Source organism: Accipiter gentilis, chromosome 26, assembly GCF_929443795.1.
Source record: "Accipiter gentilis chromosome 26, bAccGen1.1, whole genome shotgun sequence".
Classification (NCBI taxonomy): domain Eukaryota; kingdom Metazoa; phylum Chordata; class Aves; order Accipitriformes; family Accipitridae; genus Astur; species Astur gentilis.
The window spans coordinates 2,253,273-2,319,459 of record NC_064905.1 but is presented as its reverse complement, the minus strand read 5'-3'; the positions used below and the strand labels follow the sequence as shown (position 1 = coordinate 2,319,459).

At 52.3% G+C, this 66,187-nt stretch overlaps 1 protein-coding gene across 1 annotated transcript; it reads left to right on the top strand.

Annotated features, from left to right (window-relative positions):
* The first annotated feature begins 5,456 nt into the window (after positions 1–5,456).
* Positions 5,457–28,643, top strand: LOC126050772 (basic salivary proline-rich protein 3-like). Its single transcript, XM_049829092.1, has 5 exons — positions 5,457–5,688; positions 11,051–11,266; positions 16,629–16,844; positions 22,207–22,422; positions 27,849–28,643. The coding sequence occupies exons 1-5, from the start codon at positions 5,457–5,459 to the stop codon at positions 28,364–28,366; spliced, it is 1,398 nt and encodes a 465-aa protein (XP_049685049.1). The 3' UTR covers positions 28,367–28,643.
* Positions 28,644–66,187: the final 37,544 nt, after the last annotated feature.

Sequence of the window (66,187 nt, the reverse complement as noted above, 5' to 3'; positions counted from 1 at the left end):
ATGTTTTATTACCATCATTTCTATTATTGGTAACAAACCAGCAAACCCCTGTGAGGTCCCTGAGCTGGGCTCTAGGAGAGCCTGCCTGCTTCTTTTCCCCAAGGGAAAACACAAAACCCAAGAGCTGGGTTTTATTAGAGCACCTGAACCTCTTCAATTACAGAAAATACAGAATGAGACAGAATAGAAATATTCTCCCCTGGCAGGAAGGTCCTTTCTCTCAGGCTTATTTTCAATCCTTCAACCCCCCAGCCACTCCCTGGGCAACCACACACCCATGCAGCCTTGCTGGCCCCCAGAAAAATCCCCTTTCTTTCCTCTGAAGTGGGGCAGATACTCCCAGGAAACAAACCCAGAGTTAGAAATAATGGGAACCCTTTGAGGAAAAAACCCCCCAAAACAATTTGAGTTTGATTATAACCACAAGGAAAGAAATGGAAGCTTATCTGCATTACACAGCCCCTCCCAATCAAATGAATACCCCAGACCACAGTCCTGTCCAGAAGCAGTATTAATACCTCAGCAACTTACTACCTTGTTACCTGGATCACTCCAAGCATTTTGGAATCAGTCTGAAGCACAGGCAAATCCATTAAAAAATGGATTTAATTTATTTCTCTATAGCTGTCTCTAACTTTGGTCCCTTTGCTACAGTAAATTCACCCTTTGCCTTTATTTTTTTCCCAGCAAGGTGTTTCCTACATTTCTAAGATATGTCCCTATTATTCTCCTCGAGTGTCCTGAAATCACCAAGGTGGAAGACCCAGCTGCAGCTCCTGGGTACGGGTCTATAAAGCTCTTTCTGCCTCTACCCCAGGACAAAATAGGCTGTTGCCAGCAATTACAGACAGGTAGCTTCTCCCTGGACACACTTGCACCCCAAACCCATGATCTGTGGGGTGCTGTAGGTTATGCTGGACTCTTTCTGCCAAAATCTGAGCCTCTGGGGACAGTTCGTCTTGCCATGAGGTTTATCCAGAGCCACTGCAGAAGCTGCAGTTCCAGAACCCAAGATCTCCCTCATTTGGGTACTTCAAAACCCAGCATGGTCACGCAAACGGGAAGCACAGTTGGAGACAGTTTGGGCTGTATTGTGCACTTTTCTTTTCCCCAAAATTTGAAGGCAGGGGAACCAACAGTCTACAACAGTCACCACTGCCATTACAAACCTTTCAGTAACTCAGTTTTCAAGGCATTTAGGCATTTGTAACCTGCTGTTTAAGAGGAACAGGGACACCATATGGGATAGTAGTAACGTACGGGGAGCCATACGCTCTGCCAGGAGAGAGGCATAAGGTGATGCAGACCCTGGGCAGACATGTCTGGGGTCATGGCCAAGGCTGCCAGAGATGTGGGTCCTGCTCCCACCACTGCAAACCACAGCTCAGCACAGCCCTTCTCATCCCTGATGGCCAGCAGTGCCACTAATGCCTTTGGTGGAAGGAGGTGAAATTAATGCACAGCCCATCCTTTGTGCATAGGGTACCCCAAATTTTATTCCAGCTATATGGGAGGACCAGTTTTCTCCTTGCCCTGTGGAAAAAAATCCCTTTGCACCCTTTTAGCAGCAGCAGCACTGGGCAACGGTATGCAGGGCACCTGCCCCCAGGCATCCCCAAACTGCCACGATATCCCTAAAACATATAGCCAGTGCCAGGTGAAAATGCATGACCCTGCTGTGATTAGACCCCCTGACTGCAATAAAACCATTTGATGACCAAAAATCTTTTTCTGCATGGTATGCCAGCCAGTAAAGATGCCAAATAGGCAGGGCCAGGAGTTGGTTTAGGGTGTAGCAGCACAGCACATTTCTTTCCCCAGCCACCAAGGTGGTTGGGGAAATCCTTCACCTCCTTCACTGCTTCTCTGGCAGCACATGTCTATGTCTGCAGGTCTGTGCTGTGAACTGCATCACTGGCACAGCTGGAGTTAACATTGACTTCTGAAAGCAGGAGGAAGGAATGTGTTCATGTGTATGCACATATAAAAATACGTGTTTTTAAACCCAGGAAATTCTTGTCGCCTTCCTGGCATTTGGCTCCCAGCTGATGCCATGGCTGGGCTGGGTGGGTTGCAGGATGCAATGCAAAGGACAGGGGCTGGGAAAGCAGCAGCACTGGGGCTCACAGACAAGGGAAACGCTCTCAGCACCCTGTGCACCGAGTGATTCAGAGGGACGGGTTTTTGCAGCCCTTGGGCTCCTTGTGTCCACATGCAGCCTGCAAGTCACGTGAAGAATAAAAACTGCTGTGCATATGGCTGGACACTTGCAGCCTGCCCTCCCACAGATGACGGCCACTGTGATGCTCAGCCTGGGGGTCTCACTCATGCTTGGGACCTTGAGGCCTCTCGCATTTGTGTTTGTGGAGGGGAGCATGAGGGAGGCCCCTCAACAAAGCCCTTCTTCCCCGGAGCTATACGTAGGGCAAAGCCCTTAGAGACTCAAACTGCAGCGTTTGAGTTTGAGGAGCATCTCTCCTATGAGGAAAGGCTGAGAGAGCTGATGATCAAGGGAGCTTACGTGCCTCGGTCACACACAGTCACCGAAATTCAGGTAGTTGTCCTCAAGTCTCTTAACCACCAGGCAGTCCCTGAACAGAACAGAACAGAATAGAACAGAACAGGACAGAATAGAAAGATCAGATCAGAGCAGTTGGACGGGACCTACAACTGTCATCTAGTCCAGCTGCCTCATCACTTCAGGGCTGACCAACAGTTAAAGCAAATTTTGTCGCACCAGAGGCTCCTCTACTTTTTCTCGTTTCTCAAACTTCTGGTCAAACCTCTGCCCTTCTCAGGGCGGGACGGTGACTGACCTCTCGGACACGTGCAGACAGGAATTGGGAAGGCAGGATAGCGGCTCCTGGCCTCTCCGCAATGGCAGCCCCAGCCAGGCCGCAGCAGCGTGCCCTGGGCGGCTGCAGGACGGAGCTTGTACCTGCGTTGGGGTCGAGCATTGTCCCGGTGTCATCCAGGGCTGCAACATCACAAAGGTGTCCCCAGCCACACAGCTGTGACCTCACAAAGGTGTCCCCAGCCGCACGGCTGTGACCTCACAAAGGTGTCCCCAGCCGCACAGCTGTGACCTCACAAAGGTGTCCCCAGCCGCACGGCTGTGACCTCACAAAGGTGTCCCCAGCCGCACGGCTGTGACCTCACTGCCGTGTCCCTATAAAAGAGGCGCCGGCACCCCGCAAGCCTCAGTGTGTCCGTGACGGACTCTGCACGATGAGCGGCAGCAGCTGTCTCCTCGGCCTCGGCATCCTGCTCCTGGCTGTCGGGGCCATCCTCCTCAGGACCAGACGACGCCAACAGGTACGGGGCTGCTTAGGGCCAGGGGGACCTCTCAGGGCTGGCGGTGGCAGGGGCTCCCCCCAGGCAGGTCACCATGCTCCCTCCCATTCCTGTGCCACAGGGTGACAGCTGAGGCTGAAAACTACCCGGGGCACCGGTCCCAACCTGCCGCGTCCCCAGCCTCGTGCTGCTCTCCCTGCGAGGCTGGGAACCGCTTTCCTGCACACCCAATTCCTGCCCGCACGTGTCCCAGAGGTCGGTCACCGTCCCGCCCGCAGAGCAGGAGCACACCGAGGTGCCCCTGGTGTCACTCGTCTGCTCCAGGACAATCCCTGGTGTTTGTGGCAGCACAAGCACGGCCCCCAGGCAGAGCAGGCACCTCTTCAGCATCTTTGCTGCGTCCTGCAGGTTGCGTCTCCAGGGCAGCTCACGAGCTTTGTCCCTCTTTCGTTCGCAGTGCGAGATGGGGTCAGAGGAGGACTCGGCAGAACAGGGCACCTCTTCCCCTGCCGCGCCGCTGGGTGCCTCTGAGGACTCAAAGTGCCCAATCTGCCTGGACACCATCAACAACGAAGCCTACATGATCTGGTGCAAGCACCGCTTCTGTTTTCCTTGCATACAGAACTGGGCCCGCATAAAAGCCGAGTGCCCAATCTGCCGGCAGCCTGCTCACTACGTCTTCCGCAAGCTGGTAGGTAACAACTATGAGGTGTGTAGCGTCATGAGAATGAGATCTCAACGCCGCTCTGCGGAAAGGAGATCTCCAGAGGGCCACCAGCACCGCAGCTCTCCCAGCAGAAACCGTGGTGGTGGCCACACCGGGGCCCCAGAGAGGGGCCAAAACACGTCCCCGAGGCAGCACCATCACCGTGGTGGTGGCCACACCGGGGCCCCAGAGAGGGGCCAAAACACGTCCCTGAGGCAGCACCAGCACCGTGGTGGTGGCCACACCGGGGCCCCAGAGAGGGGCCAAAACACGTCCCTGAGGCAGCACCAGCACCGTGGTGGTGGCCACACCGGGGCCCCAGAGAGGGGCCAAAACACGTTCCCGAGGCAGCACCAGGATGGCCACAGATGGGCTCAGCACACCCAGGGCTACAACTCCTTGAGAAGCGGGATGTGGCAGCAGAGAAGGGCTCAGGATGCTGCTCAGGATGACGGCCGAGTTCCAAGGCCAGAACAGGACATCCTGCCCTCCTCAAGCAGGAGCCAGCGCTGCCTGTGGGCAGGCCTGGATTGCTCCAGGCAACAGCACGCAACAAGGAGCCAATCCTGGCGCAGGTCCCCCAGCACTGGGGGCCAAGCTGAGTCGGAGTGCTCACGGGCCCACAGCAGCCAACAGCGGTGGCAGAGCAGGGATCCCGATGATGGCCGAGCTCCAAGGTCTGAACGGGACGTCCTGCCCTCCTCAAGGAGGAGCCAATCCCGGCGCAGGTCCCCCAGCACTGGGGGCCAAGCTGGGTGGGAGCGCTCATGGGCCCACCGCAGCAGACAGCGATGGCGGAGCAGGGATCCCAGTGATGAGGGCCGACCTCCAAGGTCTGAACGGGACGTCCTGCCCTCCTCAAGGAGGAGCCGATCCCGGAGCAGGTCCCGCAGCACCGGGGGCCAAGCTGGGTGGGAGTGCTCACAGGCTCACCGCAGCCGATGGCAGTGGCGGAGCAGGGACACGGACCGTCCCCATGTCTGGGAGAAGCAACAGAGCAGGTCCCCCAGGCGAGGCCAGCAAGTCCACGCGGGGCACCCAGGCACTGCGGCCCATGACTCCATGACAGGGCAGGGGCAGGGGCAGTGCAGCAGTAGGGATCCCAATAATGGCCGAGCTCCAAGGTCCGAACAGGACGTCCCGGTCTTCTCCGGGAGGAGCCAGCGCCGCCCGCTTGCAGGCCGGGATTCCTCCAGGCAACGGCGCGCCACAAGGAGCCGATCCCGGAGCAGGTCCCGCAGCACCGGGGGCCAAGCTGGGTGGGAGTGCTCACAGGCTCACCGCAGCCGATGGCAGTGGCGGAGCAGGGACACGGACCGTCCCCATGTCTGGGACAAGCAACAGAGCAGGTCCCCCAGGCGAGGCCAGCAAGTCCACGCGGGGCACCCAGGCACTGCGGCCCATGACTCCATGACAGGGCAGGGGCAGGGGCAGTGCAGCAGTAGGGATCCCAATAATGGCCGAGCTCCAAGGTCCGAACAGGACGTCCTGCCCTCCTCAGGGAGGAGCCAGCTCCGCCCGCTTGCAGGCCGGGATTCCTCCAGGCAACGGCGCGCCACAAGGAGCCGATCCCGGAGCAGGTCCCGCAGCACCGGGGGCCAAGCTGGGTGGGAGCGCTCAGGGGCCCACAGCAGCCGACGGCAGTGGCGGAGCAGGGATCCCAATGACGGTGAGGGCCGAGCTCCGAGGTCCGAACGGGACGTCCTGCCCTCCTCAAGGAGGAGCCGATCCCGGAGCAGGACCCGCAGCCGTGCCAGGCGCGGGGCCTGGTAGCACATCCTACCAGGAAGGGAAATGCAGCGCTCGCCCCCGACCAACACCTGCCGGGGCAGCGCAAAGAGCCCAGGCACACAGAAGGCCCTCGAGGTGGTGGTTGTGTGGCTGCCGAGGGGCACCTGGACGGTGGCAGCGGGACAGTCGCAACCTGGGTTGTCTCCGACTCTGGCAGTGGCAGCGAACAGGATCAAGGCAGCCTCACAGCTCCGGCTGTGGCAGGAACTGCTCCTGTCGTCTCCTCTCATGACAAATCATGGATTTGAGGAGGAGGGAAGGGACCTCTGGAGATCACCTAGTCCAAGCCCGCTGCTGGAGCGGGGTCAGCCAGAGCAGACTGCCCAGGGCTGCATCCAGTCAGGCTCTGATGATCGCGACGGACGGAGCCTCCGGAACCCCTCTGGGCAATCTGTTCCCTAGCTCGACCTCCCTTCAAATAAACAAGCTTTGTACTGCAGTTAGGGAGAGGTTCTTTTCTTTCAACTGGTGCCCGTTGTCTTGTCCTGTCTCTGGATACCACTGCGAAGGGACTGGAGAACCCAGTCCCACTGGGCTGCGTGCAGGGGTGTGGGTGCCTGGACCTGGGGGGTGCAGGGTGCGGTGGCAGAGGACAGGGAAGGGTGAGAGGGCAAGCTGAGGTTCTCTGTTGCTCCTGTTCATGCTTGGGACCTTGAGGCCTCTCGCCTTTGTGTTGGTGGAGGGGAACACGAGGGAGGCTCCTCCACAAAGCCCTTCTTCCCCGGAGCTCTGCGTGGGGCAGAGCCCTTAGAGAAACTGCTGCGTTAGCGCTTTCATCAAGCCAGGAAAGGAGATGGAAGCAGGACATGCTTCTGGGGAAAGCCCAGAGCACAGGAATAAAAAAATAACCTGGGCTTTCGGAATCATGAAAAAGAAAAGGAGCCTTGGGTGCAACATCCTGCGAGTAAGCCAGTATTTCCAAGGGACAGGGGATAACCGGTGCACCGTAGCCCTGCTGGTTAGGGCCAAAGGTGTGGGGCTTTGTGAAAAACACAAAACGCAGTCATTAACCTCCAGGTAGTTTTCCTCAAGTCTCTTAATCTCCAGGCAGATCCTGACCTTGGACTGTTTGCAGAGTCTCATTCATTGGACCTGTCTGAGCCATCTGCCCTGAGACAAGGTCAATGAGCGTTTTCTAACAAGGACCAGTGTCCTGCTTTCAGCTGGGATGGAGTTAACTGTCTTCCTAGTAGCTGGTACAGTGCTGTGTTTTGAGTTCAGTATGCAAAGAATGTTGATAACACACTGATGTTTTCAGTTGTTGCTCAGTATTGTTTAGACTAACGTCAAGGATTTTTCAGCTTCTCATGCCCAGCCAGGGCACAAGAAGTTGGCACAGGACACAACCAGGGCACCTGACCCAAACTGGCCAACGGTGTATTCCATACCATGGGCCGTCCCATCTAGTGTAGGAACTGGGTGTGGGGGCGGGGAATCGCTGCTGAGGGACTGGCGGGGTGTCGGTCGGCGGGTGGTGAGCAATTGCCCTGTGCATCATTTGTACATTCCAATCCTTTTATTACTACTGTTGCCATTTTATTAGTGTTATCATTATCATCATTAGTTTCTTCTTTTCTGTTCTTATCTCAACCCAGGAGTTTTACTTCTTTTTTCCTGATTTTCTCCCCCATCCCACTGGATGGGGGGGAGTGAGTGAGCGGCTGCGTGGTGCTTAGTTGCTGGCTGGGGTTAAACCACGACAGGCAGCGTCTCCGCAGGGCTTCTGAACGAAGCCTCTGGAGATGGATCTCTTTGGTGCTCGTCCCCGCAGAGAAGTGTGTTTGGTGACACAAACGCGAGCCAGGCTGGGTCATTTGTTTCCCACAAAGCCCCACACCTTTGGCCCTAGCCTGGCCTGGCAGATTGGGCAGTTTGCGTCCTCAGAGGCATCCGGTGGCGCGGCCTGGGGCACCTGGCTGGTGCCAGCAGCAGGGGAAGAGGTGCCCTGTTCTGCCGAGTCCTCCTCTGACCCCATCTCGCACTGCGAACGAAAGAGGGACAAAGCTCGTGAGCTGCCCTGGAGACGCAACATGCAGGAAGCAGCAAAGATGCTGAAGAGGTGCCTGCTCTGCCTGGGGGCCGTGCTTGTGCTGCCACAAACACCAGGGATTGTCCTGGAGCAGACGAGTGACACCAGGGGCACCTCGGTGTGCTCCTGCTCTGCGGGCGGGATGGCGACTGACCTCTGCGACAGCTGCGGGCAGGAATTGGGTACGCAGGAAAGCGGTTCCCAGCCTCACAGCGAGAGCAGCACGAGGCTGGGGACGCAGCAGGTCGGGACCGGTGCCCCGGGCCCTGCCGGCGTCCCTGTCCGGCAGATCCTCTCTGTGCCCTTGGCAACTTCAGGTAGTTGTCCTCAAGTCTCTTAACCACCAGGCAGTCCCTGAACAGAACAGAATAGAACAGAACAGAACAGAATAGAAAGATCAGATCAGATCAGTTGGACGGGACCTACAACCGTCATCTAGTCCAGCTGCCTCACCACTTCAGGTCTGACCAACAGTTAAAGCAAATTTTGTCGCACCAGAGGCTCCTCTACTTTTTCTCGTTTCTCAAACTTCTGGTCAAACCTCTGCCCTTCTCAGGGCGGGACGGTGACCGACCTCTCGGACACGTGCAGACAGGAATTGGGAAGGCAGGATAGCGGCTCCTGGCCTCTCCGCAATGGCAGCCCCAGCCAGGCCGCAGCAGCGTGCCCTGGGCGGCTGCAGGACGGAGCTTGTACCTGCGTTGGGGTCGAGCATTGTCCCGGTGTCATCCAGGGCTGCAACATCACAAAGGTGTCCCCAGCCACACAGCTGTGACCTCACAAAGGTGGCCCCAGCCGCACGGCTGTGACCTCACAAAGGTGTCCCCAGCCGCACAGCTGTGACCTCACAAAGGTGTCCCCAGCCGCACGGCTGTGACCTCACAAAGGTGTCCCCAGCCGCACGGCTGTGACCTCACTGCCGTGTCCCTATAAAAGAGGCGCCGGCACCCCGCAAGCCTCAGTGTGTCCGTGACGGACTCTGCACGATGAGCGGCAGCAGCTGTCTCCTCGGCCTCGGCATCCTGCTCCTGGCTGTCGGGGCCATCCTCCTCAGGACCAGACGACGCCAACAGGTACGGGGCTGCTTAGGGCCAGGGGGACCTCTCAGGGCTGGCGGTGGCAGGGGCTCCCCCCAGGCAGGTCACCATGCTCCCTCCCATTCCTGTGCCACAGGGTGACAGCTGAGGCTGAAAACTACCCGGGGCACCGGTCCCAACCTGCCGCGTCCCCAGCCTCGTGCTGCTCTCCCTGCGAGGCTGGGAACCGCTTTCCTGCACACCCAATTCCTGCCCGCACGTGTCCCAGAGGTCGGTCACCGTCCCGCCCGCAGAGCAGGAGCACACCGAGGTGCCCCTGGTGTCACTCGTCTGCTCCAGGACAATCCCTGGTGTTTGTGGCAGCACAAGCACGGCCCCCAGGCAGAGCAGGCACCTCTTCAGCATCTTTGCTGCGTCCTGCAGGTTGCGTCTCCAGGGCAGCTCACGAGCTTTGTCCCTCTTTCGTTCGCAGTGCGAGATGGGGTCAGAGGAGGACTCGGCAGAACAGGGCACCTCTTCCCCTGCCGCGCCGCTGGGTGCCTCTGAGGACTCAAAGTGCCCAATCTGCCTGGACACCATCAACAACGAAGCCTACATGATCTGGTGCAAGCACCGCTTCTGTTTTCCTTGCATACAGAACTGGGCCCGCATAAAAGCCGAGTGCCCAATCTGCCGGCAGCCTGCTCACTACGTCTTCCGCAAGCTGGTAGGTAACAACTATGAGGTGTGTAGCGTCATGAGAATGAGATCTCAACGCCGCTCTGCGGAAAGGAGATCTCCAGAGGGCCACCAGCACCGCAGCTCTCCCAGCAGAAACCGTGGTGGTGGCCACACCGGGGCCCCAGAGAGGGGCCAAAACACGTCCCCGAGGCAGCACCATCACCGTGGTGGTGGCCACACCGGGGCCCCAGAGAGGGGCCAAAACACGTCCCTGAGGCAGCACCAGCACCGTGGTGGTGGCCACACCGGGGCCCCAGAGAGGGGCCAAAACACGTCCCTGAGGCAGCACCAGCACCGTGGTGGTGGCCACACCGGGGCCCCAGAGAGGGGCCAAAACACGTTCCCGAGGCAGCACCAGGATGGCCACAGATGGGCTCAGCACACCCAGGGCTACAACTCCTTGAGAAGCGGGATGTGGCAGCAGAGAAGGGCTCAGGATGCTGCTCAGGATGACGGCCGAGTTCCAAGGCCAGAACAGGACATCCTGCCCTCCTCAAGCAGGAGCCAGCGCTGCCTGTGGGCAGGCCTGGATTGCTCCAGGCAACAGCACGCAACAAGGAGCCAATCCTGGCGCAGGTCCCCCAGCACTGGGGGCCAAGCTGGGTCGGAGTGCTCACGGGCCCACAGCAGCCAACAGCGGTGGCAGAGCAGGGATCCCGATGATGGCCGAGCTCCAAGGTCTGAACGGGACGTCCTGCCCTCCTCAAGGAGGAGCCAATCCCGGCGCAGGTCCCCCAGCACTGGGGGCCAAGCTGGGTGGGAGCGCTCATGGGCCCACCGCAGCAGACAGCGATGGCGGAGCAGGGATCCCAGTGATGAGGGCCGACCTCCAAGGTCTGAACGGGACGTCCTGCCCTCCTCAAGGAGGAGCCGATCCCGGAGCAGGTCCCGCAGCACCGGGGGCCAAGCTGGGTGGGAGTGCTCACAGGCTCACCGCAGCCGATGGCAGTGGCGGAGCAGGGACACGGACCGTCCCCATGTCTGGGAGAAGCAACAGAGCAGGTCCCCCAGGCGAGGCCAGCAAGTCCACGCGGGGCACCCAGGCACTGCGGCCCATGACTCCATGACAGGGCAGGGGCAGGGGCAGTGCAGCAGTAGGGATCCCAATAATGGCCGAGCTCCAAGGTCCGAACAGGACGTCCCGGTCTTCTCCGGGAGGAGCCAGCGCCGCCCGCTTGCAGGCCGGGATTCCTCCAGGCAACGGCGCGCCACAAGGAGCCGATCCCGGAGCAGGTCCCGCAGCACCGGGGGCCAAGCTGGGTGGGAGTGCTCACAGGCTCACCGCAGCCGATGGCAGTGGCGGAGCAGGGACACGGACCGTCCCCATGTCTGGGACAAGCAACAGAGCAGGTCCCCCAGGCGAGGCCAGCAAGTCCACGCGGGGCACCCAGGCACTGCGGCCCATGACTCCATGACAGGGCAGGGGCAGGGGCAGTGCAGCAGTAGGGATCCCAATAATGGCCGAGCTCCAAGGTCCGAACAGGACGTCCTGCCCTCCTCAGGGAGGAGCCAGCTCCGCCCGCTTGCAGGCCGGGATTCCTCCAGGCAACGGCGCGCCACAAGGAGCCGATCCCGGAGCAGGTCCCGCAGCACCGGGGGCCAAGCTGGGTGGGAGCGCTCAGGGGCCCACAGCAGCCGACGGCAGTGGCGGAGCAGGGATCCCAATGACGGTGAGGGCCGAGCTCCGAGGTCCGAACGGGACGTCCTGCCCTCCTCAAGGAGGAGCCGATCCCGGAGCAGGACCCGCAGCCGTGCCAGGCGCGGGGCCTGGTAGCACATCCTACCAGGAAGGGAAATGCAGCGCTCGCCCCCGACCAACACCTGCCGGGGCAGCGCAAAGAGCCCAGGCACACAGAAGGCCCTCGAGGTGGTGGTTGTGTGGCTGCCAAGGGGCACCTGGACGGTGGCAGCGGGACAGTCGCAACCTGGGTTGTCTCCGACTCTGGCAGTGGCAGCGAACAGGATCAAGGCAGCCTCACAGCTCCGGCTGTGGCAGGAACTGCTCCTGTCGTCTCCTCTCATGACAAATCATGGATTTGAGGAGGAGGGAAGGGACCTCTGGAGATCACCTAGTCCAAGCCCGCTGCTGGAGCGGGGTCAGCCAGAGCAGACTGCCCAGGGCTGCATCCAGTCAGGCTCTGATGATCGCGACGGACGGAGCCTCCGGAACCCCTCTGGGCAATCTGTTCCCTAGCTCGACCTCCCTTCAAATAAACAAGCTTTGTACTGCAGTTAGGGAGAGGTTCTTTTCTTTCAACTGGTGCCCGTTGTCTTGTCCTGTCTCTGGATACCACTGCGAAGGGACTGGAGAACCCAGTCCCACTGGGCTGCGTGCAGGGGTGTGGGTGCCTGGACCTGGGGGGTGCAGGGTGCGGTGGCAGAGGACAGGGAAGGGTGAGAGGGCAAGCTGAGGTTCTCTGTTGCTCCTGTTCATGCTTGGGACCTTGAGGCCTCTCGCCTTTGTGTTGGTGGAGGGGAACACGAGGGAGGCTCCTCCACAAAGCCCTTCTTCCCCGGAGCTCTGCGTGGGGCAGAGCCCTTAGAGAAACTGCTGCGTTAGCGCTTTCATCAAGCCAGGAAAGGAGATGGAAGCAGGACATGCTTCTGGGGAAAGCCCAGAGCACAGGAATAAAAAAATAACCTGGGCTTTCGGAATCATGAAAAAGAAAAGGAGCCTTGGGTGCAACATCCTGCGAGTAAGCCAGTATTTCCAAGGGACAGGGGATAACCGGTGCACCGTAGCCCTGCTGGTTAGGGCCAAAGGTGTGGGGCTTTGTGAAAAACACAAAACGCAGTCATTAACCTCCAGGTAGTTTTCCTCAAGTCTCTTAATCTCCAGGCAGATCCTGACCTTGGACTGTTTGCAGAGTCTCATTCATTGGACCTGTCTGAGCCATCTGCCCTGAGACAAGGTCAATGAGCGTTTTCTAACAAGGACCAGTGTCCTGCTTTCAGCTGGGATGGAGTTAACTGTCTTCCTAGTAGCTGGTACAGTGCTGTGTTTTGAGTTCAGTATGCAAAGAATGTTGATAACACACTGATGTTTTCAGTTGTTGCTCAGTATTGTTTAGACTAACGTCAAGGATTTTTCAGCTTCTCATGCCCAGCCAGGGCACAAGAAGTTGGCACAGGACACAACCAGGGCACCTGACCCAAACTGGCCAACGGTGTATTCCATACCATGGGCCGTCCCATCTAGTGTAGGAACTGGGTGTGGGGGCGGGGAATCGCTGCTGAGGGACTGGCGGGGTGTCGGTCGGCGGGTGGTGAGCAATTGCCCTGTGCATCATTTGTACATTCCAATCCTTTTATTACTACTGTTGCCATTTTATTAGTGTTATCATTATCATCATTAGTTTCTTCTTTTCTGTTCTTATCTCAACCCAGGAGTTTTACTTCTTTTTTCCTGATTTTCTCCCCCATCCCACTGGATGGGGGGGAGTGAGTGAGCGGCTGCGTGGTGCTTAGTTGCTGGCTGGGGTTAAACCACGACAGGCAGCGTCTCCGCAGGGCTTCTGAACGAAGCCTCTGGAGATGGATCTCTTTGGTGCTCGTCCCCGCAGAGAAGTGTGTTTGGTGACACAAACGCGAGCCAGGCTGGGTCATTTGTTTCCCACAAAGCCCCACACCTTTGGCCCTAGCCTGGCCTGGCAGATTGGGCAGTTTGCGTCCTCAGAGGCATCCGGTGGCGCGGCCTGGGGCACCTGGCTGGTGCCAGCAGCAGGGGAAGAGGTGCCCTGTTCTGCCGAGTCCTCCTCTGACCCCATCTCGCACTGCGAACGAAAGAGGGACAAAGCTCGTGAGCTGCCCTGGAGACGCAACATGCAGGAAGCAGCAAAGATGCTGAAGAGGTGCCTGCTCTGCCTGGGGGCCGTGCTTGTGCTGCCACAAACACCAGGGATTGTCCTGGAGCAGACGAGTGACACCAGGGGCACCTCGGTGTGCTCCTGCTCTGCGGGCGGGATGGCGACTGACCTCTGCGACAGCTGCGGGCAGGAATTGGGTACGCAGGAAAGCGGTTCCCAGCCTCACAGCGAGAGCAGCACGAGGCTGGGGACGCAGCAGGTCGGGACCGGTGCCCCGGGCCCTGCCGGCGTCCCTGTCCGGCAGATCCTCTCTGTGCCCTTGGCAACTTCAGGTAGTTGTCCTCAAGTCTCTTAACCACCAGGCAGTCCCTGAACAGAACAGAATAGAACAGAACAGAACAGAATAGAAAGATCAGATCAGATCAGTTGGACGGGACCTACAACCGTCATCTAGTCCAGCTGCCTCACCACTTCAGGTCTGACCAACAGTTAAAGCAAATTTTGTCGCACCAGAGGCTCCTCTACTTTTTCTCGTTTCTCAAACTTCTGGTCAAACCTCTGCCCTTCTCAGGGCGGGACGGTGACCGACCTCTCGGACACGTGCAGACAGGAATTGGGAAGGCAGGATAGCGGCTCCTGGCCTCTCCGCAATGGCAGCCCCAGCCAGGCCGCAGCAGCGTGCCCTGGGCGGCTGCAGGACGGAGCTTGTACCTGCGTTGGGGTCGAGCATTGTCCCGGTGTCATCCAGGGCTGCAACATCACAAAGGTGTCCCCAGCCACACAGCTGTGACCTCACAAAGGTGGCCCCAGCCGCACGGCTGTGACCTCACAAAGGTGTCCCCAGCCGCACAGCTGTGACCTCACAAAGGTGTCCCCAGCCGCACGGCTGTGACCTCACAAAGGTGTCCCCAGCCGCACGGCTGTGACCTCACTGCCGTGTCCCTATAAAAGAGGCGCCGGCACCCCGCAAGCCTCAGTGTGTCCGTGACGGACTCTGCACGATGAGCGGCAGCAGCTGTCTCCTCGGCCTCGGCATCCTGCTCCTGGCTGTCGGGGCCATCCTCCTCAGGACCAGACGACGCCAACAGGTACGGGGCTGCTTAGGGCCAGGGGGACCTCTCAGGGCTGGCGGTGGCAGGGGCTCCCCCCAGGCAGGTCACCATGCTCCCTCCCATTCCTGTGCCACAGGGTGACAGCTGAGGCTGAAAACTACCCGGGGCACCGGTCCCAACCTGCCGCGTCCCCAGCCTCGTGCTGCTCTCCCTGCGAGGCTGGGAACCGCTTTCCTGCACACCCAATTCCTGCCCGCACGTGTCCCAGAGGTCGGTCACCGTCCCGCCCGCAGAGCAGGAGCACACCGAGGTGCCCCTGGTGTCACTCGTCTGCTCCAGGACAATCCCTGGTGTTTGTGGCAGCACAAGCACGGCCCCCAGGCAGAGCAGGCACCTCTTCAGCATCTTTGCTGCGTCCTGCAGGTTGCGTCTCCAGGGCAGCTCACGAGCTTTGTCCCTCTTTCGTTCGCAGTGCGAGATGGGGTCAGAGGAGGACTCGGCAGAACAGGGCACCTCTTCCCCTGCCGCGCCGCTGGGTGCCTCTGAGGACTCAAAGTGCCCAATCTGCCTGGACACCATCAACAACGAAGCCTACATGATCTGGTGCAAGCACCGCTTCTGTTTTCCTTGCATACAGAACTGGGCCCGCATAAAAGCCGAGTGCCCAATCTGCCGGCAGCCTGCTCACTACGTCTTCCGCAAGCTGGTAGGTAACAACTATGAGGTGTGTAGCGTCATGAGAATGAGATCTCAACGCCGCTCTGCGGAAAGGAGATCTCCAGAGGGCCACCAGCACCGCAGCTCTCCCAGCAGAAACCGTGGTGGTGGCCACACCGGGGCCCCAGAGAGGGGCCAAAACACGTCCCCGAGGCAGCACCATCACCGTGGTGGTGGCCACACCGGGGCCCCAGAGAGGGGCCAAAACACGTCCCTGAGGCAGCACCAGCACCGTGGTGGTGGCCACACCGGGGCCCCAGAGAGGGGCCAAAACACGTCCCTGAGGCAGCACCAGCACCGTGGTGGTGGCCACACCGGGGCCCCAGAGAGGGGCCAAAACACGTTCCCGAGGCAGCACCAGGATGGCCACAGATGGGCTCAGCACACCCAGGGCTACAACTCCTTGAGAAGCGGGATGTGGCAGCAGAGAAGGGCTCAGGATGCTGCTCAGGATGACGGCCGAGTTCCAAGGCCAGAACAGGACATCCTGCCCTCCTCAAGCAGGAGCCAGCGCTGCCTGTGGGCAGGCCTGGATTGCTCCAGGCAACAGCACGCAACAAGGAGCCAATCCTGGCGCAGGTCCCCCAGCACTGGGGGCCAAGCTGGGTCGGAGTGCTCACGGGCCCACAGCAGCCAACAGCGGTGGCAGAGCAGGGATCCCGATGATGGCCGAGCTCCAAGGTCTGAACGGGACGTCCTGCCCTCCTCAAGGAGGAGCCAATCCCGGCGCAGGTCCCCCAGCACTGGGGGCCAAGCTGGGTGGGAGCGCTCATGGGCCCACCGCAGCAGACAGCGATGGCGGAGCAGGGATCCCAGTGATGAGGGCCGACCTCCAAGGTCTGAACGGGACGTCCTGCCCTCCTCAAGGAGGAGCCGATCCCGGAGCAGGTCCCGCAGCACCGGGGGCCAAGCTGGGTGGGAGTGCTCACAGGCTCACCGCAGCCGATGGCAGTGGCGGAGCAGGGACACGGACCGTCCCCATGTCTGGGAGAAGCAACAGAGCAGGTCCCCCAGGCGAGGCCAGCAAGTCCACGCGGGGCACCCAGGCACTGCGGCCCATGACTCCATGACAGGGCAGGGGCAGGGGCAGTGCAGCAGTAGGGATCCCAATAATGGCCGAGCTCCAAGGTCCGAACAGGACGTCCCGGTCTTCTCCGGGAGGAGCCAGCTCCGCCCGCTTGCAGGCCGGGATTCCTCCAGGCAACGGCGCGCCACAAGGAGCCGATCCCGGAGCAGGTCCCGCAGCACCGGGGGCCAAGCTGGGTGGGAGTGCTCACAGGCTCACCGCAGCCGATGGCAGTGGCGGAGCAGGGACACGGACCGTCCCCATGTCTGGGACAAGCAACAGAGCAGGTCCCCCAGGCGAGGCCAGCAAGTCCACGCGGGGCACCCAGGCACTGCGGCCCATGACTCCATGACAGGGCAGGGGCAGGGGCAGTGCAGCAGTAGGGATCCCAATAATGGCCGAGCTCCAAGGTCCGAACAGGACGTCCTGCCCTCCTCAGGGAGGAGCCAGCTCCGCCCGCTTGCAGGCCGGGATTCCTCCAGGCAACGGCGCGCCACAAGGAGCCGATCCCGGAGCAGGTCCCGCAGCACCGGGGGCCAAGCTGGGTGGGAGCGCTCAGGGGCCCACAGCAGCCGACGGCAGTGGCGGAGCAGGGATCCCAATGACGGTGAGGGCCGAGCTCCGAGGTCCGAACGGGACGTCCTGCCCTCCTCAAGGAGGAGCCGATCCCGGAGCAGGACCCGCAGCCGTGCCAGGCGCGGGGCCTGGTAGCACATCCTACCAGGAAGGGAAATGCAGCGCTCGCCCCCGACCAACACCTGCCGGGGCAGCGCAAAGAGCCCAGGCACACAGAAGGCCCTCGAGGTGGTGGTTGTGTGGCTGCCGAGGGGCACCTGGACGGTGGCAGCGGGACAGTCGCAACCTGGGTTGTCTCCGACTCTGGCAGTGGCAGCGAACAGGATCAAGGCAGCCTCACAGCTCCGGCTGTGGCAGGAACTGCTCCTGTCGTCTCCTCTCATGACAAATCATGGATTTGAGGAGGAGGGAAGGGACCTCTGGAGATCACCTAGTCCAAGCCCGCTGCTGGAGCGGGGTCAGCCAGAGCAGACTGCCCAGGGCTGCATCCAGTCAGGCTCTGATGATCGCGACGGACGGAGCCTCCGGAACCCCTCTGGGCAATCTGTTCCCTAGCTCGACCTCCCTTCAAATAAACAAGCTTTGTACTGCAGTTAGGGAGAGGTTCTTTTCTTTCAACTGGTGCCCGTTGTCTTGTCCTGTCTCTGGATACCACTGCGAAGGGACTGGAGAACCCAGTCCCACTGGGCTGCGTGCAGGGGTGTGGGTGCCTGGACCTGGGGGGTGCAGGGTGCGGTGGCAGAGGACAGGGAAGGGTGAGAGGGCAAGCTGAGGTTCTCTGTTGCTCCTGTTCATGCTTGGGACCTTGAGGCCTCTCGCCTTTGTGTTGGTGGAGGGGAACACGAGGGAGGCTCCTCCACAAAGCCCTTCTTCCCCGGAGCTCTGCGTGGGGCAGAGCCCTTAGAGAAACTGCTGCGTTAGCGCTTTCATCAAGCCAGGAAAGGAGATGGAAGCAGGACATGCTTCTGGGGAAAGCCCAGAGCACAGGAATAAAAAAATAACCTGGGCTTTCGGAATCATGAAAAAGAAAAGGAGCCTTGGGTGCAACATCCTGCGAGTAAGCCAGTATTTCCAAGGGACAGGGGATAACCGGTGCACCGTAGCCCTGCTGGTTAGGGCCAAAGGTGTGGGGCTTTGTGAAAAACACAAAACGCAGTCATTAACCTCCAGGTAGTTTTCCTCAAGTCTCTTAATCTCCAGGCAGATCCTGACCTTGGACTGTTTGCAGAGTCTCATTCATTGGACCTGTCTGAGCCATCTGCCCTGAGACAAGGTCAATGAGCGTTTTCTAACAAGGACCAGTGTCCTGCTTTCAGCTGGGATGGAGTTAACTGTCTTCCTAGTAGCTGGTACAGTGCTGTGTTTTGAGTTCAGTATGCAAAGAATGTTGATAACACACTGATGTTTTCAGTTGTTGCTCAGTATTGTTTAGACTAACGTCAAGGATTTTTCAGCTTCTCATGCCCAGCCAGGGCACAAGAAGTTGGCACAGGACACAACCAGGGCACCTGACCCAAACTGGCCAACGGTGTATTCCATACCATGGGCCGTCCCATCTAGTGTAGGAACTGGGTGTGGGGGCGGGGAATCGCTGCTGAGGGACTGGCGGGGTGTCGGTCGGCGGGTGGTGAGCAATTGCCCTGTGCATCATTTGTACATTCCAATCCTTTTATTACTACTGTTGCCATTTTATTAGTGTTATCATTATCATCATTAGTTTCTTCTTTTCTGTTCTTATCTCAACCCAGGAGTTTTACTTCTTTTTTCCTGATTTTCTCCCCCATCCCACTGGATGGGGGGGAGTGAGTGAGCGGCTGCGTGGTGCTTAGTTGCTGGCTGGGGTTAAACCACGACAGGCAGCGTCTCCGCAGGGCTTCTGAACGAAGCCTCTGGAGATGGATCTCTTTGGTGCTCGTCCCCGCAGAGAAGTGTGTTTGGTGACACAAACGCGAGCCAGGCTGGGTCATTCGTTTCCCACAAAGCCCCACACCTTTGGCCCTAGCCTGGCCTGGCAGATTGGGCAGTTTGCGTCCTCAGAGGCATCCGGTGGCGCGGCCTGGGGCACCTGGCTGGTGCCAGCAGCAGGGGAAGAGGTGCCCTGTTCTGCCGAGTCCTCCTCTGACCCCATCTCGCACTGCGAACGAAAGAGGGACAAAGCTCGTGAGCTGCCCTGGAGACGCAACATGCAGGAAGCAGCAAAGATGCTGAAGAGGTGCCTGCTCTGCCTGGGGGCCGTGCTTGTGCTGCCACAAACACCAGGGATTGTCCTGGAGCAGACGAGTGACACCAGGGGCACCTCGGTGTGCTCCTGCTCTGCGGGCGGGATGGCGACTGACCTCTGCGACAGCTGCGGGCAGGAATTGGGTACGCAGGAAAGCGGTTCCCAGCCTCAGAGCGAGAGCAGCACGAGGCTGGGGACGCAGCAGGTCGGGACCGGTGCCCCGGGCCCTGCTGGCGTCCCTGTCCGGCAGATCCTCTCTGCGCCCTTGGCAACTTCAGGTAGTTGTCCTCAAGTCTCTTAACCACCAGGCAGTCCCTGAACAGAACAGAATAGAACAGAACAGAACAGAATAGAAAGATCAGATCAGATCAGTTGGACGGGACCTACAACCGTCATCTAGTCCAGCTGCCTCACCACTTCAGGTCTGACCAACAGTTAAAGCAAATTTTGTCGCACCAGAGGCTCCTCTACTTTTTCTCGTTTCTCAAACTTCTGGTCAAACCTCTGCCCTTCTCAGGGCGGGACGGTGACCGACCTCTCGGACACGTGCAGACAGGAATTGGGAAGGCAGGATAGCGGCTCCTGGCCTCTCCGCAATGGCAGCCCCAGCCAGGCCGCAGCAGCGTGCCCTGGGCGGCTGCAGGACGGAGCTTGTACCTGCGTTGGGGTCGAGCATTGTCCCGGTGTCATCCAGGGCTGCAACATCACAAAGGTGTCCCCAGCCACACAGCTGTGACCTCACAAAGGTGGCCCCAGCCGCACGGCTGTGACCTCACAAAGGTGTCCCCAGCCGCACAGCTGTGACCTCACAAAGGTGTCCCCAGCCGCACGGCTGTGACCTCACAAAGGTGTCCCCAGCCGCACGGCTGTGACCTCACTGCCGTGTCCCTATAAAAGAGGCGCCGGCACCCCGCAAGCCTCAGTGTGTCCGTGACGGACTCTGCACGATGAGCGGCAGCAGCTGTCTCCTCGGCCTCGGCATCCTGCTCCTGGCTGTCGGGGCCATCCTCCTCAGGACCAGACGACGCCAACAGGTACGGGGCTGCTTAGGGCCAGGGGGACCTCTCAGGGCTGGCGGTGGCAGGGGCTCCCCCCAGGCAGGTCACCATGCTCCCTCCCATTCCTGTGCCACAGGGTGACAGCTGAGGCTGAAAACTACCCGGGGCACCGGTCCCAACCTGCCGCGTCCCCAGCCTCGTGCTGCTCTCCCTGCGAGGCTGGGAACCGCTTTCCTGCACACCCAATTCCTGCCTGCACGTGTCCCAGAGGTCGGTCACCGTCCCGCCCGCAGAGCAGGAGCACACCGAGGTGCCCCTGGTGTCACTCGTCTGCTCCAGGACAATCCCTGGTGTTTGTGGCAGCACAAGCACGGCCCCCAGGCAGAGCAGGCACCTCTTCAGCATCTTTGCTGCGTCCTGCAGGTTGCGTCTCCAGGGCAGCTCACGAGCTTTGTCCCTCTTTCGTTCGCAGTGCGAGATGGGGTCAGAGGAGGACTCGGCAGAACAGGGCACCTCTTCCCCTGCCGCGCCGCTGGGTGCCTCTGAGGACTCAAAGTGCCCAATCTGCCTGGACACCATCAACAACGAAGCCTACATGATCTGGTGCAAGCACCGCTTCTGTTTTCCTTGCATACAGAACTGGGCCCGCATAAAAGCCGAGTGCCCAATCTGCCGGCAGCCTGCTCACTACGTCTTCCGCAAGCTGGTAGGTAACAACTATGAGGTGTGTAGCGTCATGAGAATGAGATCTCAACGCCGCTCTGCGGAAAGGAGATCTCCAGAGGGCCACCAGCACCGCAGCTCTCCCAGCAGAAACCGTGGTGGTGGCCACACCGGGGCCCCAGAGAGGGGCCAAAACACGTCCCCGAGGCAGCACCATCACCGTGGTGGTGGCCACACCGGGGCCCCAGAGAGGGGCCAAAACACGTCCCTGAGGCAGCACCAGCACCGTGGTGGTGGCCACACCGGGGCCCCAGAGAGGGGCCAAAACACGTCCCTGAGGCAGCACCAGCACCGTGGTGGTGGCCACACCGGGGCCCCAGAGAGGGGCCAAAACACGTTCCCGAGGCAGCACCAGGATGGCCACAGATGGGCTCAGCACACCCAGGGCTACAACTCCTTGAGAAGCGGGATGTGGCAGCAGAGAAGGGCTCAGGATGCTGCTCAGGATGACGGCCGAGTTCCAAGGCCAGAACAGGACATCCTGCCCTCCTCAAGCAGGAGCCAGCGCTGCCTGTGGGCAGGCCTGGATTGCTCCAGGCAACAGCACGCAACAAGGAGCCAATCCTGGCGCAGGTCCCCCAGCACTGGGGGCCAAGCTGGGTCGGAGTGCTCACGGGCCCACAGCAGCCAACAGCGGTGGCAGAGCAGGGATCCCGATGATGGCCGAGCTCCAAGGTCTGAACGGGACGTCCTGCCCTCCTCAAGGAGGAGCCAATCCCGGCGCAGGTCCCCCAGCACTGGGGGCCAAGCTGGGTGGGAGCGCTCATGGGCCCACCGCAGCAGACAGCGATGGCGGAGCAGGGATCCCAGTGATGAGGGCCGACCTCCAAGGTCTGAACGGGACGTCCTGCCCTCCTCAAGGAGGAGCCGATCCCGGAGCAGGTCCCGCAGCACCGGGGGCCAAGCTGGGTGGGAGTGCTCACAGGCTCACCGCAGCCGATGGCAGTGGCGGAGCAGGGACACGGACCGTCCCCATGTCTGGGAGAAGCAACAGAGCAGGTCCCCCAGGCGAGGCCAGCAAGTCCACGCGGGGCACCCAGGCACTGCGGCCCATGACTCCATGACAGGGCAGGGGCAGGGGCAGTGCAGCAGTAGGGATCCCAATAATGGCCGAGCTCCAAGGTCCGAACAGGACGTCCCGGTCTTCTCCGGGAGGAGCCAGCGCCGCCCGCTTGCAGGCCGGGATTCCTCCAGGCAACGGCGCGCCACAAGGAGCCGATCCCGGAGCAGGTCCCGCAGCACCGGGGGCCAAGCTGGGTGGGAGTGCTCACAGGCTCACCGCAGCCGATGGCAGTGGCGGAGCAGGGACACGGACCGTCCCCATGTCTGGGACAAGCAACAGAGCAGGTCCCCCAGGCGAGGCCAGCAAGTCCACGCGGGGCACCCAGGCACTGCGGCCCATGACTCCATGACAGGGCAGGGGCAGGGGCAGTGCAGCAGTAGGGATCCCAATAATGGCCGAGCTCCAAGGTCCGAACAGGACGTCCTGCCCTCCTCAGGGAGGAGCCAGCTCCGCCCGCTTGCAGGCCGGGATTCCTCCAGGCAACGGCGCGCCACAAGGAGCCGATCCCGGAGCAGGTCCCGCAGCACCGGGGGCCAAGCTGGGTGGGAGCGCTCAGGGGCCCACAGCAGCCGACGGCAGTGGCGGAGCAGGGATCCCAATGACGGTGAGGGCCGAGCTCCGAGGTCCGAACGGGACGTCCTGCCCTCCTCAAGGAGGAGCCGATCCCGGAGCAGGACCCGCAGCCGTGCCAGGCGCGGGGCCTGGTAGCACATCCTACCAGGAAGGGAAATGCAGCGCTCGCCCCCGACCAACACCTGCCGGGGCAGCGCAAAGAGCCCAGGCACACAGAAGGCCCTCGAGGTGGTGGTTGTGTGGCTGCCGAGGGGCACCTGGACGGTGGCAGCGGGACAGTCGCAACCTGGGTTGTCTCCGACTCTGGCAGTGGCAGCGAACAGGATCAAGGCAGCCTCACAGCTCCGGCTGAGGCAGGAACTGCTCCTGTCGTCTCCTCTCATGACAAATCATGGATTTGAGGAGGAGGGAAGGGACCTCTGGAGATCACCTAGTCCAAGCCCGCTGCTGGAGCGGGGTCAGCCAGAGCAGACTGCCCAGGGCTGCATCCAGTCAGGCTCTGATGATCGCGACGGACGGAGCCTCCGGAACCCCTCTGGGCAATCTGTTCCCTAGCTCGACCTCCCTTCAAATAAACAAGCTTTGTACTGCAGTTAGGGAGAGGTTCTTTTCTTTCAACTGGTGCCCGTTGTCTTGTCCTGTCTCTGGATACCACTGCGAAGGGACTGGAGAACCCAGTCCCACTGGGCTGCGTGCAGGGGTGTGGGTGCCTGGACCTGGGGGGTGCAGGGTGCGGTGGCAGAGGACAGGGAAGGGTGAGAGGGCAAGCTGAGGTTCTCTGTTGCTCCTGTTCATGCTTGGGACCTTGAGGCCTCTCGCCTTTGTGTTGGTGGAGGGGAACACGAGGGAGGCTCCTCCACAAAGCCCTTCTTCCCCGGAGCTCTGCGTGGGGCAGAGCCCTTAGAGAAACTGCTGCGTTAGCGCTTTCATCAAGCCAGGAAAGGAGATGGAAGCAGGACATGCTTCTGGGGAAAGCCCAAAGCACAGGAATAAAAAAATAACCTGGGCTTTCGGAATCATGAAAAAGAAAAGGAGCCTTGGGTGCAACATCCTGCGAGTAAGCCAGTATTTCCAAGGGACAGGGGATAACCGGTGCACCGTAGCCCTGCTGGTTAGGGCCAAAGGTGTGGGGCTTTGTGAAAAACACAAAACGCAGTCATTAACCTCCAGGTAGTTTTCCTCAAGTCTCTTAATCTCCAGGCAGATCCTGACCTTGGACTGTTTGCAGAGTCTCATTCATTGGACCTGTCTGAGCCATCTGCCCTGAGACAAGGTCAATGAGCGTTTTCTAACAAGGACCAGTGTCCTGCTTTCAGCTGGGATGGAGTTAACTGTCTTCCTAGTAGCTGGTACAGTGCTGTGTTTTGAGTTCAGTATGCAAAGAATGTTGATAACACTGATGTTTTCAGTTGTTGCTCAGTATTGTTTAGACTAACGTCAAGGATTTTTCAGCTTCTCATGCCCAGCCAGGGCACAAGAAGTTGGCACAGGACACAACCAGGGCACCTGACCCAAACTGGCCAACGGTGTATTCCATACCATGGGCCGTCCCATCTAGTGTAGGAACTGGGTGTGGGGGCGGGGAATCGCTGCTGAGGGACTGGCGGGGTGTCGGTCGGCGGGTGGTGAGCAATTGCCCTGTGCATCATTTGTACATTCCAATCCTTTTATTACTACTGTTGCCATTTTATTAGTGTTATCATTATCATCATTAGTTTCTTCTTTTCTGTTCTTATCTCAACCCAGGAGTTTTACTTCTTTTTTCCTGATTTTCTCCCCCATCCCACTGGATGGGGGGGAGTGAGTGAGCGGCTGCGTGGTGCTTAGTTGCTGGCTGGGGTTAAACCACGACAGGCAGCGTCTCCGCAGGGCTTCTGAACGAAGCCTCTGGAGATGGATCTCTTTGGTGCTCGTCCCCGCAGAGAAGTGTGTTTGGTGACACAAACGCGAGCCAGGCTGGGTCATTCGTTTCCCACAAAGCCCCACACCTTTGGCCCTAGCCTGGCCTGGCAGATTGGGCAGTTTGCGTCCTCAGAGGCATCCGGTGGCGCGGCCTGGGGCACCTGGCTGGTGCCAGCAGCAGGGGAAGAGGTGCCCTGTTCTGCCGAGTCCTCCTCTGACCCCATCTCGCACTGCGAACGAAAGAGGGACAAAGCTCGTGAGCTGCCCTGGAGACGCAACATGCAGGAAGCAGCAAAGATGCTGAAGAGGTGCCTGCTCTGCCTGGGGGCCGTGCTTGTGCTGCCACAAACACCAGGGATTGTCCTGGAGCAGACGAGTGACACCAGGGGCACCTCGGTGTGCTCCTGCTCTGCGGGCGGGATGGCGACTGACCTCTGCGACAGCTGCGGGCAGGAATTGGGTACGCAGGAAAGCGGTTCCCAGCCTCAGAGCGAGAGCAGCACGAGGCTGGGGACGCAGCAGGTCGGGACCGGTGCCCCGGGCCCTGCTGGCGTCCCTGTCCGGCAGATCCTCTCTGCGCCCTTGGCAACTTCAGGTAGTTGTCCTCAAGTCTCTTAACCACCAGGCAGTCCCTGAACAGAACAGAATAGAACAGAACAGAACAGAATAGAAAGATCAGATCAGATCAGTTGGACGGGACCTACAACCGTCATCTAGTCCAGCTGCCTCACCACTTCAGGTCTGACCAACAGTTAAAGCAAATTTTGTCGCACCAGAGGCTCCTCTACTTTTTCTCGTTTCTCAAACTTCTGGTCAAACCTCTGCCCTTCTCAGGGCGGGACGGTGACCGACCTCTCGGACACGTGCAGACAGGAATTGGGAAGGCAGGATAGCGGCTCCTGGCCTCTCCGCAATGGCAGCCCCAGCCAGGCCGCAGCAGCGTGCCCTGGGCGGCTGCAGGACGGAGCTTGTACCTGCGTTGGGGTCGAGCATTGTCCCGGTGTCATCCAGGGCTGCAACATCACAAAGGTGTCCCCAGCCACACAGCTGTGACCTCACAAAGGTGTCCCCAGCCGCACGGCTGTGACCTCACAAAGGTGTCCCCAGCCGCACAGCTGTGACCTCACAAAGGTGTCCCCAGCCGCACGGCTGTGACCTCACAAAGGTGTCCCCAGCCGCACGGCTGTGACCTCACTGCCGTGTCCCTATAAAAGAGGCGCCGGCACCCCGCAAGCCTCAGTGTGTCCGTGACGGACTCTGCACGATGAGCGGCAGCAGCTGTCTCCTCGGCCTCGGCATCCTGCTCCTGGCTGTCGGGGCCATCCTCCTCAGGACCAGACGACGCCAACAGGTACGGGGCTGCTTAGGGCCAGGGGGACCTCTCAGGGCTGGCGGTGGCAGGGGCTCCCCCCAGGCAGGTCACCATGCTCCCTCCCATTCCTGTGCCACAGGGTGACAGCTGAGGCTGAAAACTACCCGGGGCACCGGTCCCAACCTGCCGCGTCCCCAGCCTCGTGCTGCTCTCCCTGCGAGGCTGGGAACCGCTTTCCTGCACACCCAATTCCTGCCCGCACGTGTCCCAGAGGTCGGTCACCGTCCCGCCCGCAGAGCAGGAGCACACCGAGGTGCCCCTGGTGTCACTCGTCTGCTCCAGGACAATCCCTGGTGTTTGTGGCAGCACAAGCACGGCCCCCAGGCAGAGCAGGCACCTCTTCAGCATCTTTGCTGCGTCCTGCAGGTTGCGTCTCCAGGGCAGCTCACGAGCTTTGTCCCTCTTTCGTTCGCAGTGCGAGATGGGGTCAGAGGAGGACTCGGCAGAACAGGGCACCTCTTCCCCTGCCGCGCCGCTGGGTGCCTCTGAGGACTCAAAGTGCCCAATCTGCCTGGACACCATCAACAACGAAGCCTACATGATCTGGTGCAAGCACCGCTTCTGTTTTCCTTGCATACAGAACTGGGCCCGCATAAAAGCCGAGTGCCCAATCTGCCGGCAGCCTGCTCACTACGTCTTCCGCAAGCTGGTAGGTAACAACTATGAGGTGTGTAGCGTCATGAGAATGAGATCTCAACGCCGCTCTGCGGAAAGGAGATCTCCAGAGGGCCACCAGCACCGCAGCTCTCCCAGCAGAAACCGTGGTGGTGGCCACACCGGGGCCCCAGAGAGGGGCCAAAACACGTCCCCGAGGCAGCACCATCACCGTGGTGGTGGCCACACCGGGGCCCCAGAGAGGGGCCAAAACACGTCCCCGAGGCAGCACCATCACCGTGGTGGTGGCCACACCGGGGCCCCAGAGAGGGGCCAAAACACGTCCCTGAGGCAGCACCAGCACCGTGGTGGTGGCCACACCGGGGCCCCAGAGAGGGGCCAAAACACGTCCCTGAGGCAGCACCAGCACCGTGGTGGTGGCCACACCGGGGCCCCAGAGAGGGGCCAAAACACGTTCCCGAGGCAGCACCAGGATGGCCACAGATGGGCTCAGCACACCCAGGGCTACAACTCCTTGAGAAGCGGGATGTGGCAGCAGAGAAGGGCTCAGGATGCTGCTCAGGATGACGGCCGAGTTCCAAGGCCAGAACAGGACATCCTGCCCTCCTCAAGCAGGAGCCAGCGCTGCCTGTGGGCAGGCCTGGATTGCTCCAGGCAACAGCACGCAACAAGGAGCCAATCCTGGCGCAGGTCCCCCAGCACTGGGGGCCAAGCTGGGTCGGAGTGCTCACGGGCCCACAGCAGCCAACAGCGGTGGCAGAGCAGGGATCCCGATGATGGCCGAGCTCCAAGGTCTGAACGGGACGTCCTGCCCTCCTCAAGGAGGAGCCAATCCCGGCGCAGGTCCCCCAGCACTGGGGGCCAAGCTGGGTGGGAGCGCTCATGGGCCCACCGCAGCAGACAGCGATGGCGGAGCAGGGATCCCAGTGATGAGGGCCGACCTCCAAGGTCTGAACGGGACGTCCTGCCCTCCTCAAGGAGGAGCCGATCCCGGAGCAGGTCCCGCAGCACCGGGGGCCAAGCTGGGTGGGAGTGCTCACAGGCTCACCGCAGCCGATGGCAGTGGCGGAGCAGGGACACGGACCGTCCCCATGTCTGGGAGAAGCAACAGAGCAGGTCCCCCAGGCGAGGCCAGCAAGTCCACGCGGGGCACCCAGGCACTGCGGCCCATGACTCCATGACAGGGCAGGGGCAGGGGCAGTGCAGCAGTAGGGATCCCAATAATGGCCGAGCTCCAAGGTCCGAACAGGACGTCCCGGTCTTCTCCGGGAGGAGCCAGCGCCGCCCGCTTGCAGGCCGGGATTCCTCCAGGCAACGGCGCGCCACAAGGAGCTGATCCCGGAGCAGGTCCCGCAGCACCGGGGGCCAAGCTGGGTGGGAGTGCTCACAGGCTCACCGCAGCCGATGGCAGTGGCGGAGCAGGGACACGGACCGTCCCCATGTCTGGGAGAAGCAACAGAGCAGGTCCCCCAGGCGAGGCCAGCAAGTCCACGCGGGGCACCCAGGCACTGCGGCCCATGACTCCATGACAGGGCAGGGGCAGGGGCAGTGCAGCAGTAGGGATCCCAATAATGGCCGAGCTCCAAGGTCCGAACAGGACGTCCTGCCCTCCTCAGGGAGGAGCCAGCTCCGCCCGCTTGCAGGCCGGGATTCCTCCAGGCAACGGCGCGCCACAAGGAGCCGATCCCGGAGCAGGTCCCGCAGCACCGGGGGCCAAGCTGGGTGGGAGCGCTCAGGGGCCCACAGCAGCCGACGGCAGTGGCGGAGCAGGGATCCCAATGACGGTGAGGGCCGAGCTCCGAGGTCCGAACGGGACGTCCTGCCCTCCTCAAGGAGGAGCCGATCCCGGAGCAGGACCCGCAGCCGTGCCAGGCGCGGGGCCTGGTAGCACATCCTACCAGGAAGGGAAATGCAGCGCTCGCCCCCGACCAACACCTGCCGGGGCAGCGCAAAGAGCCCAGGCACACAGAAGGCCCTCGAGGTGGTGGTTGTGTGGCTGCCGAGGGGCACCTGGACGGTGGCAGCGGGACAGTCGCAACCTGGGTTGTCTCCGACTCTGGCAGTGGCAGCGAACAGGATCAAGGCAGCCTCACAGCTCCGGCTGAGGCAGGAACTGCTCCTGTCGTCTCCTCTCATGACAAATCATGGATTTGAGGAGGAGGGAAGGGACCTCTGGAGATCACCTAGTCCAAGCCCGCTGCTGGAGCGGGGTCAGCCAGAGCAGACTGCCCAGGGCTGCATCCAGTCAGGCTCTGATGATCGCGACGGACGGAGCCTCCGGAACCCCTCTGGGCAATCTGTTCCCTAGCTCGACCTCCCTTCAAATAAACAAGCTTTGTACTGCAGTTAGGGAGAGGTTCTTTTCTTTCAACTGGTGCCCGTTGTCTTGTCCTGTCTCTGGATACCACTGCGAAGGGACTGGAGAACCCAGTCCCACTGGGCTGCGTGCAGGGGTGTGGGTGCCTGGACCTGGGGGGTGCAGGGTGCGGTGGCAGAGGACAGGGAAGGGTGAGAGGGCAAGCTGAGGTTCTCTGTTGCTCCTGTTCATGCTTGGGACCTTGAGGCCTCTCGCCTTTGTGTTCGTGGAGGGGAGCATTGGGCAAAGCCTCCTCAAGCCCTTCTTCCCCTGTGTGGCTGCTCAGCAATACAGCAGCCGGCGTGCTGAAGGGTGCTGTCGCAAAGGGAGCCTGTAATCCCATCTGTCCAGAGATGCCCTTTCTCCTGGGCATGGGGGAGTACAGATGTCCTTGCTTGCTTTTCCTGTGCTGGTTTTATCTGAAGAGCTGAAAGAAGTTGGCTTAGAGCAATCCAACAGCAGCACAGAAGACACGTAGCAGGACTTGAAATGCCCCAGAGTTGGAGGGGTGCACGTGCTGCACCCACCTCCTCCCGCTTGCCTTAGCACCCTGCTGTCCCCTGCGAGCTGAGAACCTCTCCCGTTCCAGCCCGATGAAGGGAAATAGCTGATGGCACCTCCCCAAAGCCTGGCATCACCCCCTCTGTGCCCAGCAGGAGGGCAGCAACACCACAGGCTGGGGCAGCATGGTTCCTCCAGCTGCCTTTTGCAAATAAGTCCCAACTCCTGCAGCCCTCGCAAATCCAGATGCGTGGAAAAACCTGTGAGATGACAGAGAGCTCTCTTATTCCTGCCGTAATTAGTCCCTTTGGAATTCAATTAACAAGTTCCCTGCTGCAGCTATCAAGCCGTCATCAGTTAAGCAAACAGGTGTACAAGCCAGGCCAGGTCCTTGTGAGTACAGTATAAATATTTCAGTATGTCCAAGGGGGGGCCTGTCCTTCCATACCCTCTGCAACTTACTTTAAAGTGTTGCCCCGCTGGTGGGAATTTAAGGGCTCTGCTGACAACCAGAAGCACCTTTGCCCCCTTGCTCACCCTTCTCAGCTGGAGAGCATCTACCCTGCCCAAGCAGTGCCAGGGAAAAGCATCGTACCTGGTATGACCACAACATCACAGGGCTGACCCTGGTCTGGCAGAGTTGATGCTGTGCAAGGTGTGAATATGCTGTCGGCTCTGCTGTCCCTGTGTGCTAGCGTGGTGCCACGCACGTAGGCAGGCATCAAGTGTGATCCGAGTGGCATTGCCTTGCCTGTCTCCGGGGTGTGTGATCGGGCTGAGATATGCACTGGTGATGGTGAATAACAACCATTGCTGCAGGGGCTGGAAAACTTATTTTTATGGTTTTCTGGCTTTCTCTACAAGCTTGGCCAGGCTGGAAATTGAGAAGCTGATGTTTTCTGAGCTGTTTTCCCGGGCTTCAGGAAGTGGGCAGATGAAAGCTCCATCCAGTCCACCTATTTTCAAATACCAGTGGAGTAGGGTTTGAAATAGGGCTTTAGCTTGGGGAATATTTCATGCACATCTCTGGGGCCAACTTTGGGGCCAGGGAAGCGGGATGCTCGATACTTGGAGAGACACTGGATGCAGCCTTGCCTGTGCCTGCTGGAAACGCGCTGGGATGTGACACCCTGTGCTACAGGCGGCTGGGGAACAGGGCCTCACATAAAGGTCCGTGAACCACCTCTACACCACTAAATGCACCTCTCTGCCTTCAGAGCTTTGTGCGTGCCATAGGTCACAAGGAGAAGCTGCAAAAATGAACAACAGTTCTTACAGACGCCGGAGATCATCCTGGTAGATCAACTTAATCAGCGCCTGTCCCAGCCCATACGCTCCTTGAGGACGAGATGAATGAGATGAAGACCATCAGTGCTGTGCAGTTTCTTATCAAATGCCCATCTCAACGACTCCCCAGCCAGGCTTGAGCAGCAGTCCCTGGTCACTAATCCATCCCCTCCAGACTTGACAGCCCTGCCTACGCACAGGGGCGAGCAGACGGTGCAGCCGCAGTTTGAGTTTGGCGCTTCAGCCCGGTGTGCAGGTGATAAAGTACATCCTCTCCTGGCTTCAGCGTAGGAAAACGCATTTGCCTGCTATGAAAGATATTTCAACTTAGCAAACTCTATCTAAAAATGAAGCCCATCATGGCAAAGAAAGAAAAAAAGTCTCTAATGTTTGTACTGCATCAAAATGAATGATGTCACGTGCCTGGACTGCCTTGGAAAGCACTGAATTGCCAAAAGATGGTGAACGTCTTCAATATTAAGCGAGAGGGACCAGAAGGAAGATGCTAAAACCTAGAGAAACTTTCCAGCTAATGCTTCTGTTGATGCATTTTTCTTTGAGGAGCATCCTCTGCTTTGATTCAAAAGTGCCCTTATCACACTGGGGACCTGATAACAGTGCTGGTGGCCACTTGAGATCAATGCATGGATGTTACCATCCCATTTGCACTTTGAGCACGCCCTCTAGCCCAGCAGCCTGTGCCCAAGCTTTGACTCCAGCACCTGCATCTCTGCTCCGATCTCTCCATCACTCACCCAGGATGAACTTGCAGCTGGGCATGGGCTCAGGCTCACCTATAACCTCAGTGCAGACGTAGCCAAGAGCCTGCTGACTCTGTATAACCTGAAATACCGAATCTCAGGCAATTCCTGTGGAGAGCTGGAAAGGAACACACTGTGCTCCTGGCTTAAAGCTCCCTGTGATGCCCTCGCACAGTGGTGGCTTTGCCCTGGGGGATGTTTGATGTCCCTCCAGCTATTCCCACCATTGCTCAGTGTTACAAGCCAGGACACCCGCTGTGCAAAGCCCTGCTGAAATACAGGACAGCTGGCAATGCCGAAAGCCACGGGTTCCAGGATATGGATGCCAGCATACCCCAGCGGGTGTTAATTCCTTCTGTAGCAGCACAAGGGGCCTTCCAGGACAGTTCACTGCTCAGTTAGGCTGAGATTAGACAAAGCTTAAATAACATGTGCTACTTATGGTAGTTTGACTCCAACTAGTCACATTGGAAGTTGTCACGGGAAGGTCTGGGCTCGCTCAGGCAGAAACAAAGCAGCAGCAGCAAAACACTCCTTCCCACCCAAATAACCGTTCTAACAAAGCAAAGTCCTGCCAGCAGGTTAGCATCCTTTTTTCTATACCAAAGCCTCCCCAGCCTGGCCAAAAGAGAGAAGTGGTGTGCTAGAAGGAAGGACAAGCTCAAGGGAGTTATTTCTTAAAGATGTTCTGTTGGAATCCAAATCACCCATTTTTTGCTTTTGTTTGCTCATGTTTCACAGTAGAGGTGGAATACAACATTTCCCTGGTTGAACATCAGTTCACTTGTATTGCTTCAAGATTTCTAATAAAATTAGGGTCACAGTGACCCTGCAACTATTTTGCTGATATTCTGCTTGAGTTGTGGTGATTTAGCTGAGAGCAAACCCCTGAATATCCAAAATAATCCTTAATCTCACAAATCATGAATTGAGCCTTCCACATCACTTTCTACCTGCTGTGATCCAACAAATTAAAATGTCTCAAACCTTTTTCCACAATAACAAGGCCAATAAACTTCTGTGTCAAAGGCAAACCCCAGGCTCACAAGATGCTTTTAGAAACACATTTTTTTCCCCAGCTTATTAAAAAAATATTGAATGTTTGATGCTGAGGGGAAAACAGAGGAGGGTAGTTTATAGCATAGACCCACCCTAAGCATATAGGGGAGTAGGGATGTACGGCGGGAGGGGAGAAGCCTTAGGGGGACAGTGGCACACCTGAGCTGGTGTCACGTGGGTTGATGATGTGGCATAGCCCCATTTTTCACTCTCTCCTCAATACCACCACAACACCAGCTTTATTCTGTCATTCTTGTAAAATATTTAGTGATTATCTCCACAAATTTAGAAACAAGTTGGCTGATCCTGCAGATGAAAACTAGTTTAAAAATTAATTGAAAGCTTTTAAAAATTAATAATTATTTCAGTTAATTAAAGTTGCAGCTTAACATTTTTTAAACTGTTAACAATTTGCTAGCTGCTACGCAATTGCCATTGGAATAGAAAATGATGGGGACCGAAAAAAATATGTCGGAAATATGTCGTCTTCATCATTTCACAGAGCAGATTTTTGGGCTCTTCTGCATTGTCTGCATTATTATTGACAGCATTACTGCACCTATCAAAAAATGAATCTATAACATCGTAATTTTGCTAGAATTCCTTTTGTTCCAGATAATTTAAAATGCTTTCTTGTTGTCTGTAACACATTCGGATATGGATTTTTTTTTAATGGATACTTTTACTTCTCATATCCATTGTTCTTTATTTCATAGCATCTGATTTTTAGTCACAACCATTATCTTCCTCCTTTTCCTGATTTGTTACTTACTATCTGTAGCTTGGCTTGCTCTTCTTGCTTCCTCTTTTTTGCCAAGATTTGTTGTGATCTTTTCTTTGTGATCATCATAAATACGCCTGTCAAGAAGGAACCGAAACAAAAGGCATTTATTTCTCTGAGAATTTGAGAAATTTCTGTTTTCTAAGGAATCAGTGAAGAGAGCTGTAAAAAAGTGCTGCGTGTGTGAGAACTGGCCAGCAGATTTTGCTGAGGACTTCTGCCTAGTTACTGCATCTGAATGGAATGGTTAATCCCTGGGGCCTCTCTTGCAGATGCAGAGCCTGTCAGCAGGAGCTGCTGTGCACCCTGGCCTGATCTCAGCACCAAAAAACACCTTCATTTCCTAGCTCATGATCTACAGTGGTTATAAATTAATAAATCTGAATATACGTTACCCTGCAGAGGTGGATGTAGAACATCTCCCTGCCCAGAGCATCCCACGCAGCAGACCACGGCTGAAATGCTGTGGGGTGCGGAGGAGAACAGGGGGGCAAAATTAGAGTGTGCATTTCTTAATGTCCCACGGACCAGAAGGACACACCAGAAACTTTGCCCTGGTGTTGTGTGAGCCCGGCTGCCACAGTCCGTATCTGCTCTGCCATGCCAGCAGCCCGTCTTTGCCATCACCGGCTGCAGCGTGCACCGAGGCTGCTCCCTGTGCTGGAGGGCTGCTCTCATCTGCCATTTGATTTGTTTACATTGATTTTAGAGTAATGGCTTTTCATGAAATACATTTCGATTGAGAAAATAAATTATTTTCTCATTTGGGCGCAGGCGGGCAGCCGCTGCATCAGGTGCACGCTCCCCAGCCCTGCCGGCGTTGATTCCCCATTACAAGCACATCATTAGTGGGGCTTGGGCCATGCAAGAATTTCCATTCAAATGCGAAGTATTCAAAACTTTATGTATTTCACTTTTCATGCAGAAAATCTGCCTATTTCTACTCAGCACAAGAGGAACTTTTGTTGCGTTGTTTAACCTTGAGCAAACGATAGTTTAACTATTTTCAGGACAGTAGAATGCAAAATTACACTGCCGCCGTTATGCACCGCTGCTCCATGGCCGATGGTTTAAACCTGAACGTGGCAGAACTGCAGTCTGTAAGCAAAATATTTTTTTTTTTTTCCTAGTGCTGCAGTGGAAAAGTGCTTTGAGTTCTGCTTCATTTTAGAAATGTGTTTTGAAGCTGTACCCTGTTGTTTTCTTTTTCCTGTCTGTGTTTGATGACCTGCCAGCCTTCGGCTGGCACTGAGCACAACTCCACAAAGCATCAGATGGGAAGCTGTCGCGTGGCCCTCATCCCAGAGATGCCGCCTTCCTCTGTGGGTGAAGTTACATCAATGCTCATCTGCTTGTAGGACTGGAGCTTTCCTGGAACATGAGATGAATTTTTAAAAATCATCTTCCTCAAAGGCTGTTCAAGAAATTAAACCATCATCTTGATTCTCTCCTTACAATAATGGAGGGTGAGCAAGATGTACAGTGGAGAATCCCCTTACAAAAGCAGCTGGATGTCCCCTACAATAAGGAAGATCCTATGTTTCAACCTGAAATCCCATGTCTTGTATTAAAGGCAGACTCTCGGTTTCCAGTCTGGACTAGATATGCAGAAACATGTTCATGGAGACACCCTCATCCTCCTCTGACCTCAAATTAAAACTTGGCCCAGGTCACCCATTTCAGGAGTTTCCTGATGGATTCCTACGTGAAGCTTAAAAATCAGAAATAAAATTAAGAAAAGGAAACCATCCCCCTGGGGAGGTAAGGCCAATGGGGCCCAAAACATCTTGCTGTATCTCCCAGCTGATGCTCTCCTTTAAGTTGTTCCATTATCCTGCAGCCCATGCAAACCTGACAACAACACCCCAGGGGGAAGAAGTTTAGTTACGCAGGATATGAAGAAAGCATTTTTCTTCTTGCCTGTTTCAAATGTCCTGATCCGTAGTTTGATACCCCTAGTTTTTGTGCTGTGGGGGACTGTGAATAATCTCTCCTGTGTTGCTCCTCACCACACAGCCCATCACTCACACTTCTTCCAGGATAAAGAGTCTCAGTCCGTGTAATCTCTCCACCCGGAGAACCGTTCCCCAACCCTTATCTTTTCCACCTCTCTCTGTGCCTTTTCAAGTTTCTAGGTTTATTTCTGTCTTTTTTTTTTTTTTTCCTCCACCAGAGGTAACAGATTTGCAAACAGTATTTAAGTAGCAGGTGAATTATTGATCTGCACAATGACAAATTGATCTCTTCTGTTTTGTTTAACACTTTTCCCCTAAAAATTTCCACACTCAATTTACTTTTTAGGCTATCACAGATGACTGAGGTGATGTTTTCGTAACACTACCTGCAACATGGGCATGTGAGGAAAAAGTTATCTTTCCTGAGTAATAGCTCATTTAAGGCTTATGACTGGTTCAAGTACAAATGGACTGTTTTACCTGTACACATGATTTTGTACATCTTGCTACTGAATTTCACTATTGTTTTACTGTCCAGTTGCTCAGTATTGAGAGATCCTGCCATAGCTTTTCAGCATCAACTCTGAATATTGAAAGATTGCCAGCAACTTCATCCCCTAACTGTTTTCCTTTCCTTCTCCAAGTCATCTCCTGATCTGGAGATGACACTCCACCACAGGTCCCTGGGTGCCTCTCTTGGCACTTTTATTCCACTGCAAAATCTGCTAATTTATTCCTAATTTGTGTTCCATACGCTTTGCAGTTATTAGACAGAAGAGGGCTTTCTCTTTTACACTACAGTGGTTTAATTTCTTCAAGAACATCTGATGAAGACAATTTTTCAAAGCTTTTGCTGAATGTACCTCCTGCTCTGCAAGCTCACCGGCTCTCCAAGGGCTCGCGGTACAGGACTTCCTTCTGCAAAACCTGCACCAACTCTTCCACACTATTTCATATTTATTCTTGTGCCTACTGACATCTTTGTTATATTTTTCTGACTGTTTGCCCAGCACAGAGATCTGCTGGGCAACCCTTTGGATTGTTGGTGCAGCCGTTTTAAATATCATTGCTGTTGCCACCTTCAGCTCCTTTGGTACCACGGTTATTTTAAACAGCCCCTTGTGCACCACTGCTAAATGGCTGTTTCATATGAGACAACCTTTGGGCTCTGGGGTGAATGCCATCTGCTCCTTTTGATACTCTTAATTTCCCCAGTTTGCTCCCAAACCTGTTGGAATGACAGCAGATTTCCGGATGGGTCCTCCATGGTGGGAAGAGCCCCAGGGGTCTCCACAGCTGCTGAGGGGTTTGAGAAAAAGGGTCTTTTGTTAGATTTTTACACCTTAGAAAACTGCTCATCAAAAAAAAGGTTCATCTCCTTTGTCATAGTTTTACACTTAATTTGTCATCTCACGCTCTTTATTTTCCTCATTTGAACATGACTTCTACTTTTTGAAGGATACTCTTTTACCTCTGACAGACTCCTTTAGTTGGTTCTTTAATGAGAACAGCTAATTTTTTGCCCTTTTAAAGTCTCTTTTGATAATTGTACAGATTTGCTCTCATCATCTAATAGAAGATCTTTAAATGATGTCTATGTCCCCTGGAAAAATTTTACCCTTTTGGTGGCTGCTTTTAATTTCTTTCTAACAAGCCTCTCTACTTTTATGTGGATAGCCCTTTTGAAATGAAGTCGCAGTGAACTTCTTCAGTTTTATTTTTAAATTCTTACAATGTTACTGAGTTTAAGTACGTTGCAGACACTTTTATAGAGGGACTCTTCAACAATAACATTTTAAATTAGCCCTGTGGCCTGCTCAGGATTAAATCTAGTGTTGCGTCTCCTATCTGTCCTGAGAAGGAGTTCTCTTCTGTGTTGTCTCCAGACATCTGTCCATTTCTCTGTGGGAGTATCCCCCAGTATTGGGCTGGTTTCCACCCCCTTGGCTCCTCCATCTTCCTGCTGGCTATTATGGCTAAGAGTCATCTGGTCAGGTGGGCGATGATGTAGCCTCAACCTTTTGCATTGAAGTTGAATTTAAACCCACAGGGAGTCTATTATTTTCTAACATTTATTGCTCATTATCTTCTTCTGCACTAATTAATATCCAGCCCACTTCTCCACTTGCCCCACTGGTGCAAATGCTTTCCGTCCCGCTCTGATGTGCCTGTTATGCCAATACTCTCGTGGTTCAGGTCCTGTGGCCACCATGAAGGTGACCCTATCCCTCTGATTTTCACAGAAAACCCATGGGCTGGCATAAAACCTCAGTAGTGTCCCACACTGACCTTCTTAGCTGGAAAGGGACATCCAGGATATTCTTTCCCCAAAATAAAGGTCTGGAAGAGTTGCCCACTTCAGTTGGAACTGTTGCTCCCAGAGATGGGCATGTCCGTGATCCTACAGCTTTATCTGGATTCATATGTGGTGCCAAATAAATCTATATGAAAAAAACAATACAAAATAGTATGTTTCATTCTAACAATGGAAAGCCTATATTACTAATTAAAAAGTTTAAAAGAGGGCTGCTACACGCCCCCCCCCCCCCCCCCCCCCCCCCCCAAACCTCACAGCTCTTCCTAAGGAAGAAGGCTACTTTGACATTTCTGGTGTTTTACTTCAACTCCTGAAGATGTGCCCCAAACCTGGAACTGGGGAATCCCCCAGTTGGCACATGTTGAAGACCTTTCCCCCAGCACGCCCCGGACCATGGCTCGATTATCTGGCCTTTCTGTCTGATCCCAAATGGTAGGCCATGTGCCCAGCTGTGTCCTGGACAGCTTTCTCCCCAAGGCATATAGTTGGGCAAGACTGGGACAAACTCCCATGCTTGTTAAGTCAGCCCCATCACTTTCTTTCCAAGCTCGCCCGTCTCTGAATCCCCACAGCTGAGTACCCAGCTGCCCTGGTCCCGTCCCACCATCCTTCCTCCCATCACACTCTGGTCACCTACGTGTGAAGGTCCTCCTGACCACCACCTCTGTCCCTTCTTACTGAGCCTTGCATAGCCTGGGAGCTCTTGGGGCAGACACACCTGGATCCCTTTGCTCCTGGCAGATCCAGTGTGCAAAAAAACCAAAGTGTGTTCAGACCTGCCTGTTTTCCCAACTCCTCCTGCCAGCATTTCCAAGAGGAATCACTCCTTCCCCTAGCTGCAGTGGGATGGGAGCTGGGGGAAGGTGGCAGGGAGTTAGTTAAGCCATCTGGTGCTTTTCCCTCCACCTCTGGCTGGTTCCAAGCTCCCTGCTGATATTAACAGTGCAGTGAAGCTTCCCATCAGTGCAAGTGCCAGCCTCTTGTTCAATTACACACCAGTTTTCCAGACAGCAGCACTGCAAAGGGCAGCATGGAAATCGATGGATCCCTGTACACCTTTGCCTTTGGACTGTGTTTTCTTGAAGCACAGGAAGGAGGAGCAGGGAACCAGGGTGGGAAGGTGGGGAAACAGGAGGGAGTGCAAGGTGCAGATGTGGCTGCTGCCGCCAGCCCCGTTGATCCTGGTAGCCGGGAAAACCCCGACAGTGAGCTGAGCAGTTGGAAATGCTGAGCCCAGGTGCACAGGCACGGACCCAGACAGCAGCTCCCATGGATGAACCTGCAGAGCTGCCTCCTGTAGACACCATCCCATCACACAGAGGGCAGCAGTGGGGAGCAGAGGGAGTTGGGGAGGATGAGACACTACCCTAACCTCTCCTGAAACAGCAGCTGTGGGCCACCTAAACGCTCTGAGGTGGTCTCACCTTTCTAGAATGTCTGTGAAGTTGTCCTGGTGGTGGGTCCAGGTGTCTCCTCTCCTCCAGCCACGGGTCTTGGGCTGGGACCTCTTCTGTGGCAACCTAAACTTGTGCAGGCACCTGTATGCCGTTCCTCTCCTGCAGCCCCTGACCGCATCTCCCCAGGTCTCCCACATCACCCCAGTGAGCTGAGGCTGTGGCCGAGCACTGTGGAGGAGCAATGCATCCCAGCCTGTAGCTTTTGCTGGGTGCTGGCTCCAGGGCCTCATCCCACGGCATCGCACTGGGCAGCTGAAGAGCCTGAGCCTGTTTGTAGGCTGGACCCTCTCACCAGACTGACTTTGTATTTTTTGTTGAAATAAATATTATTCCAGAACAGTGAGGCAATTTAAAAAAGCAATTAAAAGCCTCAGGTTGTGCCTGAGTAGAAAAAGTAAATTAAAATTGTCCAAACATGTTTTTGACATTTTCTAAATTAAAAACCAGACCCCTCCTCCCCACTTCTCAGTTCACAAAATTTAAACCAGGGCTGCCATTTTAAGGGAATATTAAAAAAAACCCCACAAATGCAACTTTGTAAAAAATAAGTGTTTTTCAGGTTTCTTCTTGGATTGCAACTTGGAATCATACTCAGTGACCAGAAATATTGTCTGCAAAGGCTGCTATGGCCCCTCACATCCCACCTGCCATAGAGGAGCCAGGAGCGTGTGATGACAGGAGGGAAGGTTGTGAAAATCCAAGTACCTTTCCCTCTCCCATGTTTTAGGCTGAAAGCAAGATTACTTCCAGCTCTTGCCATTTCCTCTGAGCTTTTTATCACAGCTAAAAACTGCCAGGAACATTCAACAAGGGCGGGAGAGGAGGAAAGGGAAACCCAGCAGCAGAAGCTGCAGGCACTTCTCCGAGGCCAACCGACAGGATCCACCATCTACCCTGGCTAGCTCTGCCTGAAAACATTTGTAAAGCAAGTCTGCTCTCCATTAAGATGGTGGGGAAAGCCTTGTTCATGCCAAAAAAATTTGTCCCAGCAAGGTCTGAAGTAGATACACTTAGCTTTAAACTGAAAAGCAGCGCTGGCGGGGTTGACTTTGCTTATATCATGGGAGCGGTGCAGCCAGCATCAGAGGGAACAGAGCAGCTGCACAGGCCCCGCTGGTTTCTCATGTTTTCTGTGATCTCTTAGCAAACTGGTAGCAAGCCACACTGCCCCATTTTTAAAAAACCCGAAACTCCTGCAAGTCCTCAACATCACCCCTAAATAAATCCAGGCTTGCAAGAACCGGCAAGTTTCCCTCCAGGTGAGTGTGGACATTTTGCAGGCATTTCAATTTTCCCTTTTAAAATACACAGCCTGCTTATTCATTCACAGCTGTCACAGTTTCATTTCTTCCCTGTTCATGCCTTGAGCATCACTTCTCTTCCTCTGCATCCAGAGCCTTAAATGCCACCAAACGCGGCTCCCGTTGGACAGCGTACCTGGTTGTTGCTGTGCAGTGACGTGCTTGTCTCGTACAGCTACAGCTGCGTGTTTGCTTGTCTCCGTGCAATCTCCTCCTGGAGGCTCCAGAGGATTCTGTTTGCACTGCACAGGCTCAGACCCTGGGCTTTAGGGATAAGCCAGATTTTCTTCTGATTAAAGACTTCTGAAAGATTAAAGATACGCAGCCAGGGCCCAAGTCAAAGCTGCAAAGCAAAGATCATCCTGCAACTTTTCAGTGTGCAATTTGATTTTTTTTTTCAGTCTGTTTTCCTGCATTTTTAAACACATAAATGGGAAAAGACAATCATCTACTACAGAGGATCATAGTGCCCCTGCTCAAGAGTAGGACTGAAAATGGAGAGCCAGAGTCTGGTCAGTCCCTATTCCTAAGGGTTTTTCTCCCACTCCAGTGTTTTGGCACAGCCAGTCCAGCTCTGCTGGATGGGTCTCCCACTCCTGCACAGCCCCAGGCTCCTGCTTCAGTCTGGCTTTGTTCTGATCTGCCCCACTTTCTCTTTTCCTCCCATTCCCAGCATTTGTCTCCATCCCACATGTACAAAACTCACCATCCTCCTCCATGTCCTATTCCTCAGCCTGAATGACAGCAAAGGTCCCTCCATCTCCCCCCAAAGAATTCCCCCCCCCCCCCCGCAAGACCATGGGCAAAATGTGCTCTTCTCATGCACCAGCAGTAGTTACACAGCTGGGCTGGTTGGACAAACAGGCCAAGGGCAGGGGACACATCCACAGTCTCCGAAGCAATGTGCATAGTGGGGGAATGCAGAGTGGTACCCATGGGAGCCGAGGACATCTCTCCAGCACAGCCTCCCAGTTCCAGGGTTCAAAACCTTGCACGTGAACACCCTCCAGGACACCCATCTGAACGGGACCGGGCAAACTCTGCCTCTCCCTCTCCTCCCCATCTCGCTTGGGCCCACAGAGCATGGGACCATGTAGTAGCATCTCCCCAGAACGTGGCCTGTGTCATCATCCCTAAAAAGGGTTCTCTAGCAAAAAAAGTCGGTGCCCAGTAAAACTTTTGCAGTGTCTATTTCTTTTTTTCTCACTGAACACACCCATCAAGCCACCTTGGCACCAAGCAGCAGACGCCCTCTGTCCTACCAGAGCCCCTATGTGATCCTTATGTGGGATAGTCTAAGCATCCTCCTCTGCCAGCTTTGTGCGACTCTATGGTGTTGCCCAAATAGCCAGGAGCCATCTCAGCAATGTCAGCTTGTCCCTGTAAAAGGACAAGCACGGAACAGTCCAGGCAGGCATCCAGCTCTGTCCCAGCAGACATGTTGGGATCTGAGTGCAGGGGAGGTACCCGTGGGAGCCCTTGGTGGCATTGTGTGGCCATGGATCATCCTGCCCTGTTGCCACCGTGCTCATCAGCTGGTCCCAAGGAATGAGCAGGTGCCTATAGCCCTGAGAAAAATCTGCCCCATTTCCTCTGTGTAGAGAGCATCCCCAAAAGGCTTTAGAGCAAAAAGGGTCAGTTTGTCTGGCTATAAGTTAGGATAACTCTATGAAATGGAGTTAGCTCAAAGTGACCAAGTCAAACAGAGTAGAAACAGAGTTATGAGTAGAAATAGAAAAGGGTTTATGAACAGTTTCCCCACCCACCACCTTGTCAGCTAGTCCTTTCTCCCAGACCCGCTTCCAGCTGACAATAACTTGAGGAGCTGCAGTAGCCACAGCATCAGCCCCGCTGGGCCCTGGACTGTTCGTCCTTCCATCACCCCCTGCTCCCCCCACAGCCTCTGGGCATGGGCTGCAGTGTGCCAGCTCTCTGCTTGGCTTTTCCTCGCTGCCACCTCCCACAGCCAGGAGGTTGGTCCAGGTCCGGGCTGCCTTCTTGCAAGGGAAGGAGCAAGGTGTGCTGGCTCCCTTCAGAGGCATCTGCCCAACTCTGACACTTTTATTAGAGAAACCTGACACACACACACACACACGCCGAGAGCGCATGCAGTTCAAACAGATGCTGTCTGTCACAGAGCTTAAAGCCTAATTACAGAAGATTACAGAAACTATTTATAAATATTTATATCCATTTAAATATATTTATAAACATATCAGGATTGGATAAAAGTGCATATTGTTATTTTAGCTTAAGACATAACCAAGTATCACTTATACAATGCTCATACAATAATCATATATTTGTATTAAGCTTCTTTTTGATTAACATGGACAGCAGCTGTTAACATTTGAATTGCTGTTAATACAAAGTAGGTTGGCACCGATGAGCTGAGGAGAATGGGTGGGTAGATGCTGAGAAATGTGGAGGCAACAGAGCAAATATACTACAGAGCAGAAAACTCTTCCCCTTCTTAGATGGAAACCCTCCTGATTCACCAAGAAGGATATAGGAGATGTATAGCTAGGTTATGTATCTTCTTTCATCATTACTCTGCTGATGTACCGTGGCAGCATACCGCCTGCCTTCCCCCATCTTTCACTTGCATTGCACTTGGGGCAGCAACAATCTCCCACAGCACAGGTCCCCAGTACTACTCCTCTCACTTGAGTCCCCTACATATGCAGCACACTCAGCAAGCGTAACACTTAAATGACAATTTTGTGTCACCCAGAGGTTGTCCAGTCTCAAAACTCACTGCTTTTGTGCCTCACTTTGGACGCTACAGAGCTATACCCTTCCCTGGGCACCTCCTGATGCACAGCAGAGTTGTACTCGGCACCATGCAGCAGCTTCGTTTCTTTGTCCAATGCTTAGGGAAAACCTCCATCCAGCAAAAGCATTTGGAAAGTCACCTGTGATTTCTTCCTTTCTTTTAGTTTGGCTTCCTAAAGGAAACAACATGTGTGCTATTCAGCGATCTGCCAGGCATTTTGAGCTTATGGGGAAGTCAAAGCCATAGCTGAGAGGATCACCACGTTTCTAGGAGTTGCGTGAAGGTCAGAAGTCAAACCTTTATTTGTGTTCTCGTTGAAAGCACAGTGGGGAAGACTCAAACCTTACCTGCAGCATTCAGCAGCAGCTCACCACCCAGGAGGATGTGGGCTGGTGGGACACCGACCTGGATGGTGGTCTGGAGGGGCCCCCATGCCAGCCGGCAGACAGCTCTGGGTGGATGTGGGCGTACTGGACAACACTGAAGGTAAGGGATGGAAGTGCAGAGGAAGCACTGGGGTGGTGGGCAGTGGTGGCAGACACAAGACAAACTTGGGAAGCCCTGGAGGAAAGGTGGCTTAGAGCAGCAGCAAGGAGCCCGACAAGATGGTCACCACGTGAGCTGCTCCTGTGGCCGGACCTTGGGGTTCCCGCAGCCAGTCCCCATCCAGAGGAGGGTTCGCGTGGGCTGTGGCAGGCACTGAGCAGAAGAGATGCTGCCTGCCCATCCCTGCCCTTGGTCTCCATCACAGGCATGCTGCCGTGGTGTGGGCAAGCCAGCCCATCCCTGCCTCCTTCCAAGCACTTCTTTTTTTTCCCTTCAGGAGAAGACAAAGCAGGAAACTCGCTTCGTGCTCCCCGGCGGGGTGGTTTTGAGCAGGACAATCCCTTTGGTCAGGCATCAAATACCAGCGTGTGAGCCATCTGCTTCTTTGACTAAAACACCCAGAGAAAAGCTGCTGGATTGGAAAAAGGATATTAATCTGAAAAGCGTACAACAAAGCAACTGCAGGGTGTTTCCCCCCCGAGCCAGAGCGAGCGAGGGAAAGCTGATTACCATGACACACAGGAGCCCTGATCTAATATTCCACTTCAAGATTTGCAAATAATGTGCCCATTAACATTCATTAGCTCTTTAAATAATACCTGCCAGACCTTCCAGGCAAGGAGGAAAGGCCCCTGCGCCCAGAAATCAATCACATAACAGCCTCTAATTGTGCATTTTCCACATCTACGTAAAGTTTCAATAAAAACAAGCCAGGACAGAATAGCAAAGCCGAAGCTGTCATTGCTGTGTACAGAGCTGCACAGAGACACCCTTTCCGCTCCTGGCTGCAGCACGAGGATCTTTGCTAATTAGTGGGCTTCTCTCCGACAGCTCGCCCGAGTTCAACAGGCGCTGGGGGAGGCTCTCTGCAGGAATGTGTCAAGCCAGCCTTTCACCACCCAAAATAGCTTCTGTCTTCTAGCTCGTCAGGGCAGCCTGCAGAGATAAGTGCCATGGAAAGAAAGACGCTGGTGTCATGCCCGTCATGCCCCAGAAGATGAGACTCGCTTGAGCTTTGGGAATCTCACATTAATACCCAGATACGGAAAGGTTTGAGGTGGTCTGCAGCCCCAGCTGAAGAAATACCCCAAGAGAGGTGGAAAACTAATGGTTTGATATGAAGGCATGGCCATGGAGCTGTGACCTCACCTACAAACCCCATTGCTCTCTATTTATCACCTGGACTTTCTGCCCTCTCATCCCCCCTTCAGGAAGGGAAGATCCTCTGCTGAAGGCAAAGGGGGATCAGGGCAAGGGGCCACATCACTCTTTGGTCATATTGGTCTTCGATGCCCAAATGAACTTGCACCTTCCCAACACTCTTGATAAATCAAGTTTCCTAGCTGTTAACTGCTAAACTACTGCACTGAAAACTGACCCAGCCAAGAGTATCTGTGTTCCGATTCTGCCAGTGGGACCTTGTTGTCCTGTCACCACTGTGACCATGTCCCAGGCAGACCAGAGGAATGAGAGTTAGAGGGTCCACCAGTGTTAACACAGAGGTCACGGGCACTAGTAAAACCACAGCGCTACTTTTATTCTTGGGTTGTGTCTGTGTTGTGCAGAGGACTCCCAAACCAAAAACATGGGGACATGTCCTTGCAGAATTATGAGTTATGGGAATTATGGACTGAAGATCCCTTGGGGTCATAAGGCAGGTCAACAGAGGTTTGTCATTGGAAGGCAGCTTTACGTGAAGGTTGCTAGTGGTAGAGAAGCAATGCCAATACCACCTTCTCTTCAGTTGATTTATACTGATGGACGCAGTTCCTTGTGTCACCTACCCAACTACCAGCATGATCTGGCTCCCTCTCCTCTACAGCTCCAGCATTCATCTGAGCCTGTGCTGACTGTTTGGACACACTAAGTCTAAAAGAAATCAACCTGCCATAGAGTGAATAGGTTCTTGGCAAGATAAAAGGGTATGGTCTAACCCTTGTGCGCAGCAGTTCTGATCCAAACGGTGAGCAGGGTCAGCCCTGTGATAGACACAAAGGCTTTCTGGATTAGTCATCATCACCCAACTTCAGCACACTGAATCATCCTGCTAACACTCAGTAAGCAACTGTTAGGCACTATAAAGCTCAAATTAGCTGTCCATACAAGCACACTCTGGATCTGGTGTATTTTAGTGCTTTAAAAAAAGAGCTACATCACTGGCTAAGTAGGTCCCTTTGCAAGGCCACAAGCAAGCCTAGAGGCATCAGGGGGTCTGTAGCACATCTTCGTGTTCCTTAGAAAATGGGTCTATGTTGTCACAGATGTTACAGTCAAAGCAAAACCAGTTTGGGAACAGCACACTTTCCTTGAGAAAAACTGTGCAGCAGAGAGACAGCTGTTTATAGTTGCATTTAATCAGCCCCAAATGAGTGTGAGTAGTTAATAGACAACCTAGAGTGACTTATCTGGTCTAACTAGCCAGGTCAAGGAAGGGCAGCAAAAGAAAAGTGATAGGTACTGCAAAGGGTCTGCACATCTGCAGGATTAGTGAAAACTGTCTTCCCCAAACAAGAATATTCTTAAGCAAAGAGAGGACTGAAGAAATTCTTTCAAAGTCTGAAGGTGAAATACAAAGAGATATGGGGGACAAATGCTTTTTTAATGTGCAAATGATAACAGTGCAGTGGAGAAGTGCACAGGAAAAAGAAGTAGTTTTGCGTAAGTACCTCTCTGTAGATATTGCAAAGAAATGCAAGAGCACAATGAGTTTGTGAGCATACATAAAGGGTAGTGATCTGATGAAGAAGAGAAATACAGAATTAATGATCTCCCCTGGATTTCTTCACAAATTTACCAAGAGTTTGCCCGATTGCTCCACATCCCTGGAAAAGAAGTAAAGAAAAAGGGGATTTCCAGTTGCAGTGTAGAGCCGTGGAGGTTACCATCACCCTGTGATATGCAAAACAGATGGTGACCACCACTGCTCATGCAGAAAAGAGATCATCTTTAGACTAATCCTTCCCCAACCTAACATCAGCTCTACTCCCTTTGAACCTTGGTCCCCCTAATTTATTGGGCAACAATTCTCACCTCAGACCTGCTCTACATTATTGCTACAAGTGCCCACTAATCCTCCCTGCTATCTCTCAGCAGCTCCTATCTAATTTACCCTACCAGCTACCACAAACTTATTTAATCTAAAGCCGCTGTAAAAAGAAAAAAAAAAAATCTGTTTAATGCTATGTACTCTCCATTCCCTCATCCAAGACCCATGTGAACATGGATAAAATCACTATTTAATAGTGCTGGTCAAGCCCTGCTGCTTGTTCAGAAACCTTGCTTCCAGCCTGTTTGGATCAGCTATTAAAAGTTTGTATGAAAGTTGTGAACATGTTCTTGTAGTACACAAGGGAAGGATTAAAGTGTCTGGCACATAGGAACAGCCTGAGAGCAGTCAGTATCAATCTATTACCTGGGGATTGAGTGCTGCATGTGAGAAAATAGGGAGACAGGGATTCACCCAACAAGATGTTGGGATCTCCATCAGAGGAGTTGCCTGTGTTCCTGTTATACTTGACGGAGATGAAGTGAAAGGCGCTGGGGACACGACCCAGCTCTTTCTAAAGCACGGAGCAGAGAGGGGTGGGTGGGGATCCCTGGGTGCACCCATCTCTTTCAGCTGCCAAGGAGACCAGGGCAAGGTGAGGTGCTGCCCGACAGGCTTGCTCATCCTGCAGGTTCTTCCCAGTTGCAGGAGCATGTGGTGGGACCAGGGTGAGGTGAGTCATGAACAGATACTGGTTTAAGACAGCCCTACAGTGTCTCTCTAGAGGTGGGAAAAACTCAGCTTGGATAAATTTCACCAAGGTTAAATTTATCCTAGAGCAAGTACTTGAGCAGTTTTCAGCTCTTTTCTCCCCTACAGTTTTGGGTTTTTTTGTTGGGTTTTTTTGGTGTTTGTTTGTTTTGTTTTGGTTGTTTTGTTGTTTTTTTTTTCCTATTCCTTTTGCAGCACCTTGAATCACCAGCCTCTAATTATTGCCTGCAGTTATAAACATGCACTTCTCCCTGGAAGAAGTCCATTCTTTTTTACCTAAAATTGAGGGCAGTTAGCAGATGCCTGGGTAGTGTGAACGCTTGCAATATATTATTAAAACAAGGTTTCACCCCTCTGCTTTGAAATAGCTGCTAACACTGCTTTCTGTAACACTTCTCAGGCTTTTTGAAAGTTTTTGTAATCCCAAGCAGATAGCAACCCTTAGTCTGAAGAACATCAGACTATGTAATTTAATGGGCCTTTCTAGCACCAAAATCAGGGAGTCAACGAAAATTTCTGTGCAGTGCATAGCCATAGCTAAACTCTTTTGTAGCCATTTAAAGCAGGAATGGAAGAGCAGAGACATAAGGGAGCCCTTTCAGATTTCACAATCATTTCGTATCAATTGAGCTTGGTCCCCAAGGAGTATCTGCTAATGTTGGAAACTCAAGGCCCAAAGGCAGAAGAACTTCAGACAAAAGCCAGTTCCCATAGTGTCCTTACACATTTAAAATCTCAGTACCTATCACATGTAAAAAGGTAGAGCAGGGACTGGATTAAACCATCTGCAACAAATCATCGTATTTCAGTATTAAAATTTCAGTATTAAAAACCTCTGTGTTACAGTTGTCATAAATAAAAAGTTATTGTAAAAAAAGTTATTTTGAAACCAAAACCCATCATCATGGCTTTCTTTGATTAAATCCTTATAGCATCTAAAGAGCCCTACTCCAGTTTAAAACTTCATTTTTGACAAAACAGCATTTTGATAGAAAAAATATCTTTTAAAAGCTACCTGGCTCTAATATTTGATGACTCATAAAAGCACAGGAAGATAAAATGTTTATATTAATTTCTCTAATATATGTAAACTATTAAATATAAGCAATATAATGTTAAACTGAACTAAAATTAATATGATAATATTATTAACATAAGGAACGATATCCAAAGCAGCATTGGATATTCATGAAACAGTAAAAGGGCTTGTTTACTGCATTGAGTTTCCCATTAACTATCACTAATAGGGTTCCTACTGAAATGCAGTCTTTTGCAACATGATTTTCACTATGCAGGGCCTAGGAATATCTGCTGGCTTTGCACTTGAAGAGCAAGGTGATGGGACTCGCCGGGGTCCCCTTGGCCCATGAGCTGGTTTTAGCTCATTTTGGCTGCAGTCACCATTGATCAGTGGCTATTGCCTAACTTGTCTCAGCCCAGCTCTGCAAATGCTATGAGGATGCAACAAACCTGAGCGGTAACTGCATAACAAACAACCCCTTACATTAATTGACCCTGGGGGGCTTTTATGCAATTTGCAAACTTCAGCAGTGACAAGAAAGCAGGCTGCGTTAAGAGGAGGCATAAAGGTAACACTGAGCACCCTGGGGAAGGGGCCCTTCCAGCCTCCCTGAGCTCGTCCTGGTGAAGGACTTGAGATGCCATCGACCCATTTGACACATAGACCCATTTTCTCCTCCAGGAGGACCAGTGCCACCAAGCTTAGGAACAGCAGAAGGGTGAGCATAACCTGAGACAGATACCAGCAGGGGTTTTATAGCTATTATTAATGATGTTTTTCCATATTAATTCAGAGTGTTAGTATTATTGTAACTGGGATAATAACTGTTTGTTATATTTTGATTAGACTGTTAAGACTAATTAGGCTGACAATAAATCCGTAGCTCCTCAGAAGAGGTGTTCCCATTTTACCCCTAATGACAATTTGGGTCTAACAGGCAGGTGAGGCAGGGTGAAGGGGCAATGGGGCAGACACAACTCCCAGCTCCCAGCCATCAGCAACATCCCCATGAGAAGGGAAAGAATTGTCAGGGGACCTTGTTACAGCTTTGAAATGGAGATCTCTGGCCAGTACTGAGGTCTGAACATGCTGGAGAAGGATGTTTGAGGACAGCTCGGGATGGCCTCCCAGTTAGCAGGTCATTGACTCTGCACCTTGCACAAATCATTATTGGTCAGTGCCTCAATTAACAGACATCCCAGGATAAGTTGTAGCTGTACCATTAATTAGAGGTCAGCGATGGCTGGAGCTGTCTTACCCAAACTGGTAGGATGCATCTCCTTTTATATTCCCAGAAACACCGAGCAGCCAAAATACAGAATATGCTTTGTTCCCTTTCTGGGAAGGGCCAAGACAAGACTTGCTCCAGGTGGACATCTCCTAATTTTTACCCATCTGACCTCTTTCTGATTAGCAAGTGCCAGCTTTGCCAAGAAAAGGAACAACAGGCATTGCCCATAAGAGACTGAATAAAGCCCATGTATGTTGTTCAGCACTCCTCTGCCTGGAGCACAAAGCATCCCAGTGAAAGCTGGGGGCGGGGGGGGGGGGGTGGGGGGTGGGTGGGGAGCAGTGAGGGGTAACAACCATCAATCCATCTGGTAATCCCTCAAATCGCACCCAAGATGAGCATCCCATTAACTTTTTTTCTCTGAAATCCTATTTAGGGAACTGGCTTGTAAGATGTGGAGTAACAACAATGTGACTTTCATATCACTTTGAGAGAAAAGTACTTGAATACGCTCTTAGTTTATCTTGAGAAACCAGTCATTGCAACTGCAAACCGGAGCTGGAGAACTCACTTTCATGCTGGTTCCAATTGATAAGCCCCAAACCGAGCCCGAGAGTTGCGTCTTGTTTACCTAAGTGACAAGACGACTCTTTGTGCCCAAATACTTCTCTGAAAGCACATACCTTAGTTAAAGCCTTGCAAGTGACTTCAGTTTTTAAATACTCTCCTTGATTCACAAGGAGAAGAGCTGCTGCTGTGCGGCAGCAATACCGATGCAAAGAACAACCTGCAACCATGAAGCCTGGCAGCAATCACATCCTCAGTTTGCCTGGTTTTATCTGTTGATAGTTGTTGGCTGCTCACCACACAAGTTGTTCTCAGTGGCATCCCCCTGCTTTCACAGAAAGCCACTGCCTGTCTTGACACAGCAGTCATGCTGTGAAAAAGTTGGACCACCGTGATGTGGCCAAGAGGTCCTGGCCCCTGACATGTTATCCCGCAAGGACCCGAGCCAGGAGGAAAGTCTTGGAGAGAGGCAACCGTCTTCAGTCCTGTCTGCCCACCCTGATTTTAGGTGCTTTATTAAGCAGTGTTTGCAAGCCTGCTGCTAAATAGCTCATCCAGGGAATAACAAACTGCCTGGAAGTAGGGGATGTGTTCTCAAGCAAGGATGGGATTTGCTCCGTGCCCCACATACGCACTCTGATAACAGGGCTATTTCAGAAGGTGTGGAGGGAAGAGATGGGGGGGTTCTCCAGCTGTGGTTTGAGAGCACACAGCAGCTGCTGAGTCTTGTATGGAGTGTTCTTATGTGTGTTTTGCAAGACTTGCAGATTAGGTCCCACTGGGGAGAAACCATGGCTTTAAGGGCATTTGGATACAAGCTGCCTGCACAGCCCAAAGTCCCATCAGTCCTGGTCCCGCTTCCAGTGCAAGTCTGGTGCAGGACAGGCCATGCAGGCACAGACGGTCTCCTGTAGACAACAATAAACCCATATGGTGCTGGTGAGGGCTCTGCGCTCTTCCAGAGGTCATCTGCTCCACCAGCAGATCGCAGATACAGCTTACTCTGGTAATACAACTGTAGGATGACTTGGATTAACTGGTTTAATTTATTATACTTCATCTGGTTTAGCAGCCAAAGTTAAAGTTATCATTTTACATCTTGCAAGCATGATCAGGTGGCCTGTGTTTTGTTCGCTGTAACTTCTTATTTTCTTTGTTAATTCTATTTTGTCTAATAAAGTGTTTTAATTTACTCTCATTTCCATATTGTACTGTAGCTAAAGAACAGAGATAGAGAGCTACAAGAAACTTTGAATAGATAATTGGTTAATTAAAACAACTTAACTGGTACGTGGTTTATAACATATTGTTCTCACAGAAGCAACAATATGGTGAACTGCTCTGGATAGGTAATTCCAAGTTCCAGCTGCCTTTTATGAGTGTATACTATAAAAGGGCTGGTAATTAAGAAACTCAGATAATTAGGCTCCTTTTCTCAAAAAGATTTGAACTGCTTTATATTAAATCCTTATCCAGTCTTTTCCCCCTATCTGATGAAGACAATTTATAGTTGTCATGGGAATTTACTCACCTGCACACCTACCTACCCCTCTGCTATCACCAGGACCTGTATGAAGCATCTGGGGTGAAGATGACACCGTTTGGGAAGGGGATGTCTCCCCTTCCCGAAAGAAATTTGGATCAGGTGGCACACCATGGAGGGTGGGCAAATCACTGCTGAGCCTGCTCCAGGCAGAAGGTGCTGGAAAGGACAGGATAGGTGGTATCAGGGTTGGGCTGGCGGAGCTGGGAACCTGCAACCCAAGCAGTGTCAGAGAGCCTGCAGTGAGGGACAAGGATGAAAGAGCCAGGACTAGGAGAAAGTGGAAAGGGAAGATATCCTGGATGAGAAGTGGTTGCGCAGGGTTTGCTGCAACCCTGAAATCAATGAATCACTTGCCTAAACCAAGCCTGGAAGCAAGGATCCGCCTGCAAAGACATCCTGAGCAGCGGAAGAGTTGTTAATAATCCTTTTAAATGCTCTCTTCTGTCTGATCAGCTTATTTTCAATTGCTTTCAGTGTATTTTCTGCCCAGTGTTTAGGTTGGGTCTTCTCTGGGCCCTAGCAATAAGGTGGTCAGATCCACCTCAAAGCTCTGGACAGTTCAGGGTCTGTGGCCAGGCAGCCTGGAGTGGGCAGAGGTGCTCCTGTTTGCTGTGGCTGTCTGTATAGCAGTGCCTTTGGGTCATTTTACTAAGCCTCTGGCTGTGACCTCCCAAAAGAGTTGATGTGACAAGTGCTGAGAATACCCCTCTCACTTGGTTTCAGCAGGAGAAATACAGCCCATATAGGAAGGGTGTGTTTGAGCTGTAGATTAAGGCACTGAAATTTAGCTTCCTGATGTGTCTGTGTGCCCTGTGAATCCTACTGTGGTCACTTTAACAGCAGTTCAGACACCTAGCTCTCATGTAGATACCTGCTGCTATGTCCTAAATTTAAATTGAAGCCCACCTGCAATGGAGGATTGGGTGGGACTGCACATCTCCATCCAAATAGCAAGACCAGGCATTAGGCAAATGCTCTTTGGAGGAAGCAAAATAGGACCAAAAGCTCCACTCAAAACAAACAGAAAAAATAAATAACAGGGAACTCTGGTTTAGTTCTCAGTTCCAGGTGATTTAAGTAATTGGAAAATCATAGTTGTGAAACAACTCTTTGCAGAGCATCATAATCAGCCACACAACTCAGCAGGGCCTAAGCGCAGCAGAGTGGCTCTAAAGACCCCTTGAGGAATGTACTTTTCTGGGGGAGACATGTCATTTTGAGATAGCATCTCTAGGAAGAGCAGTTCCTTCAGAAAAATATAAAGTCTTCAGAACCATAAGGATGCAGTGATTCATGTAATACTTATTAAGAGACTAGCCAGCTTGCTGACAGACACTGTCATTCCAAGGTCTAGCTGCTGCAAGAATATAAACTGTAAATAATGTGCAACTTTTTCACGGTGCATAGAAAACTGAGCACATGGAAGATCATCACCTCCAATCTGGGACACCTGAGTTCGGAAAGCACTGTGGACTTTGGGAAGGGAGATAACTGCTCCCACAACTACAGTCAAGCACATGCTTGCATGCCACACTCACGTGACACCTACATAAGGGCTGCGTCTTCCCGAGTGATGTATTCAGATCACGCATACTCCCCTTCACATTATTAAGTTTGACTCAGTGCCTTGAATTCTGCTCCGAGCAATCCATAATCTCCAACCAAATAATCATAATGGCCCTGCTGGCCTTAAAACATATGTCTCTGACAATAGCAATAAACCTATTTATTACTATTGTGACCACTGAAGAAAAAAACATGCAATGTGAGCATCCCATCATCCAGATTTACTTGTAAAGCAAGCCATACCCAGCATTTACTAAATGGATGAAAGAAAAATATTACTCTTAAGATCTACTGATCATGTATGTGAGCATTTAAATATCAGAGACACTTACCACTATAAAGACTGGGAGAGGAAAAAAAAAGACATAAAATGAGATTAAGACAGAAGGATATAAGCTACCATAAAAGTAACTCGATAAACAAGGCACTGAGCTCAAGCCTGTACATCCACAAGCATCCTACCACTATAAACCCAGGGATACATAAAGATCAGGTCAAGAAGCCCAAGGAAGGGAAAATGTTTCTTAAGTAGACACAGGTTTTGCCAAAATGCCCCAGAGAGTGTAATATGGACCAGGGCACCTACTTCAAAGCTTTAGGACTAGCAAGTGTCTGCTATCTCTGGTGCTCGCCGGAGCAAAGCAACTACTGCCCCAGAGGTTCTGAAGCAATAAATGTATTGAAGGAGTAATGATAACATGTTTGGAGTAGAAAATTGCCTATATTCAGGCAGTGTCATGCTATAATTCTGCAACAATAACAGGCAGTCTCAGAAATAGGAAGAGAAACAGATTTGGAGAGATTTTCAGCTTTTAAAGAGAATTAAACAAAATGGAAATCACTAGCAATACATGCACTAAAATAGAATTACACAAAAAATAGAGGAACAGTATAGGCTCCACTGGGGTATCTTTACATATTTAAGAACACAAATGTCTACAGGACCAAACAAGCTTTACGGCCTTAGCTTCTCTCCACTGATACATAAAAATCAAGAGACTTGCAGAAATAGAGTTAATTCACCATTGCATATGCAGAGAGAATAGCTATAATAAAAATGAATGTGCTCCTTGGCTAGTATTTATTTTTCAAATGTTCCCACTAAAATCCTGGGTACAATAGTAGCAGAAGTGCAAGAGGACATTTCAGACTTTTATGGGTAAAAAAAGTAAATCATAAGAGAGGGAGAGGGGAGGAAATGAAAGAGATGGCATTCCCCTATGTAAAAAAAATATATGATCAAGGCTAGAGTAAGAAAGCTTTTCTGGTGTAACAGATTATAACACCAGTTTTAGGAGCTTTCCCCCTTCTACAGATTATCTTTGGAGCCCGTAATATGTCTGCAGCTGGAATGGGCTCTTGTGGATGCTCTCGGAGCAGTGGATCTCAGTGAGTATTAGTCAACTGGGAGTACTCAGATCCCATTTTTCCGCTCAACCCACTGTGCCTCACTTCATGGGGAAGATATAAACATACTGATGTACAAAAATCTTTTGAAACCTGAAATTTGGGGTAGGTCTGACAAACAGAATAACATACCAGACTCTGTACTTAAAAATATCTATTTATTGGCTTGCAAATAGCCTTTGCTATATACATATATCATTTCATTTGCTCATTTCCTTCCATAAAAATACTTTCTATGATGAGATACAATATGAGTGGGTCTAATGTGCTTCAGGCCCTACCTATTGCCACCAATGGCAGAGGAGACAGCTTAGATGTTAAAAGGAAGAGATGGGGAACCTCTGGCACCAGCAGAAATGAAGCACAGAAGTGAGGGTACAGCCACATTTACAACAGCATATTTGGGATGTTAAGAGTGACTCTTCAGCATCAAAGCTGTCCTACTTCCAGAGTCTTATCATGTTTGCCAAAGCACAATTCAGGGAAAAGGACTTCAGCACAAATCACATTCCACTGGAAGACTTGGTAATAAATAAATTACATCCCACTTCTAGAAACAATTTCCCATGATCAATAATGAATAAAAAAAGCCAGGTCCAAAGAAGCATTGTGACAGCATGACACATAAGTGAGTGACAGCAAGGATTTTGCTTCAGTAGCAAAATCAGTGCCTGATAAAACATCGCATTTCCCTAGGACTCGAAAGGTACTGCAAAATAGGAAGAAAAACTCAACACCCCCAACAAGGGCCCTGCAGCACAGCCCAAAGACAGATCAGGTTTTGAATAAAAAGCTATCTCCCAGGCTCAGAGCTGCTATACTGCACAGACAAAACATTGCATTAGCACAGGGATGCAAGGATGAGTGGAGTAAACTGCTTGCACTGAGGATCAGGGTAGCTTCATCTTTGCACAAAGGCTGCTGAGAGAATGTTCATGAAAACGCTTCCTAGTAATCACATGTGTCTCTGGCAGCAGCCTCAGCTGACTGAGTGTTAGCAAAATGTGGGACTACTGATGATCAGGTGCAGCACTCAGGGGTGAAACCAGAGATGGGATCTCTGCTGCAGAACAGCAGCAGATGTCCTAGTACCCTGGTCCTGCGCCATCTCAACCGCCTTCTGACATGCAACCCATTCTGCTGTCTGCATTCTGGGGACATGCCAGGATTTATTTGTCAATTGCTAAAGGCATTTTCAACTTGCAGCTTACGCACATCTAAATTTCGACTCTTCCACCTATCTTTAGAGGTCCCAATACAGCAACCAATAATATTTATTCCCTGAAAGGACTAAGGAGAATAGGTGTGATAAGAAATAGCAGTCCAAAAAGCTTCTGTGAGGCACTCAGACTGGATGAAAAGTTTGTATTGTGGGGGAGAACTGCTCCGATTCACACCTGAATAGCCTGTACATAAACTATTAGGAGGTCCACAAAGATCTCTGTACCTCTCTGGAGACATTAAGGCAGAGCTATCCTGCAGGAGCTGACCTGCTTCTCTAGGAGAAGCCCTTTGATTTTCTGAGGATAATCTTGGGTCTTGCTTAGACATAACCGAACCTAATTTTCACCAGTAGGAACACGGAACTCAGTTGCTGGACCAGCCATGTTCGTGTCCTGTTCATCTGAGCACTCTCATGCTGCCAGGGCTCAAGTAACCGCAGCATTCATAGTTATTATGGGCTGTCACTTAATGTAAAGAGTGACATGTCCAAATCTAAACCAGACATCTTCACAGATAAAAACACCATCAGAAGCAAACATTTTCTGTGACCACAGTTTACAGTTTCAATAACTCAGCTACAAGCAGAAGAATAAAGTGCAAATCCATCCAGACAAGTATTTACATAAAAGCCTTGTGAGAATCTGTTTCACATAACTGAGAACACTTGTGCACCAGCTATCTGAGAAAACCAACAAATTTAAAAAAATAAACCACAAAGAAAAGGAGTATAATTGGGAGCTGTCTCAGGAATAGTTGACATGATGCCAAAACCCCACAATCCCACGACTTTAAAAGGAGCTGTGCTGCTTTAACAGCATTCCTGATGACTCTTGCAGCCTGCAGCAGAGCTGGCTCAGTGTGCGGAGGGCTTGGGAGAATGGCACATGCCCATCAGCTACCACCTCCAGTCTGCACCCATGGGCCAGCTTCGGCTTCTAGCCTTTCTGATAAACTGAGTCCTGATCAAAATCTGAAAATTAAACTGCCCAAGTTCACAGCAAGCTTCACTTTCCCACTCACGAGCGGTGAGTCAGAGCGCTTTGCAGAGCAGCACTGCAGTGAAGATCAAGAAGGAAAAGAAAATGGGATGATGGACAGGCAGCAACCAGCTGCTCCTCTCCCAAAACACAGCAATAAGCTTTTCTAAGTCCCTCTCTCTGGTTTCTTCCTAAAACCAGCCATGACACCAGCTGAGTCATCCTGCCTTCCTCTAAGGACGCTGTGACTGCAGGTTGGGGCTGTCAGACATCAGCCCAGCTCCCACCAGCGTGAGCTGCCCCAGTGGTTGCTCTCATCTGGTCAGCACTTCTGCAGGACAGGCAGCACCCAAACCCATGCCACCTCACCCCAGACAACTCTGTACATCCCACGCCAGCCCTCCTCCTCCACGACAGGAGATGATGAGAAACTGCCACTTGTGATATGAGGGGCTGGGTGTACAGTTTCTTGGTGTATCCAACCAGGGGATGCAAGGAGATTTATTTAGTATGCCATGCCTAGGCTATATATAATCCTGTGGTCTTGGGGATCAGGAAGAATTACTACTTCTGCCACTTGATGTGTAACTTGGTGTTTGGGTTTGCTTTTTTCTTCTGTAGCATCAGCAAATACCCACAGGTAAAGGTGGATTTGGCATAGGAAGATGCATCTTGCTCCCATGCCCAGGATTAACTCGATCACCAGGTTCGGGATCAAGAAGGAGGTTTTCCTTAAATCAAGGATCATAGGGATGCCTTTATATTTTTCATCTTCTTCTGTAAGATGGCATTACACTATCAAAGGCCACCTGGCCATTTTCATTGGGCAAATACCCTGTTGCTGCAGGAGCCCATGAGACTGACAACATTCACAGTCTCTCCTGCTTTCTACCTCTGACACATTGCTTTTTGTAGTATTTGGTATTTTAGACTTGGACTTAAGTACATTAAAGTATGTTGGAGGATTATCTGTGGCTTTTGAAGCTCCAGGATGTTCCTCTGAACCCCTGGATTTAATTTCTATTTCAGAGTTGCCTGAGCTCACAGTGGCCCCATGCAGTCCTCCATCCTCCTGTTTCACCAGCTACGCAACACTGCACACAATTGAGAGAGGTACCCAAGAAAATCACTCTGATGATAGTTATCCTTACTGATTTACAATCATTTACCAGGAACACTCAGAAAAGCCTGCTGAGTAGCCATAATATAGTATTATAATAATGTTTTATTCTCAATTAATTATTTGCTATATCTTTTACCAGCTGTCCTGCTATTTTATGTAGGATCAGTGTTCAGCAAAATAACTTTAGCAATTTTGTTCTGTTCTTTGTTTTGGCCCAGTGTTCCCTCACCCCATCCTCTGAAGTTTTCTCAGTATTTCACATTACCACAGTACATATTATTAAGCCACAAGTTCCCCAGGAGTTTCTCCAAAACACTTGGAAGCCCATTGCACAGCATCTCTAATTTAAATGCATTTGACTCAATAATACAATTTAATAACCACCATAGTTACCGTTTAGAATGAAAAATATCTCATTAGCTCTGTAAACTTGCAATATGCTGTCCTGGTTTTTTTTTTAATTACCAAGCAGAAATATTTTTGGAACTTATTTGACTTTTCAGTAACACTACCATCAATTTTATCATGCCCACTTAGTAGTGGGCTATACCAGCACTAGATTCCTTTTAATTCCTAATATCAGATTTCTTTTAGTCCTAACACATTTTTATTTTCTTCTATTGTTCTTTACTTACCTAACCGCATACTTCCAAATGATATAATAGCTCAGCTTAAAAGGTAAAACCCAGATAACTGGTGTTATATTAATTATTCTCTCTTCCCTTCTTTATATATGTGCATGCATATATATCTGCACTAACAGCCGCTGCCTGTCACCTGCTCTTCAAGAAACATCTTTACCTAGAACATGTAACAATATTATGTATGTATATATATATATATCATTCACATACATTTACTGTCAAGACACTGGCAGCCATCCAGCTGCCAACCTTATCAATATAAACAGAGAAATTGGAGAGGGGGCAGCCAGTGATTTCAGTGTCAATGTTGACTCACAGACCAAGTTGTTATTCCTTTTTGACAGGACAGGGGTTGGGCTTTTGCATCACTCTAACATGCAAAATAATTTGCATTTATTTATTTATTTTGCACAGCAGAATCATGGGTCTTTGGTATCTAATTGAACATGCAAGAAAAACCTCTCTGGGAACAAGCAAGTTCCTCTGTGTTTTCCTTCGCCACCGGTTTTTCTCAGCACTAATGTTGTCATGAGAAAGCAATACAGCATCTCCCCACCCCGGTCCCCTCTCCCCTCCAGGCCCGTTCCTCCTCCAGCAAAAATGAGGGGAACCACTTGCATCTCCTACGGCGATATGGGGCCTGAATCAACATCAGGCTGGTACCCACCTACCCCCGTACCCCACATCAGCCTTTTGCTAGCGTTACCCTGACACGTCCCTCCCAACCATGCCCCCACGGAGAACTTCAGCTCAGCAGGAGAGGACACACTGTGACCAGGGGTTACTGCTCCACTGGAGCCAGAGGGAAGGGAGGCTCCTAGACCAAGCAGTTCAGAGGGGCAAGAACAGCTTTTAAAGGCTGCGGTGTGTCACAGCCGAGGGCGAACGCTCCTCCCTGGCGTTTGGGCTCTACCAGCGGCCACCTGGTTCATCTCAGCATCTGCCGGTCCTGGTGCAGGCAGATCCCTGTGCTGCCTGTCCTGCCCCGAACCACTGAGTCCGCCTGCCCCTGTGGCAGTGCCAACACACAGAGGGAAGGTAGGACTCATCCTCAGGGGGAGGTGGGGGCTGCTGCTGCCTTGCCGGAGAAGCCGGGTTGGAGCGGAGCAGGTGGGTTTGCACAGAGAGGCTGTGCCAGCAGGCTTCGGAAAAGCATCTTCTGGGATGCGTAAAGGCTTCTCTGCATTCATCCAAGCACATTGAGGCGTTGATCTCATAAACGCTGACTTCATTTGGATGAGCTCCCCCGTGATGCTCTCCATCCTGCCCAGCTGCATCACCCTCCCATGCCTGGGTCCCACAGTGGGGACGGAGGAGCTCAGCGCAGGGAGTGGTGCTGCCGGTCGGAGGGGGATGGAGGCAGGAGCGGAGACGCGCGGGGACAGGCCAGGCAGCAGCCAGGCAGTCTGTGCACCCAGGCAGGCTGTGAGAGCCGTTCTGGAGTCTCGGCCGGACCTGAGAACTGCTCTCCCCCTCCCCGGTGCCTCCCCCCAGCTCTCTCTCTGTACTCCCTTCCCTGCCCTCCGGTTCTACGGCTATAATCAAATCATAACTTTTATTAAATTTGAGATTACTTTTTAATGGAATCAATTTCTTGCGTGGTGCTTTTCCCTTCTGCCCCGCGGCTCAGCCACGCTCTGCACTTTTGTGGTTTTACTCCGGCTTTTATCTCTGCTGCTGCCCTAATGCCGAATGCCGGCTGCATAGGTGAGCACCCACGACCTTGTCCTGCCTGTCGGACAAGATGCAGCGTTTGCTGTGTGGGCTCTGATAATTCTTGTCCCTTTGCCCAGTGGCACTGGAGCAGGCATCCCTGCTGAGGAGCACTGCAGGGGCAGCAGGATTTGTCCCACCTTGTGGCTGGCAGCGTGGATGGCGTTAGCACCTCTGCGTTCAAGAAATTTTCCCCTGGGAGGAAGGAAGCCCCCACCCTTCCCCTTGGCTTTCTTGCTGCATTGGAAACCATATGTTAGACCCAGTTGCTCTGAAGCTCCTGGAGCTTGGACAGGCTGAAGGCACCTGACCGGGGCTCCCACCCTCTTCGTCTTCCCCTTCTGGAAGTCAGAAATTCAACCTAACCCTCTCACAGCGCCTGGCCAGGCTCTGTGAGGATGCCCACTCCACGGGTAGGCTCTCTCCATATTACCAAGTAGACCACACAGATGCCACCAAGCACAGCAGCTCAAGCCAAGCCTTTCCAGCCTTCATGATTTTTCAGTTTCCTAATAACTCTATTGCCCAAAATGGCTTTAACTTTGCAGTTTTATGTAAGTTTCCACTCTTCTTCCCTGCCTCCCCTTCTGCTTATTCTTTTCTCTTTCTTCCTACAACACCTACAGATTGTATTATATCCTCTGATGCAAAGGCCCATTCTGCTTTCACTTGTAACCATATAATGACAACAAGAAAAATAACAGTGACAGTTTTTATTTGGTCCCCCTCCTGCTGATGTTCTTGAAAAGGAATTTAAGATCCTAACTTCGGATCTCACACACAAATGTTCTGGGTCTCGCAGCTTTCTTGGTTAGAAGCTGTATTTTTTAAATTCTTATTTAGGAACAACAGGTCAGGCTGCCTCCTCATTGTTTCAAAACCTGGCTCTAGTCCAGGCATCTTTCTCACAAAATCTTTCTCCCAGTTTGCAATACCTGAGTTTTAAAAAGATGGATTTTGTTCTGGTCTGCAGGCGCGCAGAGCTTGGGCTCGTGGGCTTTGTGCTGTCTATTATGTAGTTTCATTGAATTTCTTTGGGAATTTAAATTTAACTCCTCCAAAACAAATAAAGATGCATTATCTGGAGTCTCTTCAGATGAAGCTGGAGCAGCAGGTACTACGCACAGCTATGCGCAGAGGTACCCTGAGGCCATATTAACCCCAGTGTTTCCCAGCCTGCAGTCTGCACAGCTCAGCACTCAGCCTGCACCCAACACGTAGCAGTCAAGGTACAGTGGGGTACGGACCACACTGGTGATTGATTATTCAAGACAACCACGAAGAAAATTTCCTAACCTGACCTTTTGCTTCCATCAGCCTGTTTCATGTTCATGTCACACCATAAGCATCCTAAATATTTGTCCTGAGCACAATGCCTGCCGCTATGTTCACACCACCATGTGCCTGCTCTCCTCCTGGAGAAATAAAACTGAGATCTACTGTTCGATTTGGTCAGTAAGAAACAATATCAGCTTTTTCCTCCAGGTCTGGCACTCTCTTTAAGTTTAAGAAAAAGCATAAGAGTCCACCTATTATTTTGTTTTTTTAGTGTGTCTGCTCTCGCTGTCTCCTTGAGTGCACTAAAATACCTTTCATGGCTGAGCATCCATTGAGCCAGAAGCTGGTACTCCATAATTAACACATCTCTATAAGCGTTCACAGCATTTAACTACTTCCAAAACAGTATCAAATGCCTCTTTTCATTCAGAATTTGAAGAAGATCTTATATTCTTCTTTGCGTCCTTCCTAAGATGGGAATCCAGAGCTCTTTCTCCAAACTAGAGAAATACCTCATGCCGTGACAACAGGATGAGAAGCTCTAAGTCTGTAGTTATTCAGGTAACTTTCTTCTTTCCCCTTCATTCAAAGTCTTATTTTATTTTTTCAGCCAAGTCCATTCTGCGTGTCTGTGCCTGTGAACAAAAGGATGTTATTCTTTGAGATTCATTTGAAATGCTCTTCCATGGTCATTTATGAAAGCATAAAAATAGATTCGGTCCTGAAGCATGAGACACATCACCAAAAGCTATATATATATGAATAGATATTTGTGTGTGTTTGTGTGTGTGTCTCTGTGTGTGTAGTCTTTTAAGGACTACGTTCCCTTTTTTGGCTATGCACATGGGGTTTATTTCTGCAAAGGGCGAAGTTTTTTCCAGTCTCACACAAATCACCAGAACTGAGGGAACTGCAGTTCTGCCGTAACTCAGCCTGTAATTAATAAATCATCTAAAGAGCAGAGAGTAACAGGTCCACTTTGAGGTCCAACAAGAGACTTCCAAGTATAGAAATATTTAAAAAAATTTTTAAAAAAGTCCCTTTTGGTGTCCGCTATCAGCTCCTATATCTCTGTTGCTAGAATCTATGCGGAAGCTCAAGTTTTGAAAATATGAGCCCTCCTGCAAGTTTAGTAGGTAAGAGTGGGAGCTGCATACAGCTCAGGGATGGACACGTCCCCTTGCCCAAGAACAGGGAAGGATGGATTTAGTGGCATTGTCACAGCTTTTTCCATGCTCTGGCAGAGCAGTCAGGCCAGTGAAAGCAGCTTTTCAAATAGCAACTTTCTGGCTGTTTTTTAAGCCTCAGGTTGCAATAAGTAATTAGCTCTCTTTCTGTTACACTCCTCAACAAAGCACATAAATGCCTGCTGCTTCTATTCAGTTTTATTAAGTAAAATTTGATCAGAAGATCATTTCCCGCAAAACCAACCTGTCACCATATGGATGGTCATCCACCTTGGTGACCCATGCAACTTTTTCAGCTGCCCTAGTCTTTTCCTGACATCTCATGCCTGCCTCCCTGCTTACCAATATCTGGCTAACAAATAACTTTCCTGCCCTACACCCAGGCTCGTTCAGAAATATACATTTCATTATGCAAGGCATGGGGGCTGTTTGTGCCCACGGTTATCTTCCTGGGGCTGATGGCTCCTGTTCTCAGCTGCGCTTGTCACTGTGTCCCCTGACTGCTCTCACTTCTCCTGAGACCTGCCTGGCCCAGTGGTCCCAGCTCTTTCCAGACCGGGACGTGCTTGGGAAGGTGGTGGGCACCCTTCTGCACCCTTGCTGCTGTCCCAAGGCTCAGGGTGACCTGGTGAATGTCTCACCAAGCAGCCTCTGGGCTGTTTATTTCCCACCAAACGAAGAATACAAATGCTGTCCCTTAGTCTCCAAGGGAAGCACATTTTTCAGTGACACATTCAAGAGGACAGCCTGTCCTTCCTCTAAAGCTATCATAGCGTAACACCCCAATCTGCAGACAAACATTATGCAAATGTGTCTTTTACAGCCATAGTCAGAAATGTGTCTTTTCTTGTGCTTCATTAGGACATCAGCATAAAACGTCATTGCAGCCTCTGAGGTTCACATCGTTTCCATCAGAGACACAAGATTGTTTTCCAGTTTATGGCTGTTTTAATTTCTATTGTTTTTAGAAGCCTGGTCTTCCTCCTTACTGCTCAGAAGACCCCATTGGTGGCCCAGATCTCCACATCCAAGGATTTTCCAGGCTGCTCTGTCTCCTTCCCAATAGTCCATGAGCCATCCACACCTCCAGTGAAGCTGCATCTGGAAAAGAAGAGAGGAAAAATAATTGCAAAGACTGAATGGAGGCAAGCCCAGGTTGGTCCTGGGTATCACACCACGTTTAGGCCCTTACTTTTGTCCCCATTGTGGTCCCAGCTCACTTCTCCTTAGCTGGTCTGGGCTCGGCTTGCAGGATGCTCCAGGACTCAAAGGTGCAGGAGTGAGAATAACATTCCCAATATCTGTTGGTCTGCTCAGGAGAGACCACAGGCCCTGGGGAAGTGTTCATCTATTTCGATCAATAAATGCACATAGTACAGTCCATGTAGTAATCCAAATTTAGAGTTTTCTTAAAAATGAAGCTGCCCTGCCAAATGTACTTGAATTTTGGTATCCTGAATCTTCTATCCCTCTGTGTATTGCTAGTTTCCATGGGTGCTCACAGGATGCGGATTTTTATGTGATTTTCCGTTGTTCATTGCTCATGGACATGCTGTTACGTGATGTTTCTGCACATGCCCTGCAGCCACTGCCATTTTCTGTATGGATTTCCTAGAGCTCTGCTCCAGCCCTGACTGCTGTTAAAGTATTCCTCCCAGTCTGCCCAGGCCAGACCAGCCACAGCTGTATGCACTGTGTCCCCATACACTCTTTACCATGCTGGTCACCCTCTAACTCCAGCTCATGAGATCTCTTCCGTGAATCTTCATCCAAGCTGTTTGCACCCACAACCCATCACCAAGCAGAAAGGTGAGGATTTTTGGCACCTTCTGGCATGGAAGGTCTCACTAAGAAAGAGCATGGCACCTCTCATCCTATTTTACTCTCTTTGTGAGTAATTCCCTCCCATTCCAGTATAGGGAAGAAAAATAGCGACAACAATAAATTGACTTTTCAGTGGTTTGTAAGAACATGCCAATTCCTCTTCGTGTGTCTGAAAACCTCTCTTCTCTACTCACTACTTTGTGAATCTTTTTACGTGAAGGAAGGGAAGCTGACCCAAACACCGAGGCTGTCCCTAGCATGGCTGTGTGGGTCTGCACGTCTGAGTTGCTCAGACCAAAGGACCATGCTTGGCCAGGAGAGCCTCACCATGTGCTCCCAGTATAATGGGAACAGGCATTGCAGAGCAGATCCGATCATGGGTTGACTTGCATGTTCCGGATAACACTTCTCCATCCCCTGATGTAATGTACTCATAACTCCACTTCCTTGAAATACGAAAAGCAGAGGAAGTAAATATAGTGCTTACTTGCAAGAAAGCGCTGGAGGAATACTAAAAGTGAGTTGTTTGGTTTGACAGAGTACAATGTGTACCTGACTTCATTACTCTGGCAGAATATATACTGCTCAAAGGCATTTTGATAATTTTTAGTGTCATTTATTTATTTATTTATTTATTCTTGCTTTAAACAAGATGAGGTGTGCTACATATTTTGTACAGAAATACTCATAACACGGCATTTGTGTAGGAAGCTGCAATGGCTTTCTAATTGTTTGTGAAATGAAAATAGTCATAAGAACCTGGTCTTTTTTAATCCTGAAAATGAACATTGGTAGTCACTGTGCTACTAAGCAGCATCTTAACACATTCCTGGAAACTCTGCTGAAAACAAATACAGGAAATTTCACCCTTGAAAATATTTTACAAAAACTAATGAATGAACTTGAACACACTAAATCAATTTTTTTTGATCCTTGGCAGCAAGTGCCTTACTCAAATTTCTATTAAGCTCTGGAAAGGCTGTTTTATGTGTAGAAAGAAAAAGTCAGCCCCTTGGATTTTCTTTAACAGATGCTAGCCTTCTAATGAAAAGCCTAGATAGTAGCAAGGCCGCACTAAACTAGTGGTTTTCAAAGGGCTCCTTCTGTACAAATTTGGTGATTAAAAATTTGAGAAAAACCCCAACCCCCCAAACAAAAAACCTAGAAAGAGATGTAGTCCAAAAATTTAGTTTAAAATGGACTCCCCAGCCCGTGGGTATTTAATAGCCACCTTACCCAGGAGTTCACCAAGTCATGTCCCTGCAGTGATTTTTTCTGCAAACCGTGTGAGCTCAGCGCGTGGGGAGAGCTTCCCAACAGCTCCAGCTTGCAAAGCAATTTGCAGTGTGGGGTGCAACAGAGGTTGTAGGATGGCTGTGGAGATTAGCAGTATTGGCTCAGGCTTCTTTGCCCACAGATCCTGGATCAGCAGAGGATATTGGTACAGGGAATTAGGGCTAATGCAGCTTCTGAATCAAAGACACATGTCAGCAGCAGGATTGCATTTCCCAGGTGTTGAGACAACAAGGAGGCAGTGTGGGATGCAGCTGGAGCTGCCATGCATGCCTGCACCTTTTCTTTAAAAATACTTACTATTTTCTTTTTTTTATTTTGGCTAGTGGAAGCTATTTCATTAAGGTAGGATAGAAAAGGAGGGGATGCATTGGCTAGCAGCTCCAGGCTCTGTGTGTGCATACGTGCTGTGTTTGTGTGTCTGTGTATGTGTTCATGTATGTTTGTGCCCGCGCGTGTGTGTCAGTGGTC

Excerpts from the sequence above, each read along its gene's own strand:
- LOC126050772 (XM_049829092.1), top strand. The coding sequence starts at position 5,457 with ATGGCCGAGCTCCAAGGTCCGAACAGGACGTCCTGCCCTCCTCAGGGA. Across the intron at positions 11,267-16,628 it reads GGTGAGGGCCGAGCTCCGAG|GTCCGAACAGGACGTCCTGC; the intron begins GTCCGAACGGGA and ends CCGAGCTCCAAG. Across the intron at positions 16,845-22,206 it reads GGTGAGGGCCGAGCTCCGAG|GTCCGAACAGGACGTCCTGC; the intron begins GTCCGAACGGGA and ends CCGAGCTCCAAG.